Source organism: Hibiscus syriacus, unplaced genomic scaffold, assembly GCF_006381635.1.
Source record: "Hibiscus syriacus cultivar Baekdansim isolate YM2019G1 unplaced genomic scaffold, ASM638163v2 tig00013040_pilon, whole genome shotgun sequence".
NCBI lineage: Eukaryota > Viridiplantae > Streptophyta > Magnoliopsida > Malvales > Malvaceae > Hibiscus > Hibiscus syriacus.
Genome location: NW_024062296.1, coordinates 597,418 through 669,506, shown reverse-complemented (window position 1 = coordinate 669,506; position 72,089 = coordinate 597,418).

The window sequence follows — 72,089 nt, the reverse complement described above, 5'->3', positions numbered from 1 at the left end:
ATTTTACAGGTTCTTTATATTATTACATGATACTATCGTATTATGTTTTACATGAAAAGTTATATTTATCGGCATTTTATTTTATTATTATTAGTGCCTCACTAAGTGTAAACTTAACGTGTAATGGTTTTGATGTGTTAGAAAAAGAGAGAAAGTAGAGTAAAGAGATGAGCTTGACATCAATCATCAAAGAATAATTACAGATATCAATAATAAAATTCTATTGTTATTTTGATTTTCTAGCTGGAATATACACGGATAAGAAATGTCTGTAAATTATTAACATGGACTTTTTTTAAGTTGAGTTAGAAAAACTTTGATATGATTATAAGGTTTAAACGATTTGTAGAAATTTATATATATGGATTTTAGTGAGCAAAATATATAATTAAAATTATGAATTTTAATATATGTTATTGTAAAGTTATATTTTTATGAATATAAAATGAATTTTAAATTAAGTAGTCTTTAGGCAATTTCATTCTTATTATGAAACAATGTTGAATTACTATATTGTTTCCTAAAATCGAATTCGATTTGAATGTTAAAATAGTATATTTCCATTTTATGTGATCAAGGAGTTTCAGTGAAAAAGGTTTAATTGAATAAATTTTTAATGAAATTTTTTTATCGATTTTTGCATAAGTAATGTCCTGAAAGTATCATGTGATATCTCTAACACGTATCAAGTACAAATATGGGAAAGGGGTTCTAAAAAGTGTCTTCTATAGGTATTGTGCATGCATTCTCTTTTTGGAGAAAACTCGTAAGAATTTCAAGAACATTGAAATGAAATTTCTGATACTGTATTTATAGGAACATTTTATCAAGTACGAAAACATATTTTTCTAGATGTGAAATGAATATATTTTCTAAATTGGCATGGCAAATTTTTTAAATTTTATTGTTGTAATTTAACAGCTATTACAGTTGGTTTCTACTGTGTATTTTGACTACGAACCTAGACTATTTTCATCTAAGATCATATATGACAACCTTTTAATTTATAGTTGTTACAAACATTTACACACATATTTATTGTTGAAATATTACAACCAATAAATCAATTCTGTAACTCATGCCTTTGTCTAAATTTCTTGTCTGGAGAATGCACCTATGAATACAAAACATTTGTAGCATTTTGAAATCATCCGGTAAACATTTCTTCTTTACGCTCAAATTTTTTCTCTCTTCCAACAAACGTTTCTTCAAAGTTTTATATATTCTAAAATTTTGAAATCACCTATAAATACAAAAATTTTCTTTGTCTACCAATATTGTTTTGAGAATGAACCTATAAATACATAACCTTTGTAGCATTTTGAAATCATCTAGTAAACATTTATTCTTTTCTCTCAAAATTTTCCTCTCTTCCTATAAACGTTTATTCAAAGTTTTATATATTCCGAAATTATCAGTGGTGAAGAGTAATACCACCTTTTTCCACTCAAATCACTTAAGTATATGAGTGCTAGAGAATCGTGTTAACGTGAAGGGGCATTCGACCACCTTTTTCCACGATTTAATTGTTGCGATTTATTTTCATATATTTATATTTCCATTCAGTGCTAATGATATGTTTTGTAGCTACTATTTCCAACAATTTAGATTATAATTAATGAAACTACAAAAGATTGTCGAATCCTTTGAGAAAGATTGTACCAGACCTTTCCAAGCTCAATGCACTTGACGAATCTAATTACTGTTGTTGGTCCCAACACATTATCATCATTTTCGAGAAACATGATCTTAACTACGTGCTACTTAAGCCACCATTGTAACACACTAATCTAGTATGACCCGAAGACTTATGGATTAACCTGTCATAGGGGACCATCGAAGTGGCTAACCTAATGTTTTCTATAAAAACTGACTGTAAAACATCTGATAAAATCCATCCATGGTAAAATAAATTATATATAATAAATAAGTTTACAAATACAGGGGAGCTCCCAAAACATTCAAAATAATACAATATCGAGTTTAAGACAAAATAGAGTTGCATCTGAATACATAACGGGTATATATTAGTACATGCCCTCTAAAATAATTTAAGACATACTCTGATGTATTGCTTGGACTAGAACTGCTATCGACGACAATGCTCCACTACTGGTCACCTAAGAACCTTTACACGAAATGCATTTTGAACCCTAAGTTTATGAAATCAGTGTCACGCTAATAATTGTATTATACTACATGCATTTATAGATTAGCTGGCTAATGGCATATGTATTAACACTTGAAAAATAATGATATAAACTATTGAAATAGGAATCATGGTGCGACTGAGGGTTTTGCATATTAGAGCCCACACACCCCTCTATCCTTTCTAAGATACCCTCAAGTATCTGGGATGAGATCCAAAACTTCATCGGAAACGTACACCCGTCTAACTTACTCTGTCGAGTGTTGGGGCATTTGCATCCAGTCAGCTATTGAAGTGCATTGGCATTGACTGGAATATCCAAATAACTATCATAATCTGCTAAAGAGGCTCAAGTGTCCTGGTTGTTTCCCGAGCGTCAAACAATGCTAGTTTTATGTAATACTAACTGTTACTATTTCTAATTGTTATGACATTTATTATTGTTCTCAGTTGTAGTTTTATATCTTGATATACTGATGTTATTGGGCCCCTCAAGTCTAATCCCTTAACCATTCGATTACTTATGTAATACCCCAAATCAATTTTGGTTATTGACCAAAAAGTAAATTTTGAAAGTTTTGTTGCTAACATATAAACTTGGGAAAATTTTAGGGAGAAAAGTGGTAATTTTCCCAGAAAGAATTTTCATTCTATAAATGAATAGTTCATCCCTAAGAATGAAATTTTTGTGGGAATCAGATTTTTAATACGGACTTGATATTAAAAACTATAAAGTGTTAAAGTCCGATAAAAATTTGGTAAATCGGTTTGAATAGAAATTTTAAGAAATTTTGAAGGATGATAAATTAAGCTTAGAAATATAATTTCCACATTTTAAAATAATGTAAAATAATAAGGATTATTGGATTTGAGAATTTATTTCCATGTTCATCTTGAATCGTTTCATGAAAATGGCAAGATTGAAAGTTTTAGAAAAGTTCATGTATAAAGCTATGAAGGGCAAAATAATCTGTTCATCTTTGATTTTGGCAGATGATAATTATTATGTATCAAGGTGTAGATGTTGCTATCAAGTTTCATTAAGGGCAAAATTGTTATTTCCCATTAACTGAATTTTAAATTCATTTAAGCTTAATAAATGGTAAATGTACATGAAATTTACCAAAACGTTTATGACAATTCTCTTTCAAATTTAGCCATGGACCTGATCTTTACAAGTAATTGAGAAAAAAATTTATTTTTCATTTTCAAGCAAATTCCTTAGGTTTTTGGATTAAAGTGTGAAATAGAAAATTGCTTTATTCAAAGAGCTATATCATTTGGTACAATTATTGCATGCTAATCTTACTTGAGTACTTAGATCCAAAATTTTAGGGTTGAAGAATATGTTATAGTTTTATGAAATGATGATTGATTTTGAGGTTATTATTTTTGTAGAATCAACCTAAACGCTTAGTTGGGGGAAATTGTGATTTGATGAAAATAAGTTAGGGGTTGATTGTAGAGGTTTTTAAATGTCGAATAAATGTTGATCTCATGCTTGAATCCAGTGAAAATCAAGGAAACTCTAAACCCTAAAGTTTCAACCCTAAGAAAGTAATTAGGGAAAATTTATGAAAAAATTTCTAAGCTTAAAATGGATATTTGGAAGGTTCTACAAGCTTTAGAATGTTGTTTGGAACAATTTGTAATTTTATTAAAGTTGGGGACCTATTTGATATTTATTGAAAATCATGGGATCAATGTGCAATTATTCAATAGTTGATGACTATGGTGGAAATTATTGTTAGATTGTTGAATTTGATGTTATAATGTAAAATTGGGACATTTTGGAAAGTTGGTAAAAGTTGAGGATCGAATCACAAATAAGGAAATGTTATGAACTTAAGTGAAAATGTTTTTTGAAATTTGGATAAATTTGGATAAAAAGGAACTTGAATGGTCAATTAGAAATGTTAAGGTCAACATTTGTGTTGTGATGTGAAATTTGTATCAAATGAGCATCGAAAGATTTTTAGAAATTTATTTTTTATTGTGTTCCTATGTTAGTAAGATTTTAATATATGGTTAAATTGTATATGTTGTGTAAATGATGCTCATTTAGATTGCGTGCTTGAACTCAATATCAAACAATATTAAAGCCAAGATGAAGCTTAAGGATGAAATGTGAATTTCTAAGGAAGGTTGCAATTAAGGACACCAGGTGAGTGCATATTTAATTTCTACGTATGTTATCGAACAAACATTGGCTTGATATGAACAAATGATGGAGTTACTACGGTAAGAATTGACTCCTAAATGTTATGTGATTTGTGATGCATGCATATATGCTCATTTGGTAAGCTAATATAATTATGGAATAAACTAAGGGTGCAAATTAGTGAAATCAGTCTAATTGGTGATCTAAACAGTAAGTTTAGAAAATCACTAGATCTTTATACATTTAGATTTGTATATCAATATAGTTTTGTTTAAAACAAACGCCCTGGTTTCAAGGAGTATAAAAAATATATGAAATTTTAATCGAGGATATGTCAAAAAACCAAGCAGTAGATTCTACTCAAATCAGCTTTTGTAAGTCAAATTTGAAAATTTACTATAAATTGTACAAATTGAACTAGAATACGTGCCTTATATTGTTAGATTTTTATTCGATTCTATTTTCCAGTGGTATAAACAAAATAATTTTTAATGAGTATATTTACATAGAATAATATTTGTTTAAAGGTAGTGCAAAATGCCAGAATATGAAATTGTGATAAACTTTGTAATAGAAGCGAATCGAAAGCAAAGTGTTAATCTTAAAGTTTAGTATGGCTTATATTTTGACTTGTATATAAAAATTCATTATGAGTGCAATGCAGGCATGACATTATACATGGATATTTTATACATAATTAGGAAGACTTACGATGAGTCTACCTTTTTTTATATTGGCATGATATTTATGTCATTTATCATATATTTGACATGTTTTAAATATGTCAAAAGTTGAATATAAAAAGCATTGATCACAAGGCTTATATATGATGTATTGCAATGGATGTTAATTCAGGTATGAACTGTCCAAATGCTAAATTATAGTGATATAAATTGCCATGGATGAAACGAAAATAGACTATATGCCCAAGTAAGTCATTGCGGGACATGGTATAGTTGGTATGCCATAGAGTCCAAAAGCATGCTACATATTTGGGTTACCTCTAAAGGATAGTGCAGATGGTGGGCATGACCTTATGTCTCATATTCGAGTTAGCACTAAAGGATACCTAGTGCATATGGTAGGCACGACCTTATGTGTCATATTCGATCTAGCACTAAAGGATATCTAGTGCATATGGTGGGCAAAACCTTATGTGTCATATTTGATTTAGCACTTCGGTACATATTTGACTCATGTACCTAGGGTCATTATAGGTGTAGCACCCTGAAATATGGGTTAGGAGTTTTTGGTTTATTCGTTTGGTCTTATAAATGATTTTATCTTAGTATATGAACATTTGGACCCAAGTAGATTGGATTTGGGCTTTGGATGAGCCCAAGTAGCTTATAAAGGGGATGTTTCTAATCATAAATCAAATAAAGGACTAGGTGGGTAATTAACACATTTTTCAAACCAAAGGTTGAATCCCATTAATTTGGGATGATCTCGTGTCTATTTATGATATCTTTTTTTCACCACAAAGCTTGTCTTCTTTCTCTCATCCTTTCCAACTTCTTTACTCTCCAAAAAATCATCCAAGGTTGAAACTTTAAAAATCTTAGGCATCTTTTGTGAATTCTAAGGTAAGGTTCACAATGTATAACTCCTAAGCTTTCATTCAAGCCCCCAACTGTAAGGCTTGGCTTAGTTTCCATGAAAATTGGCTATTGAGGGGTTTATAGAATCCTGGGTTCTAGCTCATTTTATGATTTTTGTTTGGTAAGAAAACATTTTTGGCTTCTCCCTAATTTTAAAATGAGCTAACAATTCATTAAACTTGTTTTGATTAGTTTAAGTGCAAGGTGAGAGCTCAATGACTAGAGGCAAGGAAACACTAACCCTTGCGTGATTTGAGAATGTTTTTCAGTCACCTAGCTTCAAGGTAACACGTTTCTAACTTAACCATATTGCATGTAGATCATGGTATGAGCATTTTGGTATGTTTTGTTCAAAGCATGCTAGATTAAATTCATGGTGAAATTCGTATTCATATGTTATCAGAATGAAAGTTGACACCTTTTAACATTTATGTCCTCAAATAAAACACTAATAAGCTTTAATAGTCGTAATGGAGTGAATGAGTGTGTTTTGGGTATGATTTCATGCTCAAAACAGAGCACCTAGGTCTGTCAATATCGGTACTGGGAGAACAATACTGATACTATTCTTTGTTGAAGGAAAAAATGAGTAATTTGTAGTGGCAATATCGATACCCCTTCAAGAAATATCGATACTCAGGGTCCAGTAATGATACCCAGATGGCCAGTATCAATACAGAGGTAATTTTGAAAACATCAAAGCTGATTTTGGTATTGATACTTATGGTAGTATTAGCACCCAGGGTAGAGCATTGATACTCCACAAAGGAGTATCGATACCAAAGTATTTTTCAAAACATCAAAGAAAAAATTAGTATCGATACTCGAGTGAGTATCGATACCAAAGGGTCTAGTATTGTTATTGTTGGCACAGTATCGATACCCACAGTGATTTTTGGTTTATTTTGGTTATTTTGTTTAGGTGTTCAGGATGAGGTGTTTGAGTTCGTATAAGCTACATGTATCGGATACACATAAAAACAATCAAGATAACTCAATTCTTGCCTAGAAATCAAACAAGTTATTATGGCATAAGATTTACCTTTGTGTGATGCTCGGGAAATAGTTAGGACACATGAGTTGCTCCAGCATTATGATGATCATCCTTTGTTGTGAATATCCGGATATTGTATGTTTGGTACGTATCTGATGCACGTAAATTTGGGTCATATCTGTATGAATTACAATGCACATAAATTCAAAATCGTACCCTATACTCAACTAGATTCGAGATGTGAGATTTTGATGCACGTAAACTCTGGACCTCACCCCCAAATTCTCGAGGATCTAAAATAGTATTAGGGCTATAAGTTTCTATGTACATAAATTATGGTTCTTACCTTGAAGCTATTCCATTCAAGATTAACTAATATGTTGTCCGAGATGCACATAAATTCCTCCGACTACACCATACGACCTATCTCATATGTGATATGTACTTTTGCATGATCATGACTTTGCATTATAGCATGTTCATGTAATGAATGCATGTAGTATTGCATAGTTATATTCGTGGCACTGATCTTGTGAACTCAGCGTATGGAATGTGTTTTCGTGCCCAGGTTAGTAGAGGTATCATCGAGGAGTCTATCGCATCCGTACATTCCAGAGCAGCCGCTGAAGAGTATGTCTTGGGTCTATTGTAGAGGGCATGTATTTTATATGGACCTTTGTATGATCGAGTCATAACTCTATTTTGATCTAAAATTTATGGTTCTATTTGTACGTATTCGAGAGACTCACATATTTTATAAACATGATTTTGATTCCATTTAAATTATGATGAATGATTTTATTATTATTAAATGTTTTTAAAAGAGTTTTTGGTTAACCATTACTGTGGTTCTGTCTGGCATCATAATGCATTGAATATTGTTACTCATTTACATTTATGTGTTGCTTTGCCTTGAATATTTCTATTGATTGCATCACTAGTTGTATATTTAGCGTGTGATGATTTCCACGCTTAGGTTAAAGATATTGAGAGGAGTAAATAGATGAACTTGTCATCAATCATCAAGGAATATTTACAGGTATCAATAATGACATCCTATTGTATTCTAAATTTTCTAGCTCGCATGTATACGAGTAAGAAATGTTTACAAATTATAAATATGGTTAGTATTTAATATGATTAATCGTATGAATAAATATTATTATATTAAATTATGTTTTATGTATTAATTATTTGGATTTTAAATCAAGTAGTTTTTATATAGTTTTATTTATTATTTGAAATAGAGCAGAATTGCTTGTTACTACCTAAAACTAAATTTGAATTAGAAGTCAAAATATTATATTTTGATTTTATGTGATTAATTATTTTAATATAAATGTTAAAATTTAGAAATTTATAATGAAACAAAATTTTACCCATTTTGGGTTAAGAAATGGTTGAATTATTAATGTTACATCTTTATCTTGTAGTAGTACACATATACGAGTTAAGGGTGTTACATTTATTGGTATTAGAGCAACAAGTTTAGCCAATTCTAGGACTAACACGAGCTTGTTTTGATTCAAAAAACACATACATGCCATTAGGATGTTATTGTTATTGATATAGTGTTTATAAGGTTTGATTTATGCCACTCCTTACTAATAAAAGTGAATAAGTGTAATGCATGCATTAAATGTGTGTAATCAAAGATTTGAAGTAAGTGACCGAGTAAGAGGTTCAAAAATTAGCTAACAATGATAGTAATGCAATTAGCCACAATTATCTTGTTTAGTACAATTAAGATGATGCATCGATACATTGGGATATGTTAATAAAGTTTATATAAACCCTCATTCATACATAAGTATAGTATGGATTAAAGAATGGAACATTCTGATAGAATTGATCCTAAGTGACATGTGTGTGACTAACCTCAAAGGCTAGAGTGTGAGGGTGAATCATATTTGTAGACAGTAACTATCTGGTAAGGATTTAAAGTGTTGAGTTTTAATGGACTTGATAGAATTGCCTTTCGAATGTAATTTTTTATAATGGAATGAATATCTCTACCATGTCACAATGAATTATCGCTTAAAGTAATTGATTTTAAATAATTCGAAAGGTTTTGAGATATTAGTGTTAGGGAAAGAGAGTAAATTTGTATCCTAATGTGATTTTGGCAATAATTGTTATGAAGTTATTGCTATAAGGTTGTTAAGCTTTCTTAGTGAATGAGATGGATGAAAGATATTCCAACTTTTTGAGAGTATCCAAATGTGTATCCGCAAAAGTTGCCTATATTATTAACAGATTGAGATCTAGAATAATAAAATAATATAGAGGTGCTACCAGGTACTGCGTTTATTTCTATTACCTCGTATTGATTGGCTATGATTGAGTGTAAATGCTTAAAAGGCATAGTTATTATAATTTTTAAGATCCAATATTTATAAGACCAAGTGTGTCATCTAGGACGCACCAGTGTTATTTGAGAAAAAGAAATATGAGTCTATGGAATTATGCATGGATTATCGTCGGTCAAAATAAGGTAACCGTGAATAACAAATATTCTCTTCCAATGATTGATGATCTTTTGATATGTTAAGAGATATATTGATGTTCTCCAAGATTGGTCTCCTACCTGTATATTATTAGCTAAAGATAAGGAAGAACATCTTCCTAAGACATTTTTCGAAATTCAGTATGGACACTACGAGTTTGTAGTAATGTCGTTTGGGTAAATGAATGTTCCTGGGACATTTATAGATATGATAAACTGAGTATTTCAATTATAATTGGATTAATTTGTGGTAGTGATTATTGATAATATTTTGATCTATTATAAGACCAAGGAAGAACACGATGTATATCTTTATGTAGCTCTTCCAACTCCTCGAGAGAACAATTGTATGCTATGTTAACAAAGTGTAAATGTTGGTTACCTAATGTTGTATTCCTTGGCCATGTGTCTTAGTTGAGGGGATAAGAATATATATCAAGGAAGCACAAGCCATAGTCAAATGTTAAAGTCCAAAGAATGTCTCCGAAATTTGAATTTTTTGGATTTGTTGGCTTCTATCGGAGGTTCATAAAGAACTTTCAGATGATTGTCTCCCCTTTCACCAAGCTATTGAGAAAAGACGAACCATTCTTTTGGACTGATAAGTGATAGGAAATTTTTGAGATGTTAAAGAGAATACTTAAATAAGCTCTAAGGTCAGTGTAATTAGAATCTGGAAAGGATTATGTGATTTATAGTAATGCATCTCATAATGGTTTGAGATGCGTACTTGTGTAAGAGGAAGAGTTAGGGCTTATGCTTCAAAGAAAATAAAGAATCATGAAAAAAATTATTCGACTCATGATCTCGAGTTGGCAACAGTTGTGTTTACTTCATTGATATAACACCATATCTATATAGAGAGTGTCACTATATCTATACAGATCTTAAAAGTCAAAAGTATATGATAATTCGAAGGAGTGAAAATAAATAAAATGGATTGAATTCCTTAAAGAATGTACTTATTAACTATAATTATGAAAAGATAATGTGGTTGTTGATACGATAAAGCCAAAAGACATTTTTGTTATGAAAGCTTTGAATACGTGATTGTATTTAAAAAAAGATGGTGCTCTGATTGTAGAATTAAAGTTAAAGTCTTTGTTGCTAGATCAAGCAAAGAATCTTCAAAAGAAAGATGAAAATTGTTGTGCTTGACAAAGATAGAACGAGTGGAAAAATTTGAAAGCAAATACCTTGAAGTAAACTTCGAAGGACTTATATTAACAAGGATAAATTCGATACTATTAGTAGGATTGAAAAGAGTTATCACCGAGTTTGTTTCTAAATGCCTGACATGTCAACAAGTTAAAGTAGATCATCAAGGGCCTTCTGGATTGTTGCAATTGATTCACATTCCTCAATGAGAATGGAAACAAGTTACAACAGACTTTGTCATAGGTAAAGATTATTTAAGATAATCTCAATATAGTTGCCAATCAAAAAAAGTCTTATTCAAATTTGAAAAGAAAAGAGATATTCGATTAAACTGTTGATAAGTGTTTCTTAAAGTATTAATCAGATCCTTCTCATCGTATCACAATGGAGAATATTAAGATTCAATCAAAAATTGACTTATGCAATCACTCCTTATTAAAGTTCGTTAGAGAAATTAAAAGTTGGAAAAACTAATTGGAACGAATAACAAGATATGAAAAATGTAGTATACTCATATATTTACATTATGTATGTAATCAAAATTCGAGGATGAATTTTCTTAAGAGTAAGAATTGTAATACCCCAAATTTTTGGTATGTGACCAAAAAGTAAATATTGAAAGTTTAACAACCAAAATATAAACATGGGAAAGCTGAAGGACCAAAGTGCCCAAATAGATTTTTTATCCCATAAATGAATGGTTTACCCCCCAAGAATGACGTTTTTGTGGGAATCATATTTATGAAAAGGATTTTGCATAAAAGGTTATGAAATGTTAAATTTCGGTAAAAATTCAGTAAATTGGATTGAATAGAAATTTTAGAAAATTTTAAAGGATGATAAATTAAGATTAGAAATATTTTTTCCACATTTTAAATGATGGAAAATATTATAGATCATTGGATTTCAGAATTTATTTCCATGTTCATTTTGGACCATTAGATGGAAATTGCAAGATTGAAATTTTTGGAAAAGTGCATGGGTACAGTTGTGAAGGGAAAAATAATTTCTTCATCTTTGACTTCGGAAGATGATAATTATTTTGTATCAAGATATGGATGTAATTACAAAGTTTCACTAAGGGTGAATTAGTCATTTTTCATTAAATGATTTTTAAATTCATTTAAGCTTAATAACTAGTAAATGTACATGAAATTAACTAAAATTTCATGACAATTCTTTTTCAAAATCAGCCATGGACATGAGCTTCACAAGGTATGGAGGAAAATTTTATTTTTCATTTTCAAGTAATTTCCTTAGGTATTTTGATTAAATTATGATATATAAAATTGTTCTATTGGAAGAACTCTATCATTTAGTACCATTACTGCGTGATAATCTTGCTTTTGTATTTAGATCTCCAATTTTAGGGTTGACAAAGATGTTTAGAGTTTTATGAAATGATGATGGGTTTTGAGGTTATTGTTGTTTTAGAATCATTTCCAAGTTTGTTTGTTGATTAAAACCCACTTAGATATGTTTGTATTGGTTTCGGCTAAAACTCTAAATTAGGGGAAATTTTGATTTTATGAAATTAAGTTAGGGATTTGATTGTAGAGGTTTTCAAATGTTGAATAGTGGTTGATTTTATGCTTGAAGTAAAAATCATGGAAACCCTAACCCTTAAAGTTCTAAGTCTAAGGAAATAATTAGGGAAAATTTGTGAAAAAAAATTCCCAAACTTAGAAATAATATTTTGAAGGTTCTACAAGCTTTAGAATGTTGTTTGGATCAATCAATAATTTCATGAAAGTTATGGGTCATATTCGACAATTATGAAAAATTATGATATCAATGTGTAATTGTTCAAAAGTTGATGTACTATACTAGAGATTAATGCTAGAGTACTGAATTTATGTTAGAATGTGAAATTAGACCATTTTGGAAAATTAGTAAAAGTTGAGGATCAAATCATGAATATGGAAAAGTTGGGAACTTAAGCGAAAATGTTATGTGAAATTAAGATAATTTGGATAAAAAGGAACTTGAATGGTTAATTAGAAGTGTTTAGGTCAGCATTTGTGTTGTGGAATGAAAATAGTATCAAATGAGCATAGAAAGATTTTTTAGGAATTTATTTTCTATTATGGTCCTATGTTAGTAAGATTCTAACATATGGTAAAATTGTAACACACCAAATTGTTGTTTAGCGATCAAAATATAAATTTTGAATAGTTAGTAGCTAAAGTAAAAAGTTTGGAAAAGTTTAGGGATTAAAAAGGTAATTTTCAAAAGTTTAGGGACCAAAACTATAATTTTCAAAAGTTTCGCGATTTTACCCCATTAATGAATATTTCACCCCCAAGAATGATGTTTTGGTGGGAATGAGATTCTTGATCCGAAAATTATATTAAAAGTTAAAAAGTGTTAAAAGTCTGGTAAAAATTTGGTAAAACGGATCGAATATGAATTTTAATAAAATTTGAAGGATATTAAATTAAGCTTAGAAATATTACTTCCACATTATAAAATGATGGAAAATAATATGGATCATGGAATTTGAAAATTTATTTGCATGTTCAATTTGGATCGTTGAATTAAAATGGCAAAATTTAAACTTTTAGAAAACTGCATGGGCAGAATAATTTGTTCATATTTAACTTTGAAAAGATGATAAGTGACATGTGGCTTGGTATGGATGTAATTATAAGTTTTATCAATGGTAAAATTTTCATTTCCCATTAAATGAATTTTAAATTCATTTAAGCTTAATAAATGACAAATTAACATGAATATAACTAGGAATTTCATGAAAATAAGGCCTTCTTCAACCTCCATTTGGTGCTCCTCATAAGCTACGTAAGAGAAATTATATTTTTCATTTTTGAGCAATTTTATTTGGATTTTGGATAAACCGTTTAATAGAAAATTGTTTTGTTCAAACAGCTCTATCATTTGGTATCATTATTGCATGCTAATAATGCTTGGATGGTAAGAGAAATTTTATTTTTATTTTTAGCAATTTTCTTTGGATTTTGGATCGAACAGTTAAATAGAAATTCGTTCTATTTGAAGAGCTTTATCATTTGGTACCAAAATTTAGGGTTTAAGTTCATGTTAGGATTTCATGAATTAATGATGGATTTTGAGGTATTAAGGTAGTAGAATCATTTCCAAGCTTGTGTGATGATTGAAACCTCCTAGAAATGCTATTAACGATTCTCGACCTAAAACCGAATTTGAGGAAGTTTATGTTTTGATGAAATCATACAATGGGTTTAATTGTAGAACTTTTGAAATGTTAAATAGTGGTTGATTTCATGCATGAATCAATTTGGAAACTAGTAAAACCCTACCCCCTAACATTTGGCCATAGCATTGAATGGTAAAAAAAATTATTGAAAATTTATTTAAGGGTTGGAAATGATGTAGGACAGATTCTACAAACTTTAGAAAGTTATTTGGGCCAATTTGTAATTTTATAAAAGTTGAGGACCTAATCTACAATTGTGGAAAATTATGGAATCAATGTGTAATTGTTCAATAGTTGATTTACTATGCTGGAAATTAATGTTAGGTTGTTGAAATTGATGTTAGAATGTGAAATTGGGCCATTTTGGAAAGTTGGTAAAAATTGAGGATAAAAGTACAAACATGGAAAGCTTTGGAACTTAAGTGAAAATGTTAGGTGAAGTTTGTATAAAAAGAAACTGGAATAGTCAAATTGAAGTGTTAAGGTCAAGATTTATATTGTGACATGGAATTTATATCGAATGAGCATCAGAAGATTTTTTTGAAATTTATCTTCTAATGTGAACCTATGTTAGTAATATTATAACATGTGGTTTGAATTACATATGTTTTGTAATGATGCTAATGTAAATTGTGTACTTGAAATCAATATCAAACAATATTAAAGTTAAGGAGAAGCTTAAGGATGAAATGTGAATTCCTAAGGATTGTTGAAAGCTAAGTACACCAGGTGAGTGCATATTTAATTTGTATGTATGTTATAGAATAAATATTAGCTTGCGATGAGCCAGTGACAGAGTTGCTATGGTAGGGAGTGACTCCTAATGTTATGTAACTTTGTGATTTATGCATATATGTGCATTTGGTGAGCTAATAAAATTAGTAAATAAGTTAAAAAATGCAAGTTGGTGAAATCTGCCTAGGTTAGTTATCTAAACAGTAAGTTTAGAAAATCTCCATAAATTCTAAAAAAATGATTAGAGAATTATTTTTATATCGTTGGATTCATATATCATTTAAGTTTTGTTTAGAACAAAAGGATAATGATTTGGATGTGTATAAAAAATATATGAATTTTTAATAGAGGATATGTCAGAAAACAAGGTAGCAGATTCTGCTTATAATAGCTTTTGTAAGTCAACTTTGAAATTTTACTATAAATTGTACAAATTGAATTAGAAAAAGTTACATATATGGTTGGATTTATATTTGAGTCTAGTTTCTATTAGTGTAAATGGAATTATTTTTATGTGTGTATATTAATACATAATAGTATTTCTTTGAAGGTAGTGCAAACTGCCAGAATATGAATTTGTGATAAATTTTGGGATCGACCCAAATTGAAAGCAAAGGATAAGGTTAAAGCTTAGTGAGGCTTATATTTTGACTTGTATAAAAAGAGTCAAAGTGAGTGCAATCCATGTAGGACATTATACAAGGATGTTTTATACATTATTAGAAAGACTTACAATACGTCTACCTTATTTATATTTGCATGATATTTATGTCATTTATCATATATTTGACATATTCTAAATATGTCAAAGGTTGAATATAAAATACATTGATCATTGGTTATTATATATGGTATTTATTACGAATATATATAATTTTCATTACGAATATTAATTCATGTATGAACTACCCAAATGTTAAATTATATTAATGTACATTGCCAATGATATAATAAACTAGACTATATGCCCAAGTAAGTCATTGAGGGACAGGGTATAGTTGGTGTGCCATTGAGTTCATTAGCAACTAAATAATTGGTAGTACTAGAGTGTCTATCAAAGGAACATAGTATAGGTACTAGAGTGTCTAGCAAATGCATATATTACAAGCACTAGACACAGTGCAGAACACTAGAGTGTATACCCAAGACACTTAGTGTATATAGTGGACACGACCTTATGTGAAGCACTACGGTGCATATATATGGCTCGAATACCCAGGGTCCTCAAGGTCTAAATTGGGCTATGGTTTATCGGTTAACAATTGATATACAAGTTAATAAGCTTATGAGCTTATGGAATAAATGGAAAGTTTATTGGTAAGAAATTTATATGTGATTCACATCATGTTAATAATAGCAGCATGACTGAAAGTACAATTAAAGTGATCATAATGCATTTAACATTGTTACACATTTACATTTATGTATTGCATTGCCTTGAATAGTTTTATTAATTAACTCACTAAGTGTATTCTTAGCGTGTGATGATTTTCACGTGTAGGTAAAAGAAAGCGAGAGGAGCAAGGGATGAGCATGGCATTAATCATTAAAGAATTTTTAAAAGGTAACATTAATAACATCTTACTATATGTTGATTTTCTAGCTGGTGAGTATATGAATAAGAAATTTTTGCGAACTATTAATATAGTTAGTATCAAATATAATTTAGTATGTACAAATATTATGATACTAAATTATGTTTTCTATATTTATTTAAATGGGATTTTAAACTAGACATTTTTATTTATTACATGAAACAGAGTATAACGTCGTTTACTACTTGAAACCAATTTTTGAAACAAAACCCGAAATACATTATATTTTGATTTTTCTCAAATTAATTAAAGTATAATAAATGTTAAAATTTGGAAACTTGTGAAGGAAACAAAGTTTACCCATTTGTGTTAAGAAACATTTTAAAAAGTTGATGTGACATCTCTAACTCGTATACGATAATGTACACGAGTTAAGGGTTTTACATTTATTGATATCAAAGATGGAGATTTAGTCAATTCTATGACTATACTTTGCTTGTTTTGAGTCAAAAAGTGTATACATGCCACTAGAATATCATTTTTTCTGATTTGGTGATTGTAAGGTTCTATTTATCCTACTTCTTACTTATAAAGGTGAATAAATGTAGTGTATGTAAAAGATGTGTATAATCAAGGGTTTGAAGTACGTGACCAAGCATGAGGTTTAAGAATAAGCCAATAATAATAGTAATGTAGTTATCCGTAATTCTCATGTTTAGTCTAATATTGATGATGCACCGACAAAATAGAAAGTGACAATGTAAGTTTAAGGAAACCCTCGTTCATACATAAGTATTGTATGGATTAAAGAATGGAATCTTATGGTAGAATTGATCCTAAGTGGCATGTGTATGACTAACCCTTTAGGCAATAGTGCAATGGTGAGTCATAGTTAAAGATTCAAAGTGTTGAGTATTAATGGACTTGATAGAATTACATTTCGAAGGTAATTATTGGAATAGACTGATTACCCCTACCATGGACAATGAATTATCACTTAAAGCGATTGATTTTATAGAATTCTAAAAGTTTTAAGATATTAGTGGTATGAAAAAGAGTAAACATGTGTCCTAATGAGATTTTAACTGTAACTGTTATGAAGTTATTAATATAAGGTTGTCAAGCCTTCTTAGTAAATGAGGAAGATACTCAAGCTTTTATGGTTTAGATGCAAGATATTTTAATTGTTAGAGAGTATCCAAATGTGTATCTGCAAAAGTTACTTGGATTATTTCCAGGATGAGATGTTGAAAAGAAAATGGTGCTACCAGATACTGCATTTATTTCTATATCCCTGTAGTGAATGGCTCCGACCGATCTCATAGAATTAAAGGTGTAAATAGTATAATTGTTAATATTGGGGATTTATAAGACTAAGCATGTCATATGGGATACATCAGTGTTATTGTTAAAAAAATAAAGATGAGCCTATGTAATATACATGGATTATCATTAGTCAAAATAAGGTAACAATGAATAATAAGTATCATATTCTAAGGATTGATGATCTTTGATCAGTTAAAAGCTACATTGATGTTCTCCAAGATTGAAGTCCTATCTGGATATTATTTTCTAAAGAAAAATAAAATGATTATCTTAAAATAGTTTTCAGAATTCAGTATGAACACTACAAGGTTGCAAATATGTCATTTGGTTTAACGAATGTTTCTGCGACATTTATGGATTTGATAAACTGAGTATTCCAGTTATACTTGGATTAATTTGTAGTATTGTTCATTGATGGTTTTGATCTATTGTATGATCAATGAAGAACAAAATGTATATCTTTGTATAGTTCTTCTAAATCTTCGGGAGAAAAGTTGCATGCTAAGCTGACAAAGTGTAAATGAGGGGATAAGAGTATATCTCAAGAAAGTACGAGCCATAGTTGAATGATAAAGTCTAAAGAAGGTTTTTGAATTTCGAAGTTTCTTGGGACTTGATGGTTACTATCAAAGGTTCGTGAAGAATTTTTCGATGATTGCTTTCCCTCTGACCAAATTATTGAGAAAATATCTGCCATTCCTTTGGATTGCTAAGTGCCAATAAAATTTTGAGTTGTTAAAAAAAATACTGACATAAGTTATAGGGACAATGTAAATATAATCTGGAAAAAATATGTGATTTATATTAATACATCTCATAATGGTTTAGGATGCGGGCTTATGCAAGAGGAAAAAATAAGGGCTTATGCCTCAAAGTAACTGGAGAACTATGAAAGAAATTATCTGACTCATGATGAGTCGGCGAAAGTTATGTTTTCTTCAATGATATAATTCCACTATCTATATGGTGAATGACGTTATATCTTTACGAATCTTAAATGTATAAAGTAAGTGTTAAATTGAAGGAGTAAAAATAAAGGAGATGGATTGAATTCCTTAAAGAATGATAATGTGCTTATCGACAACCACTAGGAAATGCTAATGTGGTCGCTGATGCGATAAAGCTGAAAGATAATTTTTGTTCTAAGAATTTTCAATACATGGTTGATATGATCCTGGTTATATGTCTGAGTCATGTGTATGTGTTCCCTATCATTATTCTTATAAGAACTCCATACTGCTTTGTTTGAAGACTATAAATGCACAATCAACGTTATAAGTAGGAAAGTATATATATAAGTAAATGGAAATGATAGAATCGTGTTATAGTGGATTGTAAATGGTAGAAGTGTGGTGGAGATAGTGGTTGAATGGATGAAACTGAAATGGTGATGGTGGTTGTATTTGGCATCGATAATGATGGAGATCAAACGATGGATTGTGACCCTCTAACTATTTATAAGTTAGGAACCACACATATAACAAGGTGGCAAGCTAGAAGTGGTAGGGATGGAACGGGACCCATTAGCTATAGAAAGATAAGAACCAATGTTATAACAAAATGGAATGGGTGAAGGTGTCAAGACTGACAAGAAACCGATAAAGTTTTAATCTAAGAACTAGAATTAAAGCAACCTTTCAAGGAGTTTATTATGCAAAATTTTCTAAGTACAAATGCCGTGGAGGTCCATATTTATAGTGTTGATAAGCACCATATGAAGAGTTTTTACAATTAAAATAAAAGAATCACCTAAATGCAATTGAATTCAATTAAATGACTTTTCATTCTTCTTTTCTTTTATGGTTGGCCATGTAGATTGAAAATCGATGAATTAAGCTTTAATTTGAGATAATTCTAGCCTTAAATTCTTCTGATAAAGAAGGGTGGCTCTTGGGTTGCCTTGATTTGCTTGTAAATGAAAGCAAAAAGGATAAATGAAGACATAGGATGAATGTGGACATCCTATATGTCCAAATAAGCTTGTAAATTCAAATTCCTTACTCATTTTTCACATAATTTGGTGATTAAATGAAATAAAATCGGACTTCCTTGCTTGTTCACTTGTAGAACATGATAAATAAAGGCCTTGAATACAAAGTTCGAATGTTGGTTATTGCATGTTCTCTTGCTTGAACATGAATGGCCATAATTGGTTGATAATTTCAGCCTTGAATAAGTGAATTGATGTGATCCCGACTATGCACCTTACATTATTTTCTGCAATCTCCCTGAGACCGTTTGATCAAGGCAAGTTGTTTACATTAGATAAGCTTCAAGAAGATTATTTGAGCTTAATTTGGGAATTTCAAGCCAAGCTTAGATTTTTGAAAGCCTTTTTTAGTCCAAAAGAAGAATCTCCGCCATCATATTCAAGGTTGGGACGTGAAGAAGGAACTACCAAGTTTAACGGAAGATTTTATCGTTTACTTGCATGAATTTGCATGAGTATTAATAAATTTGCATGACATTAAGTTGCATAAATAAATAATCATGCTACTTCATTTAAGCATGAGTTCATTTAAGCATGCATTGCATTTAAAGCATCTATTTCATTTAATAAAGTTAGTTCATTAATTAAACTAGTTCATAAATCAAACTAGTTCATTTATTAAACTAACTCTTAATTGTTTCATGCATGTTTTCAATTAAATATTGAATAAATTTCACCTTTGTGTTTAGGTGCAAGAGGGAAGCTGAACAGTCTCAACAGATGTAAGAATATTAGTCAGAATGTATTCTAATTATGGATGCGATACAGACATATTTGAATACAGAATCCAAATGGACAGTATTCCTACATTCTTAGCTTTCCAACGCCTTTTGAATCACCTCAATTTGATATCGGGAGCTTGAGATATGATCGATTTATTGAAGACAGTGCAGGCTGGAATTTTGATACAAGAATTTCATGCATGGATGATTTGGATTATTTTGAGCCAAAGAAGAGTCCTTTCATCTTCTAACAAGAGACATACAATTGATGGTCATCTTAAATCACCAGTTCAAGGCATTCAAGGTTGATGTTATCACCCATTGAAGGCCATTTATGTTCAAACAAGGGGACATGCAAATAACCATCATTCAAAATTTAGTATTCAAGGCCTTTATCATCTTTTCAAGGTTGATCATATTCTTCAAGGGAACAAGCAATGAAGGCTGATATTATTTCATTTAATCACCAAATTAAGTGATAAAACAAGCAAGGAATTTGAAGAGACAAGCTGATTTGGACATGTAGGATGTCCACATTCATCCTATGACTTCATTTAACCACTTTTCTTCCATTTGCAAGCAAAGCAAGGCAGCCCAAGAGTCTTCCACCCCTTGGACGAAATTAAGACCAATTTCAGCTTCAAATTGTCTAGATTCATCGCAAAATGATCTAGAATATTCATCAAACTTTGAAGATAAGAAGACAAAGCATTCAAGTGCATTTTCTTGCTAAATTGATGAGAATGTTGTCATCTTTTTAGTCTTTTTATATGCTGCTTGGAAATACTATAAATAGAAACATTCGGGATCATTTGTAGACATATAATTTGATTTATGAAAATACTTTGAAAGATTGCTTTCATTTTAGTTTCTGGATTAGAACTCTATCCGTTTCTTGTCGGTCTTGAAGCCTTCATCCATTTCATCTAGTTATAGCGTGGTTCCTAGCTCAACTATAGCTAGTGGATTACGTTCCACCCTCTATCACTTCGATTCCATCTTTATTATATTGTTGGTTCCTAACTCATATATAGTTAGAGGGTCACAATCCATCCTTTGAATTACTATCATTCTCCACGCCAACCACAAACATCCTTCACCATTTTCGTTACATCCATTCAACCATTATCACCACCACACTTCTTTCATTTACAATCCACTTCAAATTTACTCTATCATTTCCCTTACTTTCATACACATATTTATATATACATATTTCCCTTCTTATAACGTTGTTTGTACATTTTCAGTCTTCAATTAAAGCACTGCGAAATTCTTACTAGAATCACGATCGGGCAACATCTTATATGACTCAGAATACATAATCGGGATCATATCATTTGGTATCAGAGCTAGCTGATTCAGTAAGTGTATCGTATCATTTGCTATCTCTCGAGTTAGTAAAAAAAGAAAAAAAATTCGAAAAAAGTAAAAATAGAAAAAAAATTAAAGAGGGAGAGAACAATTCTTTTTATCTTTCAACAAAATAATTAAGAAGTTGTCGTATTCGTTTCATCGTTTCTTTCATTATCTTTACGATTTCATTGCCTATTCTCATATTAGTTCTTTATTGTAGCCAATTCTTTCTTTACTCACATCATTCTTCCAACCAAGCCCCAAATTGTTTCAGTCGAAGTCTATAAGACACCTTGTAAACCTCGAGGGAGTTCCACAAGAACTTTAAAGGAAAGCAAGAACAGTAAAAGGCAAGAGTGTGCATTAAGGGTAAAAGCCATCCCGAGTGAAACACAAGAGGAGAGACTTTTCCTTGGAGTGTATTTGTGAGGTTTTGTGTTGGTGTGGTCTATTTTTCATTTTTTATTACTAATCATGTCTTGTACTTCTAGAGACAATTCTCATATTTCAGGAGGTGACAACCAAAATGATGGTGGTGCATCAAACTTGCAAATGTAAACCATTACACGAGAGATAATGAGTTTGTTTCAAAAGCATCTCGACCCAATCTCAAAGAAATTATATCGAATGTTCGAACGACCTTCTTGTTCACAAATGCATCCATTGAAGATCAAAACATAACTAAAAAGGAGAGATGATACTCAATCATTTTCTAGTTCTACACCTAATTGAAGTAGAAGATCTTACAAGGAGGACCCCAATTTTCTTACAAGAAGCAATGTCAAAAGTTCAACGCGAATGAGCCAAGGAATTTTGCATCTTTCAATCCAGAAAGTCTAGCTCGTCTTCAAGTGTGTTTAGATAATTTTGTCAAAGAAACAGAATTGCAAGAACAACTACAAAAAGAAAGTGTTTGCAAAAAAGAAGAAGAAACAAGAGTTGAAAAAGACATTGAGAGCAAAGAAAAAGAAATTGTAGTTAAAAAGATTGAAAGTGTAGTTGAAAAACTTGGAAGCGAAAAGAAAAAATGTCAAAAAGAAGAGGAGAAGGAAATTTCATCTTACACTAACCTTTCTTTTCCTCATAGTATTGGCTTATCATTACAGAATCATGAGAACACTTCAAAGGACATTCCAAACTCATCACCAGTCATGGAGATAATCAAACATCAACCATGCCTAGATTATATTTCAAGAGAAGATGCAATGAAGTTTTTCATCATCAAAGACATCAAGCAGCAACCACCAATCAAGATCATCAAGCATCCTCCATGTGGGATGATTCAAATACAAAAAGTTGTCACCAAGGACGATTCGAGATAAGATGTCATAGAAGAAATAATTGGAAACCCATTACGAGGAGTTCAAAAGGACTTCTCCATCTATGGGAAAGACTTTTTTTTGCGTGGTGATGAAGAACATTTTCCCAAAGATGTTTGTAATTTGGGGATGAGCCTTTCTAAAGGGCGAGGAACTCAATTGGATTATTCTACCTACGACGAAGATTTTTTCTTACTTGCCATTGAGATTTGTTCTTTTATTGATATTTTCGATTCGAGGACGAATCGATTTAAAAAGGGAGGGAACGATGTGATCCCGGCTATGCACCTTACATTATTTTATGCAATCTCCCTGAGACCGTTTGATCGAGGCAAGTTGTTTACATTTGATAAGCTTCAAGAAGATTATTTGAGCTTAATCTGGGAATTTCAAGCCAAGTTTAGATTCTTGAAAGCCTTTTTTAATCGAAAAGAAGAACCTCCACCATCATATTCAAGGCTGGGACGTGAAGAAGGAACAACCAAGTTTAAGGGAAGATTTTATCTTTTACTTGCATGAATTTGCATGAGTGTTAATAAATTTGCATGACATTAAGTTGCATAAATAAATAATCATGCTACTTCATTTAAGTTGCATAAATAAATAATCAAACTAGTTCATTTATTAAACTAACTCTTAATTGGTTCATTTATTAAACTAACTCTTAATTGTTTCATGCATTTTTTCAATTAAATATTGAATAAATTTCACCTTTGTGTTTAGGTGCAAAAGGTCTCAACAGATGCAAGAATACCAGTCAGAATGTATTCTAATTCTGGATGTGATGCAGACATATTTGAATACAGAAGCCAAATGTACAGTATTCCTATATCTCTTAGCTTTCCAACGCCTTTTGAATCACCTCAATCCGATATCGGGAGCTTGAGATATGATCGATTTACTGAAGACAGTGCAGGCTGGAATTTTGATACGGAAATTTCATGCATGGATGATTTGGATGAGTTTGAGCCAAAGAAGAGTCCTTTCATCTTCTAACAAGAGACAAACAATTGATGGTCATCTTAATTCACCAATTCAAGGCATTCAAGGTTGATGTTATCACCCATTGAAGGCCATTTATGTTAAAGCAAGGGGACATGCAAATAACCATCATTCAAAATTCAGTATTCAAGGCCTTTATCATCTTTTCAAGGTTGATCATATTGTCACGGGCTAGGAACTTGGGTCCGAGACACTGGTGCAAGTGTCCGACAAAGAGGTTCAAGACAGAGGATCGGGCTTGCTAAGACATTGGTGCAAGAGTCCGAAAGGGAATCTCAAGATAGTTATCGGGCTTGCCAAAGCCACCAGACTTGGCCCATCGCTTGGAGAATTTTATGGAGCCCGTTCACATTGGCCGTGCAGAAAAGGAAAGTGGCATCATATCTGAAGATGATCACAGAAGCTCGGTAAATATGGCAAGAGGAAACAAAATCAGGAAGATATTGTGGGAAAGTCTTACCATATCCAATGTGAACACCTATCCAAGGAAAGAATCCTACTAATGGATGTAATTAGGAAGGATTTGGTTGTAATTCCTTGATTTAGGGGATTTGTCATTAATTGGGCAAATCTTAGCCGTTGATGTAAAACGATCTAGGCCATTGATTGAGAGGGAGCTCAACTATAAATAGAGAGCTCTCCTCCTCATTTGTAATCACCCAATTCCATTCTTCTCTTTGTGAGAGAGTAATAAAGCTCTGAGGCATTTGCTCTATCTTTCTGAGTTCTTTAGTTTCTTTGTTCTTGTTGCCTAGCTTGGTGGCCAGGAGTAGCCACCTTCATGTTAGCACTTCCACACGATAGTCCGACCTTGTCGGCATTCTAAAGCTTCCGCAATCCGAAGCCTTGAGGGCTTGGTTCCAACCTTTGTGAGTTTGCACACTCACTTAGCTTGGGTAAGGCTTACTTAGTCGCCGAGAAGACCGAGGAGCGTCTAAAGCGTCTAAGGCCGCACGACCCGTCAGACCTTGACTCTGATATTCCGACGGTGTGAGGCGTCGAAGTTCTGGGGGCGTGACAAGTGGTATCAGAGCGAATCGCTGTGGGCAAGCAACGATCGTTTCAACCGTGTGTTGGTGGAAGGTGTGAAACCGGGTAAGTTTATTTTACTTACTTTCAATCAATTTACTTTGATAATTGAGATGGGGCACAAGAGAAGAGGAGTTTCCGCACGCAAAGGCAAGGAGTGCCATGGTGGGAAACGGGAAGAGAGTCCGTTGGGCTCAAGAGCATCGTCGGTGTCCAAGCATGAGGATGCCGTGATGAGTTCGCAAGGAATGCTCGAGGCAACGATAGCACACCAAGAGGAGCCGGTTCTCGAGGTAGAGAGGCTCAAGGGTGACGCCGAAGGCATGTCCGAGCGTGACACGTTCTCTCATGAAGACGAGGAGAGTCTTCACGAGGAACAAGAAGAACTGACGATCGACGAGAAGTGGGTTTATTGGATGGAAGTTATTGCTGACCATACCGAGAAGCTCATTAATCTAGAGCATATCTCAACTTCGTGGGAACAAAGGGTCGGTAGACTTGAACAAGCCGAGGATGAGGCCAAGCAGACCCAAGGTGTTGTGGAATCCCGCCTTGATCGATTAGAGTCCATGGAGGGCAGATTCAAGGTCGAGACGCAACGAGTTCTTGACGAGTTGGAGATGGTTCGAGGGAGAAATGCCCAAGAAGCCGAGGTAGCGGCTTTGAGAAGCGAGGTGGATGAGCTCAAGAGGGAGCTACTCATATGCAAGGGAGCAATGAGTGAATGGGGTGCGCTCAAGACCTTCTTGGAAGGACTTAGACCAGGGGCGATGCTCGGGGGAGAGCAAGGTGATGCCCAGAGATTTTCGAAAGCCATAGCTGTAGCCGGAACGCCAACTGAGCTTGCAGATGTCTAGCCAAAGAGCGATGTGTCGTCCAGGCCCATGCCCAGGGATAGTGGCAACAATGGGGGAGACCGGGAAATGGTGCAGCGGGGAGATGGTATAGAAAGCTCTTCGAGTGGCCAAGTTGAGCCATCGACTGTTCGCGGCCAAGGAAAGCCATCGGGTAAGAATGGCAAGGCCAAGTCCGGGGAAAAGAAGAAGGCGAGCAAGGAAAAGCTCAAGTGCTACTTCTGTGATGGTCCTCACTTGATTAGAGGATGTCCCGAGAAGCGTCGCCTTACAACCATCATGGAGAGGATGGGAGAAGGAGGAGTAGCAAGCTTTGGCGGAGGCAGAAGAGTTCAAGCTGCCAAGTCAAGGGAAAGACTTGGTTCGATTGATGGGATCAATGCGGCCAAGCAAGGATCAAGACGAGGCAAGGCTGTCAAAGATGAGGCGGTCAAGCCAAGAAAGAAGCCGGATGCGATTGCGAATGATCGAGCAATCAAGTCAGGGGCAAGACTTGACGAGGCTACATGTTCCAAAGTAGCCGAATCAAGGGGAAAGCATGGTGCGACTACAAGTTCTCAAGTAGTCAAACCAGGATCGAGATGTGACAAGACTGCGGGTGTCAAAGCAGTCGAACACAGGAAAGGACCCGGTGCGATAGCAGGTGATAAAGCCGTCAAGCCGAGGGTGCAAAGTGAGCAGGTTTGCTCACAATATGCCAGGATGGAGGCGTGGTCCAAGCTGAGGCGCCTTAGGCATAAAGGGACACTCAAGGAGTATGTGAGCCGATTCAGAAGACTCATGCTCAAAGTCCCAAGTTTGACTGAAGAAGAGGGATTCTTCACCTTCATGTTCGGATTGAAGCCGTGGGCAAAGAGGGCGTTGGAGCGAAGGGAAGTCAATGAGCTATCTGAAGCCTTGACAACCGCGGAGTCCATCAAAGAGTTTGGATTCAAGAAGAATAAGACTTCCAAACCAAAGCCGAGAGCCGAAGGTAGCGGCAAGCGATCCCGCAATGAAGGCAAGTCGAAGGATGAGGAATGTTGTTCCTCGAGTGGTAGGGAAAGTCCACTCAATGATGAACCAGACGGTGGATCTGATAATGATGTGTGCACTAGTTCAAGTGACACAAATGCTAAGCCGAGGGTAAGAGTCGAGCAAGCGAAGGGGCACAAACTTGAGGTGCCAACAGTGTTGCAATATTACCCGAGGGGAGTCGAGTCATCCAAGGTAACGGATGAGCCCAGGATCGTGTTGTCCAATGAAGAGGACGAACCAAGGATCGAAGGGGCGTTGCGACTTGGCTCAATACGGTTCATTTCTGCTAAAGCACGTAGAGGCCAAGGGCAGACCAAGTTGTCCATGTCCAAGGAGTCGAAGCAAGGGCTTGCCGAGGATGTTCAAGAGAGGAACAATCCTTCAAAGACTCGTAGACAAGAGTCGAAGGAGGCCAAGACGTTGAGGGACAAGGCAACCGTGGAGACACCACCAATTTCAAAGGTGGGAAGCGAGCTCCACCCTTCCTGTTAGAAGGGGGGATGCGAAGAAGGGCATCGGACTTTGCCGCGAGAAAGTGCCGATGCAGGATGGCGCAAAGAACTCCAATGATAAGGGTTCAATGCGGGGAGTGTCAGACTTCATTGAGCAAGAAGGGCTGACGCAAAAATTTGAGCAAATGCCAACTAAATCAGAGGGGAAGGTACATCTCAACACTATTCTTGTGTTCTTGTGAGCTTGATTTGCAACTTTAAGTGAGTTTAGGTCGGGCAAGACCTAACTCTTAACGCGGATGGAACAAAGTTTGGATGGGATCCAAGACTTTGCCGCAAGGGACAAGGAGGTCCAAATCGAGGCAAATCAAGACTTGTAGGAAAGAGTTCCTACGGAAGAGATGCACTTGTGGGCGTGTTAGCCCATTTCATCACTTGGCGGCAAGAGCCGAAGCAAGCACAGCCATTATGGGAGGCTGATTCCTTATGGGGGGACATGAGCAAGCGAAGGCGTCGAAAGGCAACCAAGTTGATGTGAAGTATGGCGCGAGGGATCGTGAAGTTACATGCGGCAGAAGCCAAGGCAAGCAGTTCGTATGGGAGGACCGCAACAAGCCAAGGCAAGGAAAAGTATCCAGAGTGGTGTTGCCCAGGATCGTTGAGTGCAGCGACGAGGGCGTCGCTAAGTTCAGTGGGGGAGAGTGTCACGGGCTAGGAACTTGGGTCCGAGACACTGGTGCAAGTGTCCGACAAAGAGGTTCAAGACAGAGGATCGGGCTTGCTAAGACATTGGTGCAAGAGTCCGAAAGGGAATCTCAAGATAGTTATCGGGCTTGCCAAAGCCACCAGACTTGGCCCATCGCTTGGAGAATTTTATGGAGCCCGTTCACATTGGCCGTGCAGAAAAGGAAAGTGGCATCATATCTGAAGATGATCACAGAAGCTCGGTAAATATGGCAAGAGGAAACAAAATCAGGAAGATATTGTGGGAAAGTCTTACCATATCCAATGTGAACACCTATCCAAGGAAAGAATCCTACTAATGGATGTAATTAGGAAGGATTTGGTTGTAATTCCTTGATTTAGGGGATTTGTCATTAATTGGGCAAATCTTAGCCGTTGATGTAAAACGATCTAGGCCATTGATTGAGAGGGAGCTCAACTATAAATAGAGAGCTCTCCTCCTCATTTGTAATCACCCAATTCCATTCTTCTCTTTGTGAGAGAGTAATAAAGCTCTGAGGCATTTGCTCTATCTTTCTGAGTTCTTTAGTTTCTTTGTTCTTGTTGCCTAGCTTGGTGGCCAGGAGTAGCCACCTTCGTGTTAGCACTTCCACACGATAGTCCGACCTTGTCGGCATTCTAAAGCTTCCGCAATCCGAAGCCTTGAGGGCTTGGTTCCAACCTTTGTGAGTTTGCACACTCACTTAGCTTGGGTAAGGCTTACTTAGTCGCCGAGAAGACCGAGGAGCGTCTAAAGCGTCTAAGGCCGCACGACCCGTCAGACCTTGACTCTGATATTCCGACGGTGTGAGGCGTCGAAGTTCTGGGGGCGTGACAATATTCTTCAAGGGAACAAGCAATGAAGGCTGATATTATTTCATTTAATCACCAAATTAAGTGATAAAACAAGCTAGGAATTTGAAGAGACAAGCTGATTTGGACATGTAGGATGTCCACATTCATCCTATGACTTCATTTAACCTCTTTTCTTCCATTTGCAAGCAAAGCAAGGCAGCCCAAGAGTCTTCCACCCCTTGGACGAAATTAAGGCCAAATTCAGCATCAAATTGTCTAGATTCATCCCAAAATGATCTAGAATATTCATCCAACTTTGAAGATAAGAAGACAAAGCATTCAAGTGCATTTTATTGCATTGAAGATAAGAAGACAAAGCATTGAAGGCCATTTATGAAGCTTGAATGCATGGTTACTCCAAGAATATGAACAGCCTTGAAAAGATGAAAATAATTAAGCCTTGAATTTCTTTGACTAAGGGAATTAAGATAGACTTCAATTGTTCCTCTCATGGATGAAGATGAGTGGTCTCCCCCTTGGTTCAAGCTTCCCTCCACATGAATGCACCTATACACAATGGTAAACTTTATTCAACCTTAATATGTAAATATGCATGGGATAATTAAGAGTTAGTTTGATTAATTCACTAGTTTAATGATTAAAGTAGTTTAATTAATGAACTAACTTTATTCAATGAACTAGATACGTGAATGAAATAGCTTACTAAATGAAATAGACACACAAATGAACTACTTCCCAAAATGAGTTAACTTAAATGAAATGCATGCTTTAATAATCAGCACACTCATTAAATGCAATAATGGTTTATTAAACTTTAATTTCTCATGCAAATTCATGCATAAGAAAAGTAAAGTGTTCCCCCTTCACATTCAAAGCTTTATGAGAACAAGCTTTCCACGACTGCTTGAAATTTCTTGGCCCTTGCACGAGTAATGGGGCCACTTGGGTACTTTTCTGGATACTTGCTAGATAGGATCATATCAGTGATTGTCTTTAAAGAAAGTTGGTGCTCTAACTGTAAAATTAAAGATAAAGCTTATGTTGCCAGATTGAGTAAAGGATCTTCAAAGAAAATGATGAAAATTGTTGTGCTTGTCAAAGATAAAACAGATGGAAAATTTTTGAAACCAAAGACCTTGAAGTTAAGTATGGTGGATGCCTATATTATCGAGGAAATCGTTGATATTAATAGCATGTGTGAAGCTATCACTGAGTTTGTTTCTAAATGTCTGGTATGTCAACGAATTAAAGCAGAGCATGAAGAGCATTCTGGATTGTTGTAACAGACTTCCATCCCTTAGTGGGAATAGGAATGAATTACAATAGGCTTTGTAACATGTAAAGATTATTTAAGATAATCTCAAAATAGATGCTGATCAACAAAATTTTTATTTGGATTTAAAGAGAAAATATATATTCTATTAAAGTGGTGATAAGTGTTTCTTAAAGTATCGATCCGATCCGATCCTTTTCCATGTTATCACAGTGGAGGATATTAAGATCCAGTCAATATTTTACTTATGAAATCAGTAATTATTAAATTTGTTATAGAAATAAAAAGTTGAAAAGCTAATTGGAAAGGAGAATAAGATATGAAAAAATAGTGTTCTCATCTATTTACATCATGTACATATTGAAATTTTGAGGACAAATTTTCTTAAGGGGGAAGAATTGTAACACCCCAAATTTTTTGTTAGTGACCAAAATGTACATTTTAAAAGTTTATTAACCAAAATTTAAAGTTTGGAAAAGCTTAAGAATAAAAAATGTACTTTCTAAAAGTTTAGGGACCAAAGTGTAATTTTTAGAAGTTAGTTGTTTGGACCCCAAAATGAATAGTTCACCCCCAAGAATGATGTTTTGGTTGGAATCAGATTCTTGATCTGAAAATTATGTTAAAAGTTAGAAAGTGTTGAAGTCCAGTAAAAATTTGAATCAGATCGAACATGAACTTTAAGAAAATTTGAAGGACTTTAAATTAAGATTAGAAATATTATTTCCACATTTTAAAATGTTGGAAAATAATATAGATAATTGGATTTGAAAATTTATTTCCATGTTCAATTTGTACCATTGGGTGAAAACGACAATATTGAAAGTTTTGGAAAAGTGCATGGGCAAAGTTGTAAAGAGAATAATAATTTGTTCATATTTGAATTTGGAAAGACCATAAATAACACGTGTCTTGGTATGGATGTAATTAGCAAGTTTCATTAATGGTAAAATTAGCATTTCCCATTAAATTAAATTTAAATTCATTTAAGCTTAATAAATGACAAATTAACTAGAAATTTCATGAAAACAAGGCCTTCTTCAACCTCCATTTTGTGCTCCTCATAACCTAGGTAAGAGAAATTTTATTTTTCCATCTTGAGCAACTTCCTTTGGATTTTTGATCGAACCGTGAAATAGAAAATTGTTCTATTCGAAGAGCTCTATAATTTGGTACCATTATTGCATGCTAATCATGTTTGGATGTTAAGTTCCCAAATTTTAGGGTTTATGTTCATGTTAGGGTACAATGAATTAATGATGGATATTGAGGTTGTAGAATTATTTCCAAGCTTGTGTGATGATAAAAAACTCCTAGAAATTCTATTAATAACTTTCGGCTTAAGGGAATTTATGCTTTGATGAAATCAAACTAAGGGTTTAATTGTAGAAGTTTTGAAAAGTTGAATAAAGGCTGATTTCAAGCTTGAATCAAATTGGAACTAGTGAAATCCTACACCCTAACATTCGGCCATAGAATTGAAAGGTGAAAAAAATTATGGAAAATTATGTAAGGGTTGGAACTGATGTCGGAATGATTCTACAAGCTTTCGAAAGTTGTTTGGGTCAATTTGTAATTTTATGAAAGTTGGAGGACCTATTCAAAAATTATGGAGAATTATTGGGTCAATGTATATTTTTTCAATAGTTGATGTACTATGCTGCAAATTAATGTAAGAGTGTTGAAATTGATGTTAGAATGTGAAAATGGACCATTTTGGAAAGTTGGTAAAAATTGAGGATAAAACTACAAACATGTAAAAGTTGGGGAACTTATGTGAAAATGCTAGGTGAATTTTGGATAAAAAGGAACTTGAATGGTCAAATTGAAGTTTTAAGGTCAACAATAATGTTGTGACATGGAATTTATATCGAATGAGCATTGGAATATTTTTAGGAAATTTATTTTCTAATGTGAGCCTATGTTAGTAAGATTCTAACATGTTATTTGAATTGCATATGTTTTGTAATGATGCTCATTTAGATTGTTTCTTGAAATCAAGATCAAACAATATTAAAGCTATTGAGAAGCTTAAGGATGAAATGGTAATTCCTAAGGAAGGTTGCAAGCTAAGGATACCAGGTTAGTGCATATTTAATTTGTATGTATGTTATCAAATAAACATTGGCTTGCAATGATACACTGACTGAGTTGATATGGTAAGGAGTGACTCCAAATGTTATGTGAGTTTTTTATTTATGCATATATGTGCATTTGGTGAGCTAATAGAATTAGTGAATAAGTTAAAAATGCAAGTTAGTGAAATTTGCTTAGATTAGTGATCTAAATAGTAAATTTAGAAAATGACTATAAATTACAAAAAAATGATTAAAGAATGATTTTTATATTGTTGGATTCTTATATCAGTATATTTTTCTTTTAAAAAAACGGATAATGCTTTGGAGGTTTATACAAAAAGATATGAATATTTAATAGATGATAGGTCAGAAACAAGGCATCATATTATGCTCAAAACAACTTCTGTAAGTCAACTTTGAAAATTCACTATAAATTGTACAAATTGAACTAGAAGAAGTGCCTTATATGGTTGAATTCTTATCCTAGTATAGTTTCTATTGGTATAAACAGAATAATTTTTAAGTTTGTTTATTAATACAAAATAGTATTTCTCTGAAGTTAGTGCAAACTGCAGAATATTAAATTGTGAAACATTTTGGGATCGAACCAAATTGAAAGCAAAGGATAAGGTTAAAGCTTTGTGAGGCTTATATTTTGACTTGTATACAAAGAGTAAAAGTGAGTACAATGCATGCATGACATTATACATGGATGTTTTATACATCATTCGGAAGACTTGTGATAAGTCTACCTTGTTTATATTGGCTTGATATTTATTTCATTTATCATATATTTGACATATTCTAAATATGTCAAAGGTTGAATATAAAATGAATTGATCACTAGTTATTATATATAATATTTATCATGAATATATATGATGTTTATTGCGGATGTTATTTCAGGTATGAACTAACCAAATGTTAAGCTATATTGATATACATTGCCAAGGATTTAATAAAATAGACTATTTGCCCAAGTAAGTTAATTAGGGACAGGGTATAATTGGCATGACATAGAGGTCATTTGTAGTTGCATAATTGGTAGTACTAGAGTGTCTAGAAAAGACACATAGTACATGTACTAGAGTGTCTAGCAAAGGCACATAGTACAAGCACTAGAGTGTATAGCAAAGACACATAGTGCAAACCACTAGAGTATATACCCAAGAAACTTAGTGTATATAGTGGACACGACCTTATGTGGAAGAACTACTGTGCATATATCTAACTCGAGTACCCAGGTTCCTCAAGGTTTATATTGGGCTATGGTTTATTGGTTAACAATTGATATATAGGTGAATAAGCTTATGAGCTTATGGAATAAATGGAAAGTATATTGGTAAGAAATTTATATGTGATTCATATCATGTTAATATCAGCAGCATGATTGAAATTACATGTAAAGTGATCATAATGCATTGAACATTGTTACTCATTTACATTTATGTTTTGCATTGCCTTGAATATTTCTATTGATTGACTCACTAAGTGTATACTTAGGGCGTGATGATTTTCACGCATAGATAAAAGAAAGCGAGAAGAGCAAGGAGATGAGCTTGACGCTAATCATTAAAGAATTTTAACATGTAATAGTAATTACATCTTACTATATGTTGATTTTCTAGCTGGCATGTGTATGAACATCAAGTGCATGGAAATTGGACTTGAATTGATTCTATAGTATTTTATTTTGGTTTTACACAATTAAAGGATTTTATCTATAAGAATTAAATCTTTTTATTTTAAAAGAAATTTTTTTATCAGATTTTCAAATCGTAAATGTTTTATACAGTTGATGTGACATCTCTAACTCATATATGGGAATGTATACGGGTTATGGGTGTTACATAAATTGTATATGTTGTGCAAATGATACTCATTTAGATTGTATGATTGAACTCAATATCAAACAATATTAATGCTAAGGAGAAGCATAAGGATGGAATTTGAATTTCTAAGGAAGGTAGCAAGCTACGGACACTAGGTGAGTGCATTTTTTAATTTGTGCTTATGTTATCAAGCAAACATTGGCTTACGATGAGCCAATGATGGAGTTACTATAGTAAGAAGTGACTCTTAAATGTTATCTTATTTTTTAGGTATGCATATATGCTCATTTGGTAAGCTAATAGTATTATGGAATAAACTAAGGATACAAATTAGTGAAATCTGCCTAATTGGTGATCTAAACCGTAAGTCTAGAAAATCACCATAAAGCCTAAAGAATGATTAGAGGATGATATTTATACCGTTGGAATTATATATCAGTCTTGTTTTGTTTAAACAAGTTGCTACTAGTTTCAAGGAGTATACCAAAAGATATGAATTTTTAATTGAGGAAAGGTTGGAAAACCAGGCATCATATTCTCCTCAAATCATCTTTTGTAAGTTAAATTTGAAAATCACTATAAATTGGAAAATTTGAACTATAAAAAGTGTCATATATAGTTAGATTCGTATTCGAGTCTTGTTTTAATTGGTATAAACAAAATAATTTTTGAATGAGTATATTTACATCGAATAATATTTCTTTCAAGGTAGTGCAAACTACCATAATATGAAATTGTGATAAATTTCGAAATATAAGTGAATTGAAACAAAGGATTACGATTAAAGCTTAGTGAGGCTTATATTTTGACGTATATATAAAAATTCATGGTGAGTTCAATGCATACATGACATTATACATGGATGTTTTATGCATCATTAGGAAGACTTGTGATGAGTCTATCTTGTTTATATTAGAATCATATTCATTTCATTTTTCATATATTTGACATTTTTTAAATATGTCAAAAGTTGAATGTAAAATACATTGATCACTAAGCTTATATACTATGTATTACCATGGATCTTAATTTGAGTATGAACTGTCCAAATGCTAAATTATTTTGATATACATTTCCATGGATGGAACAAAAATAGATTATATGGCTAAGTAAGTCATTAAAAGATAGGGTACATTTGGCATGTCATAGAGTCCAACAGCAGGGTGCATATTCGGGTTGTAACTAAAGGATACTTAATGCAGATGGTAGACACGACCTTATGTGTCATATTCGGGTTAGCACTAAAGTGAATATGGTGGGCAAGACCTTATGTGTCATATTCAGTTTAGCACTAAAGGATATTGTCACAACGGTCCTTCGAGTGGTCCCGGATTCTCATCTCGACTTGGAAGCGTGATGGAATCGCCACCGATCCTTTCGAATGAGGTAGATCAAACAACTTGATTTTTCCTATTTACTGAGTATTTGTCTTACTAGAGTTCAGGAGTCGTTTACGATCGACGAAGGATGAAATTACGAAAAATAATAATTTTAAATAAAATTTAAAATCGATCCAAATTGATTAACTTTTAAGATTACATCACACAATAAAATAAAACAAGAATGATGGCAAAAAAAATGAAATTGAATCTAACATGCAAAACGGAAATAAAGGAGTCATGGGTACCAAAATAAAGAATACAACTCAAAGCATACATAAGAAAATTAATGTTGAAATAGAGAAAAGAAATTAAAAGTCATGTGACATAAATACAATACTGAATCAATGAATAAATAAATGAAACATAAATACAAATATACAAATTAAATATTAAAGGAAATAACTTAAAAACATTTTTGAGGATGTAAAGTTAAAAAAAGAATAAAATCAAACAAAAGTTTCAATGATTAAAAAAAATTAAACATAACCAAACTGGAAACAATAAAATCAAGGTGAAATAATAATATAAAATATTAAAAACGTATGATGGAAACTAAAGCATCAAAACACAAATTTAAAAATATATTAAAGTCAAAATGAAAGATAAGTAGGAAAAAAAGTTAAAGAATTAAAATAAATTAAAATAAATTTGAAAGCCTAATTTAAGAGGGATTAAAATCGAATTAATTAAAAAAATTAGATATTTGACCGAAAGGTAATTCTTGTTGTTACCGTGTGGCCAATGCAGTCTTCAAGCTGGGTGGAATCAAACCTGAGAGATTTTGTTCAGCGGATAACTATTCTCGCCTTGAGTTATGCTGTGAAAGGTTCCTCCAAGTGAAGGAGGATGGCTCCCCTTCACAAGTCTAAGCCAAACAAGATGACTTCCCTTCACGATTTAAGCCGATATTGGTTCTTTGGATGACTCCCCTTCCTGTGTCTAAGTTAATCTTGGATGCTTTGAGTGCAATACCATTCGTTGTGAATTTGGAACTGACTCGAACAATATATAAAATCATACACATGTATGAAAGTTATGAATTCAATGCTCCTATGCATGCCTGAAATATAGAAAATTAACCCATCACTGTAAGTTGAGTCATGTCAAGAAAATGTTTAGAGTAGGACAAAATTTTTCAAGAGAAAATATCTCAAGTGAGATGAAAATTTTCAATGGAAATATCTCAAGGGAGATACAATTTTATTTCAAGAGAAACAATCTCAAGTGAGACAAAAAATTTCAAGGGAAAATATCTCAAAGGAAATAAAATTTTTGTTTCAAGAGAAATTTTCTCAAGTGAGACAAAATTTTCAAGTAACTTTTTTTTTCAAGGGAAATTGTCTCGACTGAGACAAAAAAAAATTCAAGGGAAAATATCTCAAGGGAGATGAAATATTTGTTTCAAGAGAAACTGTCTTGACTGATATGAAAAAAAATCAAGGGGAAATATCACAAGGGAGATGAAACTTTTGTTTCAAAAGAAACTTTCTTAAGTGAGATAAAAATCAAGGAAAAGTATCTCAAGGGAGATGAAAAATTGTTTTGAGAGAAACTGTCTCAAGTGCGACAAAAACTTTCAAGGATAATATCTCAAGTGAGATAAAATTTTGTTTTGATTGAAACTGTCTCGAATGAGACATAAATTATTTTTGAGCAAAAATTATCTCCAGTGAGATAAAATTTTGTTTTCAAAATATACTCTCTCAAGTGATACAAAAACTATTCTTGAGGAAAAAACTATCTCAAGCGAGATAGAGTTATGTTTCGATAAAAACTATCTTGAGTGAGAGAAAAACTTGAAGTGAAACGATCTTAAGGAAAACAATGGTTTTTTTGAAAAAATTTAAAAGATGTCCTTAATAGAGGAAAAAGTAATCTTTAAGAAAGATGAGATTCTTTGAAAATATTAAAGATGTCCACAAGAAAGGAAAATGGTCTTGAGGTATTAAGAAAGACACAATTTTTTGAAGTTTTTCAATGGAATCCTCAAGAGAGTGAAAGAAATGATCTTAAGAAAGATAAATTTGAAAATATTCTCATGAGAGAAAAATGATCTTAAGGATGAATGATGAATGTTTGATGCAAATATGTCAGTGATGAAAGTGCATGCTTTCATGAATGATAATGATGTAGAGGTGTGCATGAAGTCTTCATTCTAAAAGTCTCCAATCTTTTTTAACATCTCAATTGAGTATGTCAATGTAATTCTTGGCTTGTAAAAATTTGTTCTCCACGCCCCAACAAACATTTTCCATAACATTTCTCCTTTTCGTCCTGATATCGATCCTGAACTTCAATGTCTGGGAGATATTTCTCAATTTTCATGATCTATTCCCGATAGAGATTATCTTGTTCGAAAATGTTTTCCTTTATTCAAAATGTGAAAAAGTTTTTTTTAAAGAAACAAAATTCTGACCCATGTCTTAAGATCATAATTGAAAAAATTATAGAACATGAGTTCATTATATGTCAAAAGAATCAAATGTTCTTTTAATATTTAGAAGTTATAGTTCTTTGAAAAGTGTCAAGACTAACTTTGAGATGCCCCTTGACCTCTAGTGAGACGGTGTAAATAGTTAGTGCTTGCTTGAAATACCCCTGTGGGCGTATTTGGTATTGTAGTGCTAGATATTTTAGAAAACGGTCGTTTTCAATTCTCTGAAATCTTCCATTTGTTCATATTTTGTAGATTCCTTTAGAAGAGATAGAACAGAAAATTTGATCTAAAAATAGAATTCCTGAGTGCTTTTGTGTAGTCGACTATAACATATGTTTCTTAATTCCCTTATTCCACCTTTCATCGGAACTTATTCTCAATTCGCATTTACTTTAGGCCTTAATGCCTTTCTTTAAATTGAACTTAATCAAATTTGGAGTTCTTATCTTTTCTTTGATTTTGATGGGAGATTCATCTTGACATATAGAGACTAGTGTCATGATCTAAATGTAAATATATTCATAAAGTTAGGGCTCTTGACATATCCCATTACTTTAGCAGAATACCGCTAATAAGAGGATTCAAGTGTCAAAAACTCTTTGACCTAAAAACTCAAATGATACTCACTACATAAAGTTCAAACATTACCTCTGAAGATTAACAACTTACTACTTTCAGTGGAGTGCCCTCAACAATGTAAAAATTAACTTTCATTAATATCAAATTACATTCCCAAGATTTCAATTTCAAGATTTCTTAAGCTCATTATGAAGAACCTGTTATAATCTAAGTGTCATTGAAAGTCAGGAAATTTCATCTTTAGAGCTCAATTTCCAAGCATTTGGCCTAGGTTAAATTTATCCACTCCACCATTACAATTGTATAGAACATGAATCATCATCGAACATCCAGAATAGAACTGACATAAATCTTACCATAAAAAAAGATCCTAAATTAACATAAATAAATAATGGAAAGTATAAATCTGAATTTATTCACAAATAATCAATAAAATATTTGAAAATTTAGAATAAATTTTAAATTCCAATATTGGGCCAGTATCAAATTTTCTGCATGCATTGCCTTCGCTAAAATGAGCATATCTTGAGTTTTTGATGTCCGATTGAGGCGTTTCAAATTATGTTGGAAAGATAACTGAAAGCTGGTTATTTCTAAAGAAGACATCGTTTCCTAAATGTAATGCCCCAAATTTTGGTTAGTGACCAACATGTAATTTTTAAAAGTTTAGTGGTTATAGTAAAAGTATGAAAACAATTAAAGACCAAAAGGGTAATTTTCCAAAAGTTTAGTACTAAAAGTGTAAATTTAAAAAGTTAGGTTTTTTGATCCTATAAGTGAATAGTTCAATCCCAAGAATGACGTTTTGGTCAGATTCAGATTTTTTATCTGAAAATTATGTTAAAAGTTATAAAGTGTTATTGTCCTGTAAATCAAATTGTTTAGAAATTTTGAGAAAATTTGAACGATATTAAATTAATCTTAGAAATATTATTTCCACATTTTAAAATGATGGAAAATAATATGGGCCATTAGATTTAAGAATTTATTTTCATGTTCAATTTGGATCTTTGGATGAAAATTGCACAATTGAAATTCTTGGAAAGTTGCATAGATAAAGTTGTCAAGGGTATAATATTTTTTTTCATATTTGACTTTGGAACCCGATGACCAACATTTGGCTTGGTATTGATGTAATTATCAAGTTTCATTAATGGTAAAATTGTCATTTCCTAATTAAATGAATTTTAAAATCATTTAAGCTTAATAAATGACATATTAACATGAAATTAACTACAAATTTCATGAAAATAAGGCCTTCTTCAATCTTAATTTCTTTCTCCTCATAACCTAGGTAAGAGAAATTTTATTTTTCATTTTTTGTGCAATTTCATTTATATTTTGGATCGAACCGTGAAATAGAAAATTGTTATATTCGAAGAGTTCTATCATTTGGTACCATTATTGCATGCTAATCTTACTCTAATGTTGAGTTCCCAAATATTAGGGTTTATGTTCATGTTAGGGTTTTATAAATTGATGATGGATTTTAAGGTTGTTAAGGTTGTAGAATCATTTCCAGGCTTGTTTGATGATATAAACCACCTAGAAGTGCAATATTATTTTTGGCCTAAACCCTAAATTAGGAGAAGTTTGTGATTTGATGAAATTTGGTTAGAGGATTGATTGTAGGGGTTTTAAATTCTTGAATATATGTTGATTTCATGCTCGAATCAAATTGAAATCAAGTGAAATCATGAAACCCTACCCCTTTAACATTCGTCCTAAGCTTTTGGAAGTGAGAAAAATTATGGAAAATTATAAAGGGTTAGAAATTATGTAAGAATGATCCTACAAGCTTTATAAAGTTATTTAGACCAATTTGTAATATTGAAAAAGTTGGGGGACGTATTTAGCAATTTTGGAAAATAATAGGGTTGATGTGTAATTATTCAATGCATGAAGTAATATGTTGGAAATTAATGTTAGAGTGATGAATTTGGTGTTAGAATGTGAAATTTGACTATTTTTCGTAAGTTGTCAAAATTTGTGTAATAAATGACAAATAATGAGAAAGTTAGTGACTTAAGTGGTAATAATGGAATTTTTGAGGTATTGGGCTGGAAATTAGATATTGGAAATTTAATTAAAATGTTTGAGACTTGAATTGAAGTAAAAGGGAAAAAGACTATTTAGAATAAAATGGAAAATTTGAGATAGATTATAAATGAATTCATAATTAGTAAGTTAAAATGGAAATTTTAAAAGGTTATATGAAGTTTTGGTGAATTTGGATAGAAAGGGACTTGAATGGTCAACTTGAAGTGTTAAAGTCAATATTTATGTTGTGACATGGAATTAGTATTTGATGAGCATCGAAAGATTTTTTGGAATTTATTTTCTATTGTGTGCCTATATTAGTGAGATTCTAACATGTGGTTTGAAATGTACATGTTTTGTAAATGATGATAATTTAGATTGTGTGCTTGAAATCAAGATTAATCAATGTTAAAGCTAATGAGAGCTCAAGGATGAATTGTGAATTTGAAGGAAAGTTGCAAGCTAAGGACTCCAGATGAGTGCATATTTAATTTGTATTTATGATATCGTGCAAACGTTGGCTTGTGATGAGCTAATGATGGAGTTAATTTGGTAAAAAGTGACTCCTAAATATTATTAAATTTTTTTCTTCATGCATATATGTTCATTTGGTATGCGAAAAGAATTAGTGAATAAGCTGATAATATAAGTTAGCGAAATTTGACTATATTTGTGTTCTAAATAGTGAGTTTAGAATATCACCATAAATTATATAGAAATGAATATGGGATGATTTTTATGTCGTTGGATTCATATATCAGTATATTTGTTTTAAGAATAGACATATACTGATTTAAAGAAGTATACAAAAAGTTATGATTTTTTAACCGAGGATGGGTCAGAAAACATGGCAGTAAATTCTGCTCAAAACAGCTTCTCTAAGTCAACTTTGAAAATTTACTATAAATTGTACAAGATGAAATAGAATGAGTGTCTTATATGGTTAGATTCATTTTTGGTCCTAGTTTCCATTTGTATAAACGTAATAATTTTTAATTTTGTAGATTAATACATAATAATATTTCTTTGAAGGCAGTGCAAACTGTCAATATATGAAATTTGTCATAAATTGTGTTTTCTTGTTACTAAATATGTTATATGCAAATATAAATGTTCAAAATGAGTCAACTTTATTATAGTTGACGTAATAATTATGATATTTATTCCATGATGAATATGGAGTGTATGTTAAAGAAAGGTAAGTGTAGTTATTTGTTTAATTATTTGATCAAGGAAGACGTGATAAGTCAACCTCATATTGTTTTAAAGTATGTTCTTATTTTCATAACAGATTATTTATATGATATTTCTATGAAGTTTTATAAATGATGTAGGGTATGAACTACGCATCATGTTATGATATGTACAGTTGGATAAGTTGAGATATTGATATCATTGATCACTCTATAACATATAGCAATTAATGGAAAAGCTTATTGTATGTTGCATTTAGAGTTGTAGGTACAACTGACATGTCATGAGTTGGAGTGATTCTGATTATGGTATGGTATATTTGTGTACTTTATGTATAGCGCCATTGGTGCAAGCGATATGATTGCACTTGGAGTGCATATTCTGATTTTTTATGATATGTAGCACCATTGGTGCAAATGATATTATTGTACTTGGAGTGCATAGTCTGATATATACAATAGCACTGAAGTGCTTAATGCAGACACTCGTCTGAATCATGGATCTTGCATTCTCATAAATATGCATTGGGCTATGAACTTGAAAATAAGCTATGAATCTGAAATAAGTTATGAGTATGGAAACAAGCTCTAATTCTAAGAATGAGTCCTGAAATGTGAAAGTACGGAATATGAAAAATGAAATGTGAAAGTGAATATGAAAGTGAAAGATGAAAATAAGATATAAAAGTTTTGTATTGTATATGAATGTAAAAGAATATGATATGACTATTATGTATGACATTGTTTATCATGGCTTTGATATGACTATTATGTATGAAATTATTTATCATGGTTTTGATAAAATCATGAGATGATGATTTTCAGGTCCTTGATGAGGAAAAATGGTTGAATAAATCGGTTTGGATTTTTAGTGATTTTATTAGAATTTAAGTTAATGTTTTAAATTGTTATGATATTATTAAGTTATATATATGTGAATATGTTGTTTAGATGTTGTTAAGATGTTTGATATTTATATCACTTTAGCTTGTTTATAATGCTTCACTAAGTACATGTTTTGTGTAAGATGATTTTTTACGTGTAGGTAAAGAAGAACAATTGAAGTATGGAGCTAAATGGGCATCAATCAATAAAGAAAAGTTACAGGTATCAGTAATGACATCCTACTGTTTTTAAATTTTATATAGCGCATTAATACAAATAAGAAAAGTAGATATGTTATTATGGATATAATTATGAATTTTGTGTTTTAGATAAAAAATTATATTTTGACAGAGTAAAGAAATATTTTAAATTAGACAATAACTAGACATATTATCTTATACTATGGAATAGTGTAGAACTATCTAGTTGTTACCTAAAATTGATTTTGATTTTGAAGATTATATAATATATTATGATTTTATGTGATTACATTATTTATTGAAAGGATTAAATTGAATAAATTTTAAAAGTTCAAAATTTTGTTAAATTTTCAGCCTTAGAATGTGTGTAAAGCTATATGACATATTTGACTCGTATTTGGGTACGTATACGGGTTAACGGTGCTACATTTATTTCTAATACCCCAAATATTAGGTCAGAGACTAAATTACAAAGAATTAAAATGTGAAGATTTATTTGAATAATTGGTAAAAGATGAGGAAATGATTTGGAATAGTGTTTTGAACAAAAATGTAGCTATAGATTAATTAAGGGGGCATTTTGGTCTTTTAATGGGAAAGTATTAAAGAAAAGGGATAAGGGAATTTAGGTTATGAAAAAGGGCCATTTCTCTCTTTTATTCTTCTTCTTCCCATGGAAATATATCTCTCCCACAGCAAAGGTAAAATTGTAACTGGTTAGTGTTTCCTTTCGATTATGGTTGGTTCTTGCAAACTTAAGAGTTATGTAAGCTTAAGGAAATGGTATATTAGATTAAAACTAAGTTATGGATGAGATATTGGGGATTGAAGAAAATGGTTTTTGAGTGATATGTTAAAACAGGAGTGTTTATGGATGTTTACTGGTAGATTTGACTTGTGAAAGAGGTAAATGAGAGATTAGAAGCATTGGATAAGATTGAAATCACATTAGGAAAAGTGGTGTGATTCTTAGAATTGAATGTTCTTGGATGATGTTAGATGTTTTAAGAAACAAAATGAAGGAAAATTAGTTTGGTTAATTAAAGAAAAGTTTGATAGTATTGTATAGTGTAAGTATAACAAAATGTGACCCCATTTATGTAAAAATTGGGTTGAAAACTGGAAAATCGTGGTAGTATCGATATTGATTCAATCAGTATTTGTACCGAAGAGGTAGTATCGATACCATGGTAAGGGTATCGATACCAGGAAAACATCGAATCTAAAGCTGGTATCGATACCGGAAGGGGTACCGATACCATAGTGTGGTAGTATAGAAAACATTGTAAGGGTATTGATACTAGACAACGTCGAAACTAAAATTGGTACCAATGCCAAAAGGAGGTATCAATACCATAGTATAGAAGTATCGGTACCAAGGTAGTGGTATCGATACTATTGAGCTTAGAACCGTCAATTAGGTTGAAATTGTTATAGAAATTTAGATAATGGTATTTTGAATATTCTTAAAGTACAAGGTTAAGGAGTATACTAACATTTGGGTATGGTACATGTTTTAATGGATGCTTGTGTAGATCGAACCAAACTCCGAAGTAATCAACCTTACGTTTCGGATACATAGCAAGGAAAATCAGGTGAGTACATTTAATTATGTACGTATATGTTACAGTATACATAGTTGTAAGATTTATTATTGTAAGTAGGGTGATTACCAAAGGGCATTAAGTGTACAAAAATTTAAGAAATTCATACTAAGTGTATGAATTTATATATGTGCACTTTGTGTGCAAAACTAAGAAATTCATACTAAGTGTATGAATTTTCGTATGGGCACTATGTGTGTGACTAAGAAATTCATATCAAATGTATGAATTTTTGTATGGGAAATATATGTTAAATTGTCAGAAGTTCATATTAAGAAGTGAATAGTCGTAATTGTAGTGGATGAGTAATTCATGTAAATTATAGAAAAATTGTGGTATTATTGTACTGGCATTATGGGTATAAATCATAGAATGTATAATGATGGAAAGTGTTAATTGATATTATAAATGATTATTATAATAGAAAGATTAATAGGCCTAACTGCTCATTTGACAGAAATGTGTCATTTATGCCAGTTAGATGAAAGGCTAAGCGTTTTTGAGGTCTAACTGCGCATTTGATAGAAAGGTGTCATTTATGTCAGTTAGATGAAAGGCTAAGTGCCTTTGAGGCCTAACTGCTCATTTGAAAGAAATGTGTCAATTATGCCAGTTAGATGTACGGTTAAACACTATTGAGTAAAAGAATAATGGCCTAACTGTGCAATTAGTAGAAAAGTACCAATTATGTCAGTTAAATGAACGGTTAAACACCATTGAATAAAAGAATAATGGCCTAACTGTGCAATTGGTAGAAAGGTGCCAATTATGCTAGTTAGATGAACGGTTAAACACCATTGAGTAAAAGAATAATGGCCTAACTGTGCAATTGGTAGAAAGGTGCCAATTATGCTTGTTAGATGAACAGTTAAAGGTCGTTGAGTAAAAGAATAATGGTCTAACTGTGCAATTGGTAGAAAGGTGCCAATTATACCAGTTAAATGAACAGTTAAACACCGTTGAGTAAAAGAATATTGGATTAGATGTGCAATTGATAAAAAAGTGTCAAATATGCAAGTTAAATGAAAAGCTAAATACTTTGAGGTAGAAGAATAATTGAATTAAAATGTAACATCATATGAATGGTATATAAGTGATATGAAGGGATGATATATATTTATATATGTATTGTACAACAATGCAAAACTTGTATGAAGAGATGTTATAGAGGAAAAATGTAAACAGAGCATAATGGACATGAAAGGATACCCAAATGAAAATACAAAACAGTGTAGTAATAGTATATAAGGTGCCGTCATAATAATTATAAAAGATACATGATCAATTAGCACCTTGGTGCAATGCATGTCTAGTACTTCCACATTTAATGTACTCAGGGCAAATAAAGAATAAAGGGTGAAAATATACAAAAGGATAAGTATGATGGACATACTAAGAATAATTTCCATTATGGTATGAAAGAATTATGGTTTAACTGAGGAGGGCATAATTGGTCCTTATGAAAGATGAAATTAAATTATTATTCAGTATTTATAAGATATTTTTGTATAATTGTAATGTCCTTGCAGTATTATATATCACTAAGTAATTACTTAACGTGTGTTCATTTCAAGCGTATGTATATGCAAAGATTAATGCGTAAGGAGTATAGCAGTAGCAACAACTTTTATCAATTAAAGGTTGACTCATCAGTAATATTATGACAATCTTATTCAATTTAAGAACTTAGTTGACATGTAATTAAACTATGGTAAATTTTTTGTAATGTAATCAAGTAATAATTTTAGTATGTTGCTTTTAGAAATATCATATTTTGTAGTTAATCAAATTGAAACAAATTTTTACGGTTTTTCAAATGACAAACATTTTTATAAATTGATGTGACCTCTGTATCTCGTGTACGAAAAAGGTATACGGGATATGGGTGTTACATTATTGGTATCAAATCTACAAGTTTAGATGATTCTAGGCATAAACCGAGTCTTCTTTAAGTCGAATAGTGTATACATTCCACTAGGATGTTAATGTTACTGATATGAGTGATTTGATTGATGTCACTCCTTACTAATAAAAGTGGATAAGTATAGTACATGTATAAAATGTTTGAAATAGAAGGTTTAAGGTAAATGATTGGATAAAAGGTCTAGAATATAAGGATAGTGATAATAATATAGTTAATCATAATTCTTCTCATTAATCTGATTTAGGTGAAGCATCGACATAATTGGAACTGCCAGTGTAAGATTAAGAAACTCTTGTGCATATACAAGTACCACATTGATTAAAGAAAGGGATAATCTGATAGAATATACCCTAAGTGATATATGCACAACTAACCTTTAGGTCAGAGTGTGAGGGTGAGTTGTATTTGCAGACAATAACTGTCTGTTAAAAGTTCAAATTGTTGAGTTTTAATGGACTTGATAGAATTACCTTTCGAAGGTAATTTTGGTATGGATTGGTTACCTTCAGATTGAGGTGTAAGATATTAGGATTGTTAAAATCAGGTATTTACAGGATGAAGTGTGTTATCTGAGACGTGCTAGTGTTAATTGTGAAAAATAACGGTAAGTTTATGCAATTATGCATGGATTATTGTCAGAAAAAATAAGGATAAATAAATAATAATTTTTTTTTGAGGATTGATGATCTTTTAATCAGTTAAAAGGTGCATTATGTTTTTCAATATTTATTTTTGATCTGGATATTATTAGCTAAAGATTAAGGAAGAAGATCTTCCTAAGATAACTTACAAAATTTAGTAAGGATACTTCAAGTTTGTGAAAATGTTGTTTGGTTTAATGAATGTTCCTATGACATTTATGGATTTGATAAATTGAGTATTTCAGTTATACTTGGACTAACTGATGATAGTTTGATCTATTCTTATACTAAGGAAGAACATGGTGTATATTTTTGAATAGTTCTTCCAACACTTCGAGAGAAAAAGTTGTATGTTAAGTTGGCATAGAGTAAATTTTGATTGTCTAAAATTGCATTCCTTGAGCATTTGGTTTTAGAAAAGGGGATAAAAATTGACCTCAAGAAAGTACAAGCTATAGTCGACTAATAAATTTTAAAGAGAGTTTTCAAGATTCGAAGTTTTTTAGGACTTGCTGGTTACTATTAAAGGATGATAAAGAATTTTTCAATGATTGTCTCTCCTTCTGACTATGCTATTGAGAAAAGATGTGTTATTCAATTGGATTGACAGGTGACAAGAAAATTTTGTGATATTAAAGAAAATACTGACACAAACCCTGGTGTCAGTGTAATCCAATCTGGAAAGGATTGTTTGATTTTAAGTAATGCATTTCATAATGGTTTAGGGTGCGAGTTCATGTAAGAGGAAAATTTATGGCTCATGTTTATGTCAATTAAGAATCATGAAGGAAATTATCTGACTCATGATCTTGAGTTAGCAAGAGTTGTGTTCACTACATAAACATAATGCCACTATCTACATTATGAGCGATGATATATTTATATCGATCGTAAAAGCCAAAAGTATGTGTTAACTTGAAGGAGTGAAATAGAAGGAAAGGTATTGAACTCCTTAAAGATTTATGATGTGATGATCGATTAACACTAGGAAAGGCTAATGTGGTGGTTGATATGATAAAGTTGAAATAAATTTTTGTTATGAGTGTTTAAATACATAATTGTTTTTAAAGAAAGTTGGTACTTTGATTGTAGAATTAAAGTTGAAGTTTATGTTGTTAGATGAGTAAAGAATCTTCAAAGAATGGATGAAAAGTGTTTTTCAATGATATATTAAGTAGAAAAAGGTGAAACTAAATACCTTGAAGTTAAGTTTGATGGATGCTCATAGTATCGAGGAAAAAGTCAATATTAATGGCAGACATGAAAACAATTATCCCCAAGTTTGTTTCTAAATGCTTGTCATGTTAACAAGTTAAAGTATAGCACTTATTGTAACTAATTTCCATCCCTTAGTGAAAATGGGAACGAATTACAGTAGAGTTTGATAATAGCTAAAGATTATTTACGATAATTTAAAGATAACTACTGATCGACAAAAGTCTTATTCAGATTTGAAAAGAAATGAGATCTGTTATCAAGTTGGTGATAAGTGTTTCCTAATGTATCGATCAAATTCTTCTCATCTTATCACACTCAATGATATTAAGATTAAATCAGAATTTGACTTTTGAAAAAGAATAGTATTTATTAAAGTACGTTAGAGAAATTAAAGGTTGGGAAAGCTAATTGAAATGAGTTCAAGTCATGAAAAAACAATGTTCTCATTTATTTACATCGAGTATGTATGAAAATTCGAGGAATTTTTTCTCTAAAGGGAGAAGAATTGTAATACCCCAAATTTTAATTAGTGACCAAAATGTAAATTTTGAAAATTTAGTTGCCAAGGCATAAAATTTGGAAAAATCAAGGACCAAATAGATAATTATCCAAAAGTTCATGAATAAAATTGTCATTTTCAAAAGTTAGGTGTTTTTATCCCATAAGAGAATAGTTCAACCCCAAGAATAAAGTTTTGGTAGGAATCAAAATTTTTATACGAAATATATCTTAAAAGTTAGAAAATATTAAAGTCCGGTAAAAATTTGGTAAATCGAATAGAATAGAAATTTTGATAAAATTTGAACAACATTAAATTAATCTTATAAATATTATTTCCACATTTTAAAATGATTGAAAATAATATATACCATTGGAATTGAGAATTTATTTCCATGTCCAATTTGGATCGTTGGACGAAAATTGCAAGATTGAAATTCTTGAAAGTTGCATGGATAAAGTGTTCAAGGGTATATTATTTTGTTCATCTTTGACTTTGGAAGATGATATCCAACATGTGGCTCGATATGGATGTAATGATCAAGTTTCATTAATGGTAAAATTGTCATTTCTTAATTAAATGAATTTTAAATTCATTTAAGCTTAACAACTGACAAATTAACATTAAATTAACTAGAAATTTCATGAAAATAAGGCCTTCCTCAACCTCCATTTCGTTCTCCTCATAACCTATGTAATAGAAATTTTGTTTTTCATTTTTTACATTTTCCTTTGGATTTTGGATCGAACCGTGAAATAGATAATTTTTCTATCCGAAGAGCTCTATCATTTGGTACCTTTATTGCATGCTAATCTTGCTCGAATATTTAGTTCCCAAATTTTAGGGTTTATGTTCATGTTAGTGTTTTATGAATTGATGATGGATTTTGAGGTTGTTGAGGCTATAGAATCTTTTCCAAGCTTATTTAATGATCAAAACAAACTAGAAATGATATATTGATTTTTGGTATATACCCTAAATTAGGGTAAGTTTGTGATTTTATGAAATTTGGTTAGGGTTTGATTGTAGGGGTTTTCAAATTTTGTGTATAGGTTGATTTCATGCTAGAATCAAAATGAAATCAAGTAAAATCGTGAAACCCTGCCCCCTTAACATTTGGCCTAAGCTTTTGGAAGTGAGAAAAATTATGGAAAAATTATACAAGGGTTAGAAATAATGTAAGAAGGATCCTATAAGCTTCAGGCAATTATTTGGGCCAATTTGTAATCTTGAGAAAGTTGGGGTCCTATTCAAAAGTTATGAAAAGTTATGGGGTTGTTGTGTAATTATTCAATACAATAAGTATTATTCTGGAAATTAATGTTAAAGTGATTAATTTGGTGTTACAATGTGAAATTTGACTATTTTTGGGAAGTTGTCAAAGTTTGAGTAATAAATGACAAATATTGAGAAAGTTAGTGACTTAAGTGGTAATAATAGATTTTTTGAGTTATTGCGATGAAATTTAGATGCTAGAAATTTTATTAATTTGTTTGAGACTTGAACTGAAGTAAAAGAGCAAATGACTATTTAGAATAAAATGGAAAAGTTGAGATGAATTCTAAAAGAATTCATAATTAGTAATTAAAATGGGAAGTTGAAAAATGTTATGTGAAGTTTGGGTGAATTTGGATAAAAAGGGACTTGAAAGGTCAACTTGAAGTGCTAAATCAATATTTATGTTATGACATGGAATAAGTATCGAAAGATTTTTTGAATTTATTTTCTATTGCGTGCCTATGTTAGTGAGATTCTAACATGTGGTTTGAAATGCACATGTTTTGTAAATGATATTCATTTAAATTGTGTGATTGAAATCAAGATCAATCAATGTTAAAGCTAAGGAGAGGTTAAGGATGAAATATGAATTTCTATGTAAAAAGTTGACTCCAGGTGAGTGCATATTTAATTTGTATTTATGACATCGCACAAACATTGGCTTACAATGAGCCAATGATGGATTTAATATGATAATAAGTGACTCCTAAATGTTATGAAATTTTGTGATTCATGTATGCATGTTTATTTGGCATGCTAATAGAATTAGTGAATAAGCTGAACATATAAGTTAGTGAACTATGCCCAGATTTGTGTTCTGAATATTAGGTTTAGAAAATCACTATAAATTCTGAAATGATTAGGGGATAATTTTTATTCATTTGGATTCATATATCATTATAGTTTTGTTGAGAACAAATGGATATTGATTTAAAAAAGTATACAAATGATATGATTTTTTATTCGATGATAGGTCAGAAAACAAGGCAGCGAATTATGCTCAAAACAACTTCTGTAAGTCAACTTTGAAAATTCACTTTAATTTGTACACGATGAATTAGAAAGAGTGTATTATATGTTTAGATTCATTTTTAGCCTAGTTTCCATTGGTATAAATGGAATAATTTTTAAGTTTGTAGATTAATACATAATAATATTTCTTTAAAGGTAGTGCAAACTGCCAATATATGAAATTTGTCATAAATTGTGTTTTCATGTTACTCTTATGTTATATGCAATTATAAATGTTCGAAATGAGTCAACTTTATTATAGTTTACATAATAATTATGATATTTATGCCTTGATGAATAAGATGTGTATGTTAAAGAAATGTAAGTGTAGTTATTTGTTTAATTGTTTGATCGAGGAAGACTTGTGATAAGTCAACCTAATACTATTTTAAAGTATGTTTTTATTTTCATTATGGATTATTTACATACTATTTTTATAAAGTTTTGGAAATGATATAGGGTATGAACTACCCATCATTTTATGATATGTAAAGTTAGATATGTTGACATATTGATATCTTTGATAATTCTATAACATATAATAATTAATGGAAAAACCCATTGTATGTTGCATTGAGAGTCGTAGGTTCAATTGACATGCCATGAGGTGGAGTGATTATGATTATGATCTGGTATATTTGTGTACATTAGGTGTAGCACCGTTGCTGTAAGTGATATGATTGCACTTGGAGTGCATACTCTGATTTTGATGATAGTGTTAAAGTGATTATTGCGCACACTCTTCTAACTCATGTACCTTACATTCTCATAAATATGCATTGGGTTATGAACTTGAAAATAAGCTATGAATCTGAAATGAGTCCAGAAACAAGTTTTAAATCTGAGAATGTGTTTTAAAATGTGAAAGTGAATATGAAAGTGAAAGATGAAAATAAGATATGAAAGTTTTGTATTTTATATGAATGTAAAAGAATATGATATGACTATTATGTATGATATTGTTTATCATGGCTTTGATATGACTATTATCTATGATATTATTTATCATGGTTTTGATAAAATCATAAGATGATGATTTTCAAGTCCTTGATGAGGAAAAATGGTTGAATAAATATGTTTGGATACTTACTGATTTTATTAGAATTTAAGTTAATGTTTTAAATTGTTATGATATTATTAAGTTTTATATAAGTGAATATGTTGTTTAAATGTTTTATATTTATATCACTTTAGTTTGTTTATAAGGTCTCACTAAGTTATACTTAGCGTGTGATTATTTTCACGCGTAGGTTTAAAAAAAGCAAGTGAAGTACGGAGCTGAGTGAGCATCAATCAATAAATAAAAGTTACATGTATCAGTAATGACATCCTACTTTTTAAAAAAAAATTCTATATGGCCTGTATACGAATAAGAAAAGTCTAAGATATGTTAATATAAGTATAACTATGTATTTATGTTATGTGTTTTAGATAAAAACTATATTTTGACAAAGTAAATAAATATTTTAAATTAGACAGTTTATCTTATGATATGGAATAATATAAAACTGTCTAGTTGTTTCCTGAAACTGATATTGATTTGGAGGCCTAAATATTATAATATGATTTTATGTGATTAAATTATTTATTGAAAGGATTAAATTGGATAAATTTTAAAAGTTCAAATTTTTACTAAATTTTCAACCTTAGAATGTATGTAAAGCTATGTGGCTTCTTTGATTCGTATTCGAGTATGTATACATGTTAAGGCTATTACACTGAAAACATTTGGATCTTGCTTGAAAATTTGTTGCAATTCAACTGATGTCTTGGGCTTCAAAATCATCTTCAATAAAATGTTTGGGTTTTGGAAAAGAAAACTATGCTCAACAAAAATCAGGTATTACAAATACATAGTGCATATGGTGGGCATGACCTTATGTGTTATATTCGTTTTAGCACTTCGATGCATATTTGACTCGTGTACCCAATGTCCTCATGGTCTATATTCGGGCTATGGTTTATTGGTTAGTAAATGATAAACATGAGAATAAGATTATGAGCTTTTGGAATGAATGACAAGTATATCGGTAAGAAATTTTATATGTGGTTCATATCATGTTAATATTAGTAGCATGATTGAAATTACTGGTAAAGTGCTCAATGCATTAAATAGTGTTACTCATTTACATTTATGTGTTGCATTGCCTTAAATATTTCTATTGATTGCCTCACTAAGTGTATACTTAGCGTGTGATGATTTCACGCATAGGTAAAAGAAATCGAGAGGAGTAAGGGGCTGAGCTTGGCATCAATCATCAAGGAATATTTACAAGTATCAGTAATGAAATCCTATTGTAATATAGCTCGCACGTATACGAGTAAAAATGTTTGCAAATTATAAATATGGTTAGTACTAGATATAATTAATCGTATGAATATATATTATTATATTAAACTATGCTTTATGTATTAATTATTTCGATTTTAAATCAGACAATTTTTAGACAGTTTTATTTATTATATGAAATAGAGAAAAAAAAATTTGTTACTGCCTGAAACTGAATTTGAATTAGAAGTCGATATATTATATTTTGATTTTGTGTGATTAATTATTTTATTATGAATGTTATAATTTGGAAATTTATAAAGAATCAAAATTTTGCCCATTTTTGGTTAAGAAATATTTGAATAATTAATTTGATATCTTTAACTCGTAATAATACACATATACGGGTTAAGGATGTTACACCTTATCCAAAATCGTTCGCTGGTACCGATATTGGCTCTTCAGCATCGATATTGAACCCTAAGTATCGATACCCACTTGTTGGTATCGATACGTACTGGCTATTATGTACTAATAGGGGAGGTGGTATTAATACTCCTGGTTGAGTATCGATACTTTAGTGTTGGGGTATCAATACAATCCTAAGTATCAATACCGAAATTATTTTTGATATTTTGAAAAATATATTAGTATTGATACCCCTACTAGGAATGTCGATACTCTACCCTGAGTATCGATTCTTCCTTGAGTACCGAAACAAAAAATGTATTCTGGAATCTAATATGTGCACCCGATATCGATATCAACCTGTGAGTATCAAGACCAAACCTACAGTATCAATACTCTATGAATGAGTATCGATATTTTATTCCGAAAACTTTCTTATTTTTACTCTAACTGATGAACATTGTTTGTATTGTTCTTCTAGTACATATACTTGTGCACAAAAATACCCTATTTTGGGCACCAAAAATGGTAAATTTCTACCCCAAAGGCTCTACTGAGGTTCCCAACTATTATTTAAGTCTTATATATGATTAGATGGATCATAAATGAAAACATCAAAATATGCAAGCTACCTTGAACATGCTACATAAATCAAGCAACCTACCAACACTTATCTAATGATCTACATATGGTAGAGTTGAGTTAAAAGTGTGTAACCTGATGTCCAAAGCTGTTGACAACTCCCAAAGGTTCAACCAAGAGATATATTCTCTTTTCCCCTAGCCTTGGAGCTTTCTCCGACTTCTCTCACTAAGAAAAATCAAGCATACAAATTACTAACGTGTTTGAGAGGTTAGAAAGGTATTTAAAAACTTTCTAAGGCTGGAATCCTTAAAAAAAGGTTGAATAACTAAGGTTTTCTTAAACCTCCACAAAACCCATTTTTGCCAACTATGGTGAAATGAGGAGATTAAAGACTTGAATTGAAGCTTTAGAGATATAGGTTATCATTCTTACCTTTAAAATGTCAAACTAGGATTGCAAGGCCACCAAGTCACCACCTTTTGACTACCTTACTAAGGAAGAAGATGAAGGTTTTGGGAGAGAAAGAAGATGAAGGTTTTGGGAGAGAAAGAAGATGAAGGTTTTGGGAGAGGAAGAAGACAAAGTGATTGGGGAATATTTATGTCATTTATTATATATTTGTCATATTCTAAATATGTCAAATGTGGAATATAAGATGCATTGATCACTGGTTATTATATATGATGTTTATCATGGATATTTATGATGTTATGTTAGGTATGAACTGCCCAATGCTAAATTTTATTGATATACATTGCCATGGATGAATTAAATAAAGACTATATGCCCAAGTATGTTATTAAGGGTCGGTGGTATTGATAGCATGCCACAGAGTCTAGCAGTTGCATATTGGGTAAGCAGTTTACTGCAAATGATCAACGTAACCTTATGCGTAAGCATGCCGGTGAAAAGGTTTGATGGAGCCTTATGCGTAAGCACTTTGGTGTAAAAAGGGTCGAGATAACCTTATTTGTAAGAAATTTTGTGCGAATCGAATGACTGGGTCCTCATAGATTTACGTTTGGGCTATGGTTTATTGATTTTATATGATGAACAGGACAATAAACTTATGAGCTTATGGAGTAAATGGCAAGTATATTGTTTCTATATGACTGTATTTTTAAATTTTCTAGCTGGCATGTGTACGAGTGATGAATGTCTTCAAATTTTTAATATGGATAGATCCAAAAGGAATTTATCATATGAAATAATATTATTATATTGTTATACTAAGTTATGATTATGTATTAATTAATTGGATTTTTAAATCAGATGAATTTTATAATATTTGTACACTTATTATATGAAACATAGTAGAACATCTCATTACTACTTGAGATTAGATTTGAATTAGAAATTGAAATATTATATTTTGATTTCTTTATGATCACTTATTTTATAATAAATGTACACATATTAATTTGTGAAAGAAACAATATTTTACCTATTTTGGGTTTAGAAATGTTTTGATTATTTGATGTGACATATATGATTTGTGTATAGGGACATATAGGGAAAGGGGTGTTACAAGTTGGTTGTGAACCTAAGATCGAAGCGCTAGCTCATAGAATAAACAACATTGTTCATATTGCCTCATGCACTTCTCTGTGTTGTCTCGAACTTGTTGGTAAAGCTTTTTAATGAACTCGACCTTATTCTTGCCATCATTGTAGACTATGTGTTCCTGAGGCAAATGAGGAAGATCTAAAGGTGTTAAAGGATTAAATCCATACACTACCTCTAATGGTGACATCTTGGTTGTTGAATGGTCAGTTTGATTGTATGCAAATTCAACGTGTGGTAAACACCCCTCCCAAGCCTTGATATTCTTCTTGATGACAGATCTCAACAAGGTTGATAGCACTCAGTTCACCACTTCGGTTTGTCAATCTGTTTATGGATAACATGTTATGGAGAATAGAAACTTTGTCCCAATCATACTCCATAATGTTCTCCAGAAATGACTAAGAAATTTCACATCTCTATCAAATACTATGGTTCTTGGAACACCATGTAACCTTACTATCTCCTTGAAGAACAAGTTGGCTACATGTGTTGTGTCTTGTGGCATGGTGTGAAATGTGTCATTTTTTAAAAATGGTCCACTACTAAAAATATTGAATCACATCTATTCTTTGTCCTTGGCAGCCCCATTACAAAGTCCATTGATATGTTAACCAATGGTTCTTGTGGAATAGGTAAAGGCATGTAAAGACCATGAGGCATAACATTTGATTTATCATTTTTTCAAGCAATACATCTTTTACACACTCTTTCAACGTTCCTCTTCATTTTAGGCCAATAGAGGTGTTACTTCAAAATTTCAAAAGTTTTGCTGACTCCAAAATATCCCATGAGACATCCTTCATGTGCTTCTCGAATAAGTACTTCTCGAAGTTACCCTTGAGGAATGCATAGACACCCTTCTTTGAATAGATACCCTTCGTGCCTATAGTACTTATCATTTGCACCTTTTTCACAGGCCTTATACTTTTCTTCAAAGTCATGGTCTGTAGCATAACAATCTTTAATATATAAAAGAACCAATTAACTTTGAATCAAGAGTGCTAAGGAGTACATGCCTTCTTGAGAGAGAATCAACTATAATGTTGTCTTTACCTTTCTTGTAATGAATAAGGTATGAGAATGACTCCAAAAACTCTACCCTTTTGTCATGACACTTGTTTAAGCTTTAAGGCTTCATGATCAGTATGGATAACAAACTCCTTTGGTAAAAGATAATGCTGCCAAACTTCAAGTGCCTTTATGAGAGAATACATCTCTTTGTCATAAGTTGGATAGTTTGGCAAAGCATCATTCAGTTTTTCAGTAAAGTATGAAATGGGTCATCCTTCTTGAGTTAAAACAACACCAATTTTAATTCCATAAGCATCATATTCCACTTCACAAGTCTTATCAAAGTTAGGTAATGCAAGTAAATGTGCCTTTGTTAAACATCCCTTCATTTCATTGAAGGCATCTTCTTGTTCTTTGTCCCATGAAAAGATAGAATTATTTTTAATGATCATTGTTAAGGGGGCGGCAATAGAACTAAAATCAGGTACAAATCTCCTATAAAAACTTGCAAGACCATGAAAACTTATGACTTGACTGATTGAAGTGGGCGTTTGCCACTCTTTAATGGCTTTAATCTTTTCAGGATCAACTTAAAGTCCCAGTGAACTTACAATAAATCCTAAGAAGGATAAATTGTTAGTGGAAAAGACACATTTCTTTATATTAGCGTAGAATTTTTCCTTTTGAAGGGGTTCAAGAACATACCTCAAATTTTGCACATGAGTTTCCAAATTATGTCTATAAATCAGAATATCAACAAAGTAAACCACACAAAACTTACATATGAATGGCCGAAGTACATGATTCATTTACCTTATGAAGGTGCTAGGAGCATTGGTTAAACCGAAAAGCATTATAATCCATTTGTACAAGCCTTGCTTTATCTTGAATGCGGTCTTTCATTCATCTCCTTCTCGCATTCTGATTTGATGATATCCACATCAATCTTGGAGAACATATTGGATCCACTCAATTCATCCAACATATCATCAAGTCTTGGTATAGGATGTCGGTACTTGATGGTAATTTGATTACTGCCACGACAGTCTACACACATTCTCCATGAACCATCCTTTTTGGGTACAAGTAACACCGGAATAACACAGGGACTTAAGCTTTCTCGTATGTATCCCTTGTTCATTAATTATTCCACTTGTCTTTGATGCCCTTTGGTCTCTTCTGGATTACTTCTATATGTTGGTCGGTTTGGAATGGATGTACCGGGAATGAAATCAATTTGATGCTCGATTCATCTAATAGATGGTAATCCACTAGGAATGTATTCTTGGAATAGCTCTTTGAATTCCTACAATAAAGATGAAATGGAAGAAGTAAAGCCTTCTGGAATGTTAGTCAAAAGAAAGCTTTCCTTGTACCTAAGTACAATTAGAGCTTTGTAGGATAACAAATGTTTCCTAATGTCTTCTCCTCCAGCATATATGTTCATCTTTGTTGGTTCCTGCTCCTTGATGGATTTGGAAGCTTCAATGCTCTTTTTCAAAGTGTCTTGATCTTCAGATACTCTACTTGGTGAAAGTGGATTCAAGATGAATTTTCTTTCATTATGAAAGAAAGAGTACCAATTTGTGAAGCCATCATGGACAACCTTCTTATGAAATCGCCAAGGCCTTCCTAGAAGTATATGGCACGAATTTATTGGAACAACATCACAAAGAACTTGGTCTTGAAATTTTTTAGTTGAAAATAAAATGGTGACTTGTTTGGTGACCTTGACTTCTCCCCCATCATTTATCCATTGTAACTTGTATGGTGTGGGATGTTAAGTAGTCTTGAGTCTGAGTTTGGCCATCATTAAAGTTCTTGCAACAATTGTGCAGCTTCCTCCATCGATAATCATGAAACAAACTTTGTTGTTTACGTGACAACGAGTGTGAAAAATATTCTCTCTTTGGTCCATGGATTGAATATTTAAGGCTCTTTTCACTACCAAAACTTGTCCTGAAACTTGAGACATGGTTAGTAAACAAATAAAATAAAGTAAACCTTACCAGCACACTCTCAAAACCTAATAATCTTTACTCGAAAGAAAATTAAGATATCACTCCACTCAACACTCGTGTTTACGCTCGGGAATATGATTAGGCTTTTAATGATTCCCCTTCTGATCTCACTTACTCAATAAGCCTTTTTCCACTCTATATCTCTTGTTAGGTCCTTTAAAAAACTAACTTAAGATTAGAACAAGTTATTTTTCTTCTTGTGTGCATCGGTTGTAATATAGGTTAGGGTAGAAAGGAAAAGAAGAAATAGAAAGGTAGAATAAAGGATTCAAGGAAATGAATAGAATGAAAAGGTTTAAGACAACGAAATGAAAGTAAAGAAAGGAATAAGTGACTTAGAACTCAAGAACAACACTTACTGTACCCTTTCACAAGAACAATTTGGTTTTCCTCCTCAGTGTAGATACGTCTCCTTGATTGAATAGTAATGGTAGAGCACTTTTCCTTAGCTTTGCCTTTTTTTGTTGGAAATTATTTTTTCTTCCTTTTTATGATCTTTCTTTTTGTTTTTGCACTCCTTTGTTTGTTGTAGGAGTTTTGATTTCCTTTTTGACTTCTTTTTCTTTTGTTTTTGTTGTTTCACGCCAATGACACTTATGTTTTCAATCCAACTATGCTCTGAATACCACTTGATATAGGCTAATCTACATTCTCCAATGGAAGTGAATATATAGCCTTACTGTTCTCTCGATCTAGGAATGACAAGTTGTAATGCCCTTGAATTATAAGTATAGCTACAAAAAAGATGATAAAGAGATAATATTAGTAATGGTATAAGAAATGGATAAGTAAAATAAGTAATGGAATAATATAAGAAAAGAGAAGGCTGAGGAAATATAGATGATAATGTTGGTGGTCTTCAATGGGAGATGATTGATGGTGTTGATGTTGAATGGTTAATGGAAATGATAGTCTATCTCAAACACGCCAAAGAAGAAGCTATGCTAGAGACCACAACCCAGGTATTCACAAACTTGCTTGAGGGATGGTAATGGTGTCTTCAACCCACTAGATATAAAATATAGGAATTATAAGAATCAAGGTGAAGGAATGACGCCACAAGTATAGAAATAAACTTGCTTAATCGATGAAGTTCTCAAAGAACTTTTAAGAGAGATTTAACTCACAAGAAGTTGTCTATATTATGAGATGAAATGAGTACAAATGAAAGCAAGCCTCTCAATTTATAGAAAATGAGAGGGTTTGGCCGAATAGATACCTAGTGATTCGGTAAGTACATAATCCTTAATGAAAGTACATAATGATTTAATTGAAAGAAAGAGTCTCTTGGCATGGTGATAGTTCGACTATCCCTTCAAAAAAAAAAAGCCATGTTGGCTTGGCTAGGATGAAGATACATCTCCCTTAGCCGAATGGTGACATGCTTGTTCATCTTGGCACTAAAGTCATCTTCCTTGGCCAAATAATGTTGTGTTAGTTTATCTTGGTGCCAAAGTCTTAATGTGCAAAACATGTGGGTGGTGGACAAATAGGCCTCTAATTGATGTAATCTCCTCACCAATGTGCACCTTGATGAAAGGGTATCTTCATGGATATCAATATTAATGAAAGGTCACAATTGATAGAAGGTAACATTTCATGTTTGAGCTAGTTCTAGAGTGAATGAGCTTGAGATGAGCTGGCCATAGGTGATTTGAAACATGATGAATGTTATGGAAGCTACTTGTGGAAAGGTACCTTTTGGAATATAAACTATTTGTGAAAAGGTACGATTTCACAAAAATTGACTTAGGATATATTTGAAGTGTCATGAGTGGTGATGATGACGGTGCAGCTCCCTAGCTGAATTGAAGTCATCTTATAGCTCAAATCTTTAGCTCAATCCAGTAAGTTTCCTTGTTGTTGCTTTCACCATTATCTCCAAAATAGCTCCCAAGTTGTGACTGAATGTAACTACACTCAAAACATAAACAATAAGTTATGTATGTGAACTATATTAATGTGTATATGTTAAATATGTGTACTATAGGTTGTTTTACTAATCAACATGTAATATATTGCATAACTTATTATCTAATGGTTCTTCCTCATTAAAGGATTTAAAAGCATATATGCACTTATGAGAAAGTACATCCCTGAATTGTTTTACCTTTGCACGAGTGATAGGTCATTTAGGCATGACTTCAGGATCCATTGGCGTGGTTATTATCACATCATTCTCACTGTCAATGTTCCTTCATAGTACCTTCACTAAATGAATCCTCTTGTTCCTTAACTCATTTACATCCCTTCCTAGGATTCTGACTGCTCCTCTGTATAGGTCATGTTTGTGCTCATTTAAGATAATCTCAAGATAGTTATTAATCGACAAAAGTCTTGCGCAGACTTGAAAAGGAAAGAGATTGAATACCAGGAAGGTTATAAAGAAATATTAAAATTATCACCTTGGAAAAAAGTATTGTGGTTTGAACACAAAGGAAAGTTGAGTACAATATTTATTCGACTTTATAAGATTATATTAAAAAAAGTTGAATCAATGACTTATCACCTTTAATTGCGTCAAAAAATGGACAAGATCCATAATGTTTTTCATGTGTCGATGCTTAGGAAGTATCAATCAGATTCTTAGCATATTATCACCCTGGAGGAAATAGAGATTTGGCCAGATTTGAGTTATAAAAAAAACTAGTACTTATTAAAGTTCGACAAAGAAATCAAAGCATGAAAAAGTTACACCCTTGTCTATTTACATCAGGTACATATTGAAAATTCGATGACGAATTTTCTTAAGGGAGAAGAACTGTAATACCCCAAAATTTTGGTTATTGATCAAAATGTAAATTTTGAAACTTTGATGGCCAAAGTAGAAAATTGGGAAACGTTTAGAGACCTAAGTTGTAATTATCTCAAAAATGATTATTCCATAAATGGATATTTTACTCTTGAAAATGGGGTTTTATTGAAATCAGATTCTTGATCTAGAAATTGTGTTAAAAACTATAAAGTGTTAAAGTCCGGTAAAAATTCGGTAAATCGGATCGAATAGAAATTTTTAGGAAAATTTGAAGGATGATAAATTAAGCTTATAAATATTATTTTCATATTTTAAAATGATGGAAAATAATATGAAACATTTGATTTGAGAATTTATTCCCATGATTAATTTGGATTGTTGGATTTAAATGGCAAGATTGCAATTTTTGGAAAATTTCTTGGGCAAAGTTGTAAAGGGAAAATATTTTGTCCATCTTTGACTTTGGAAGATGATAAGGTTTATGTGGCTTGATATTATTGTGAATATCAAGTTTCATTAATGACATAATGGACATTTCTCATTAAATGAATATTTTATTCATTTAAGATTCAATAAAGGTTAAATTAACATGATATTCATTAGAAATTTCATGAAAACTTAGCCATTTTCAGCCAACATTTCGTGCTTTCAATGAACAAGGTAAGAGAATTTTATTTCATTTTTGAGCAATTTCCTTTGGATTTTGGAGCATGCAATGAAATAGAAAATTGTTATATTCGAAAAACACTATCATTTGGTACCATTTTTGTTTGCTAATTTGGTTTGTGTTCAAAGATACCAAATTTTAGGGTTTATGTTCACATTAGGGTTTATGGAATTGATGAAATATTTTTATGTTATTGAGGTTGTAGAATCATTTCCAAACATGATTGATGATTAAAATCACTTGTACATGATCAAATGAACATATGAAGTTTCGACCTAACTCTAATATTTGGAGAAAGATGTGTCTTGATGAATTTAAGTTAGATTTTAATTGTATAGATTTTATAAGGTTGAATCGAAGGTGATTTCATGTTTGAATCAAATCAAAATCAAGTAAAATCATGAAAACCCTAATTTTGAACATACAAAGCATTCAACCTTGACAATAGAGGATGAGAAAAATTATGGAAAATTATGTAGGGGATAGAAAGTATGTAGGAAGTATTCTACAAGCCTTAGAAATTTTTTTTGGGACCATTATGTTATTTTTGAAAAGTTAGGAGACCAAATAAATAATTTTAGAAAACTTGTGGATTGTTATGTAATTGTTCAATATTTTATGTACTATATTGGAAATTAATGTTTGAGTGTTGAAATTGAATTTAGGATGTGAAATTGGATTATTTTGGAAAACTTGTAAAAGTTGAGGTTTAAAAAAATATGGAAAGGTTAGGAGCTAAGTCAAATTGTTATTTGTAGTTATAAAAGGAACTTGAATGGTCAATTAGAAGTATTAAGGTCAAAATTTATGTTGTGAGATGGAAATTGTATTGAATAAGAATCGAAAAATTTGTTAGGAATTTATTTTCCAAAGTATGCCTATGTTAGTAAGATTCTAACATTTGGTTTGAATTTATATATGTTTGGTAATGATGTTAATTTAGATATTGAGTGCTTGAAAGCAAGAATGTTATTATAGCTAAGGATAAGCTTAAGGATGGAATGGGAAATTCTAGGGAAGGTTGCAAGCTAAGGACAGTAGGTGAGTGCAAATTTAATTTGTACTTAAGTTATCAAACAAACATTGGCTTACGACGAGCCATTGATGGAGTTACTATGGTAAAGACTGAATCGTAAAATGTTATTGATTTGTGATGCATACATATATGTGTATTTGGTGAGCTAATAGAATTAGTGAAAAAGTTGAAAATGCAAATTGGTGAAATCTGCTTACAATTTATGTTCTGGACAGTAAGTTTAGAAAATAAATATAAATTATACAAAAATTATTAGAGGATTACTTTATATTGAAAGATTATTATACCAGTATAGTTACACTTAGAACAAACATAAACAAATTATGAGGTGTATATAAAAAGATATGAATTTTTAACCAAGGATATGTCAGAAAATAGGGCATCAGATTATGCTCAAAATAGATTTTGTTGGTCAACTTTGATAATTTATCATAATTTGTACAAATTGAAATAGAAGGATTTCCTTATATGGATAGATTTGTATTTGCGTGTAGTTTCCATTGATATAAACAGAATAATTTTTAAAGGTTTATATTAACACAAAATAATATTTCTTTAAAGGTAGTGCAAATTGCCAGAATATGAAATTATGACCAATTTTGGGATTTAACCGAATTAGAAGCAAATGATCAAGTTAAATCTTAGTGAGGGTTATATTTTGAATTGTATATAAAGTTTCAAAGTGAGTGCAATACATGCATTATATAGTACATAGATAAGTCATACATTATCAGGAAGACTTGCGATGAGTCTACCTTGTTTGTATGAACATGATATTTTGCCATTTATCATAAAATTGACATGACCTTGATATATCAAAGTGTGAAATTATAAGGCATTGATTATTGATAAATATGATATTTTGCTATGATATTTCGGGCATGAACTGCCCCAATGTTAGTCATATTGATATACGATGCCATGGATGAAATAAATTATACTATATGCTCAAGTAAATCGTTGAAGGATAGGGTATAGTTGGCATTCCATACAGTATATAATCTGTTGGTTTATATTAGCACTAGTGTGTAATGACACTAGGTGCTGGTGGTGGGCACAACCTTATATGTCATATCCAGATTAGCATGTGTAATGACACTAGGTGCATGTATTTAACTCGAATACCCAGGGTCCTCAGGGTTTAAATCGGGCTATGGGTTATTGGTTAATAAATGATAAATAAGCAAATAAGCTTACGAGCTTATGGGATAAATGGCAAGTATATTGGTAAGAAACTTTATATCCGATTATATCATGTTAATTTATGGTAACATGGTTTGAATGTAGGTAAAGTGATCACACTGCTTTGAATATTATTACTCATTTATATTTATATGTTGCATTGCTTTGAATATTAATATGCTTACCTCACTAAGTGTATACTTAGTGTGTGATGATTTTCACGTGTAGGAAAAAGGAGGAAAAGGAGTAAGGAGCTGATCTTGGCATTAATCATCAAAGAAATATTTACAGGTAACAATGATGACATCCTACTGTGTTCTAAAAGTTCTAGCTGGCATGTATACGAGAATGAAATGTATACAATTTCTTAATATAGTTAGCATTAAATATAATTAATAGTATGAATAAATATTATGATATTAAACTATGCTAAAAAATTAGTTTGGGTTTTAAATCAAACGTGTTAGATAATATTATTTCTTTTATGAAACATAACATAATTGTCCATTACTACTTGAAACTTGTTTTGAATTGGTAGCCAAAAATGTTATGTTATGATTTTTCTTTGAATAATTATTTTATAATAATTTTTTAAGTTATGAAACTAGTGATGTTTGAATGAAACCAAAATTTTACTCAGTTAAATTCTAAAGAAATGTTTTGAATTATGATGTGACATTTGTAACTATTATTGATTCGCGTATACGGGTTATGAGTGTTACATAATATGTTATGTGGTTTATTATACATACATATATGTGCATTTGGTGAGCTAATAGAATTATTGACAATCTTAAAGTGGAAATTGGTGAAGTCTGCTTAGAAATTTTATTCTGGACAATAAGTTTAGAAAATCACCATAAATTCTACAAAAAATGACTAGAGGTTTATTTTTATACATTTGAATTTTTATACCAGTCTAATTTTGTTTATAACAAACATAAACTATTTTTTAGATATATACAAAAAGATATAAAGTTTTAACCAATGATAGCTCAGAAAACTAGGCAGTAGATTTTGCTCAAAACAAATTATGTCATTCAAATTTGAAAATTTACAAATTGAACTTGAAGGAGTGTGTTATATGTATTGATTTGTATTTGAGTCTAACTTTGAGTGGAATCGTAATAATTTTTTTAGTGTGTATATTAATATAGAATAATATTTCTTTGAAGGTAGTGCAAACTACAGGATATGAAATTATGATAAATTTTGGGATTTATCAAAATTGGAAACAAAATATCAAGTTAAATCTTAGTGAGGCTTATATTTTGAATTGTATTTAATGTCAAAATGAGTGTATTGCATGCATAAATTTATACAGGGATGTTTTATACATCATCGGGTAGGACTTTCAATAAGTCTACCTTAGTTTATGTTGGCATGATATTTATGTCATTTATCATATATTTTTCATATTCTAAATATGTCAAATGTTGAATATAAAAATACATTGATCATTGGTTATTATATATGATGTTTATCATGCATATATATGATGTTATTTTGGGTATGAACTGCTCAATGCTAAATTTTATTGATATATATTGTCATGGATGAATTAAATAAAGACTATATGCTCAATTATGTTATTGAGGGTCGATGATGTTGATGGCATGCCATAGAGTCTAGTAGTTGTATATTGGGTAAGCAATTCGGTGCAAAGGATTGGCGTAGCCTTATGCGTAAGCACTTCGGTGCAAAGGATTGATGCAGCCTTATGCATAAGCACTTTGGTAAAGAAAGGGTTAACGCAACCTTATGCATAAGCACTTCGATGCGACTCAAATACCGGGTCCTCATAGGTTTACGTTTGGGCTATGGTTTATTGATTGATAGATGATAAACATGCAAATAAGCTTATGAGTTTATGGAATAAATGGGAAGTATATTGGTAAGAAACTTTATATCGGTTTATATCATGTTAATATATGGTAACATGGTTGGAATACATTAAAGTGATCATATTGCATTGAATATTGTTATTCATTTAAATTTATGAGTTATATTGCTTTAAATATTTATATGATTGCCTCATTAAGTGTATACTTAGCATGTAATGATTTTCATGCCTAGGTAAAAGAAAACAAAAGGAGTATGGGGTTAAACTTTGCATCAATCACCCAAGAACTTCTTATTACTACCTGAGATTGGATTTGAATTAGAGATTGAAATATTATATTTTGATTTCTTTCTGATCACTTATTTTATAATAGAAGAAACGATATTTTACTTAGTATTTTTTATACCGCGTGTACATTCCTAGATGGTGTTTGAAATTATCTACATAATATGATAAACCTTGTTTTTGTGTCAGAAAGTGTTTGCATGCCACTAGGAGGTCATTGTTACTGAACTGGTGTTTGTAAGGTTCGATTGATGTCGCTCCTTACTAATGAAAGTGAAAAAGTGTAGTATATGTATAAGATGTGTATAAATTGAGGGTTTGAACTAAGTGACCAAGCAGGAGGTTTAAGAATAAGCTATTAGAACAATTATCTTGTTTAGTTTAAAAAGTGATAACACATAAACACAATAGAAAGTATCAATGTAAGTTTAAAAAAACCCTCGTTCATGCATATATACAATATTGATTAAAAAAATGAAACATTTTGATAAAATTGATCCTAAATGTTATGTGTGCGACCAACCCTTTAGGCCAGAGTGCGAGGGTGAATCGTATTTATAGACAGTAATTGTATGGTAAGGATTCAAACTGTTGATTTATAATAAACTTGATAGAATTACATTTCGAAGGTAATTTTTGGAATGGATTGATTACCCCTACCATGTTACAATGAATTATAGCTTAAAGTGATTGAATTTTAAAGAACTTGAAAAGTTTCAAGATATTCGTGGTAGGAAAAAAGGAGTAAATTTGTTTTCTAATGTAATTTTTGCATCAATTGCTATAAAGTTATTACAACTAGGTCGTCAAGCCTTCCCAGTAATGAATGGGAATACTAAGTGTGTCTTCTGGGAGCATTAATATTGTTTGTGAAAATGAAAGATGAGTCTATGCAATTATGAATGGATTATCGTTGGTTACAATTAGGTAACAGTGAAGAATAAGTGTTTTTCTAGGGTTAATGATCTTTTGGTCAGTTAAAAGCTATATTGATGTATTCCAATATCGATCTCTGATTTGGATAATATTGAAGATATTCCTAAGATAATTTTCATGTTTCAATATGGACACTATGAGTTGTGGTAATGTCGTTTGGTTTAACGAATGTTCTTGGGACATTGATGGACTCGGCAAACTAAGTATTTTAGTTATACTTGGATAAATTGGTGGTAGTTTTCATTGATTTTATTGTGATATGTTATAAGGTCAGGGGAGAACACAATGCATGTCTTTGTATAGCTCTTCCAAGTAGTCATGAGAAAAATTGCATGCTAAGTTGACCCAGTGTAAATGTTGATTTTCTATAGATGTATTCCTTGACCATGTAGTCTTATATGAGGGAATAAGAATACATTTCAAGGAAGCACAAGCTATAGTCAAATGATAAAGTCCAAGTGGTGTTTATGAAATTCGAAGCTTCTTGGGACTTAATGGTGATTAATGAAGGTTTATGAAGAACTCTACAATGATAGTTTTCCCTCTGACAAAGGTATTGAGGAAGGACATTTTATTCATTTGGACTGTTAAGTGCCAAGAAAACTTTGAGATGTTAAAACGACTACTGACATAAGCTCCAAGGTCAGTATAATCTGAATCTGGAAAAGATTATGTGAATTATAGTAATGCGTCTTATAATGGTTCGAGATGCATGTTTGTACAAGAGGAAAAGTTTTGGTTTATGTTTCAAAGTATCTAAAGAATAATGAAGAAAAGTATCTGACTCATGATCTTGAGTTGGCAATAGTTTTTTTACTTTTTTGATATAACACCATTATATACATGGTGATGCTATATATCTATATGGATCTCAAAAGTCAAAAGTATGTGTTGACTCGAAGGAGTGAAAATAAAGGAAATGGATTGAATTCCTTAAAGAATGTTGAAATGCTTATCGACTGTAAATAGGAAAGGCTAATGTGGTGGTTGATTCAATAAAGTCGAAAGACATTTCTATTATGAGAGTTTTGGATATGGGATTTTCTTTATACAAATATGGTGTTTAGATTGTAGAATTAAATTTAAAGCCTATGTTGCTAGATCGAATAAAGGATATTCAGAGAAAAGATGAAAATTGTCAGGCTTGTCAAAAATAGAACAAGCAGAAAAAGGTGAAACTAAAGACTTTAAGGTTAAGTCGGATGGATGTTTATATTATAGAGGAAAGAGTTGATATTAGAAGCATGTATGAAAAGAGTTATCATTGAGCTTGTTTCTAAATGGTTGACATGTCAACGAGTTAAAGTAGAGCATCAAATGTCTTCTGGATTATTGTAATCAATTTTCATCCGTTAATGGGAATAAGAATGGGTTGCAGTGGAGCTTGTAACTGACAAAGATTATTTAAGATAATCTTATAATAGCAACCAATCCACAAAAGTTTTATTCGGATCCGAAAAGAAAAGAGATATTTTATTAAAGTAGTGGTAAATATTTCTTGAAGAATCGATCAGATCCTACTCATGTTATCATACAGGAAGATTTTAAGATGCAATCAGAATTTGAACTTATGGAAACAACACTTATTAAAGTACTTAGTGAAATCGAAGGTTGAAAAAGCTAATTGGGAAAAGAGAACAAGATGTGAAAAAACAATATCCTTGTCTATTTATATCATGTACATGTTGAAAATTTAAGGATGAATTTTCTTAATGTGGAAGAATTGTAATACCCCAAAATTTTTGTTAGTTTCCAAAATGTAAGTTTTGAAATTTAGTGGCCAAAGTATAAATTTTTGGAAAAGTTTAGGGATTAAAGTGTAATTTTACCAAAATGAATTTTTATTCCAAAAATGGATAATTTATTCTTGAGAATGGATTTTTATTGAAATCGGATTCCTGATTTGGAATTTATGTTTAAAACTGTAAATAGTTTAAGTTCGAAATAAATTTGGAAAATCAGATAGAATAGAAATTTTGGAAAATTTTGAAGGATCGTAATTTAAAATATTATTTCCAAATTATAAAATGATGGGAAATAATATGGACTATTGGATTTGAGAACTTATTTCAATGTTTAATTTGGATCGTTGATCAAAGTGGCAAGATTGCAATTTTTTGGAAATTTGATTGGTTATATTGGTTAAGATATTTTGTTCGTCTTTGACTTTGGAAATATGATAAGGTTATGTGGCTTGGTATTATTGTAAACATCAAGTTTTATTAATGGTAAAATGGTCATTTCAAATTAAATGGAGTTTTAATTCATTTAAGCTTAATATAAGGTTAATTAACATGAGATTCATTATAAATTTCGTGAAAACTTAGCCATTTTCAGCCCCTTGGCCGTGCACCCATATCAAGGTAAGAGAAAATTTATTTCTCATTTTTGAGCAATTTCCTTTGGATTTTTAATCATGTCATGAATTGAAAATTGTTCTATTCGAAAAATGTTGTCATTTGGTACCATTATTGCTTGCTAATTTGGTTTGTGTTCAAAGATCCCAAATTCTAGGGTTTATGTTCACCTTAGGTTTTATGGAATTGATGAAGGATTTTGATGTTTTCAAGGTTATAGAATCAATTTAAGCATGATTTATGATTAAAATCAACTATACATTCATATATAAGCTATTGGTAATTTTGGCATAAATGTAATATTGGAGGAAGATTATGTTATGATGAAATTTGATTAGGGATTTAATGGTAGAGTTTGTATAAGGTTGAATCGAGTTTGATTTCTTGCTTGAATCGAATCGAAATCGGATAGAATCATGAAAACCTAGTCTTGAGTATATAAACCATTCGGCCTCATCCTTGAAGGGTGGGTTAAATTTTGCAAAAAATATGTAAGGGCTGGAAATGATGTAGGAAGTATTCCAAAACCTTATAAAAAATTTGGAGACCATTTTGTAATTTATGAAAACTTAGGAGACCAAATCAGTAATTTTAAAAAAGTTTTGGATTGTTTTGTAGTTTTTCAATAATTGATGTATTATGCTGGAAATTAATGTTTGAATGTTGAAATTGAAGTTAGAATATGAAATTAGATTATTTTGGGAAGTTGGTAATAGTTAAGGCTTAAATTACAAATATGGAAAAGTTGGAAGCTTAAGTGAAAATGTTATGTGAAATTTGGCTTCAATGAAATTTGAATGGTTAATTGGAAGTGTTAAGGTCAACATTTATGTTGTGACATGGAAATAGTATCGAATGTGCATCAAAAGATTTTTATGATTTTATTTTCTAATGTGTGCCTATGTTAGTAAGATTCTAACATGTGGTTTGAATTTGTATATGTTTTGTAATGGTGCTCATTTATATTGTGTTCTTGAAATCAAGATTAAAAATTGTTAAAGTTAAAGAGAAGATTAAGGATGAAATGTTAATCTTTAAGGAAGGTTTTCAAGATAAGGACACCAGATGAGTGAAAATTTAATTTGTACTTATGTTGTCGAACAAACATTGGCTTGCGACGAGCCAGTGATAGAGTTACTATGGTAAGGAGTGACTCCTAAGATGTTATGTGATTTGTGATGCATGCATATACGTGCATTTTTTAACTAATAGAATTAGTGACAAGCTGAAAGCTCAAATTAGTGAAGTATGCTTAGAAATTTTGTTCTAGACAGTAATTTTGAAAATCACCATAAATTCTAAAAAAATGATTAGAGGATGATTTTTATACCGTTGGATTTTTATGTCAATCTAGTTTTATTTAGACCAAACCAAAACTAATTTTTAGGTATATTCAAAAAGATATAAATTTTTAGCATAAGATATGTCGGAAAACGGGGCAGCAAATTCTTCTCAAAATAGATTATGTCGGTCAACTTTGAAAATCCACCATAAATTATACAAATTGAACTGTAAGAAGTGCCTTATATGGATAGATTCATATTTTAGTCTTATTTCCATTGGTATAAATGGAATAATATTTTATTTGTATATTAATATAGAATAATATTTCTTTGAAGGTAATATAAACTGCTAGGATATGAAATTATGATAAATTTTGGGATTTACCCAAATTTGATACAAAAGGTAAAGTTAAAGCTTAGTGAGACTTATATTTTGAATTGTATATAATGTCAAAATAAGTCCAATGCATATATAAAATTATACATAGATTTTTTATACATCATCGGGTATAACTTTCGATGAATCTACCTTAACCTCTATCTGTTCTAGGGTATGATGTGAGAATGATCAGATCGATGTCTTTTAAGAATAGACGTATAGAACACATTGTGAATGCGCTCAAACTCTGGTTGTAAAGCTAACTGGTAAGCCACTAGTATAACCCTGTCGAGTACCTCATAAGGTCCTATAAAGGGCGGAGTCAACTTTCCTTTGCTCCCAAAGAAGAACATTTTCCCTTATTGAGCTCTGTCCAACAAATCGGAGTCCTACACTTACGCCCATACAAGGCCTCATACGAAACCATTTTAATACTCGACTGGAAGTTGTTGTTATAGGAAAATTCCACTAACGAAAAGTGGTACTCCCTACTACCTTATATATCTATAATGGTACACAGGAGCATGTTCTCAAAGATTTGGATAACTTGCTCTGACGGACCATCTGTATGAGGATGAAATAATGTGCTGAAGTGTAGCTTGGTTCCTAAGGATTTATGGAGGGCTTCCTAGAAGTGAAAAGTGAATCGAGGGTCTCTTTCTGATATGATGGAATTCGGTACACCGTGTAGGCTCACTATCTCACGGATGTACAACTGGGCTAACCTCTCTAAGGTATAGTCCTTCCTAACTGTAAGAAAGTGAGTTGATTTGGTTAGACGGTCTACTATAACC